Source organism: Meriones unguiculatus, chromosome 4, assembly GCF_030254825.1.
Source record: "Meriones unguiculatus strain TT.TT164.6M chromosome 4, Bangor_MerUng_6.1, whole genome shotgun sequence".
NCBI classification, from domain to species: Eukaryota; Metazoa; Chordata; class Mammalia; order Rodentia; family Muridae; genus Meriones; species Meriones unguiculatus.
The window spans coordinates 48,570,138-48,642,226 of NC_083352.1; positions in this window are offsets into that span (position 1 = coordinate 48,570,138).

Here is a 72,089-nt window from a genome sequence, read left to right on the forward strand (position 1 = left end):
CCTAATCCCTCCCTTCCTCCACCCTCTGCACGCATCCCCTCCCCAAGTCCACTGATAGGGGAAGGCTTCTTTTCCTTCCTCTGATCCTAGTCAATTAGGTCTCATCAGGAGTGGCTGCATTGTCTTCTTCTGTGGCCTGGTAGTGCTGCTTCCCCCTCAGGGGGAGGTAATTAAAGAGCAGGCCAATCAGTTCATGTCAGAGGCAGTACCTGTTCTTATTACAATGGAACCCAGTTGGATACTAAACCGCCATGGGCTACATTTGTGCAGGGGTCTTAGATTACCTCTATGCATACTCCTTGGTTGGAGTATCAGTCTCAGGAAAGTCCCCTGTGATCATATTTTTTGGTTCTGTTAGTCTCCTTGTGGAGTTCCTGTCCTCTCCAAACCTTACTGTTTTCCACTTCTTTCATAAGATTCCCTGCACTCTGCCCAAAGTTTGGCCATAAGTCTCAGCATCTGCCTTGATAGTCTGCAGGGCAGAGTCTTTCAGAGGTCCTTTGTGTCAGGCTCCTCAAGATCTAGCTATACCACTCCTAGGCATATACCCAAAAGATGCTCAAGCACAAAATAAGGACATTTGCTCAACGACATTTGTAGCAGCCTTATTTGTAATAGCCAGAAGCTGGAAAGAGCCCAGATGCCCCTCAGTAGAGGAATGGATACAGAAATTGTGGTATATCTACACAATGAAATATTACTCAGCAATAAAAAACAAGGAAATCATGAAATTTTCGGGTAAAAGGTGAGATCTGGAAAAGATCTTCTTGAGTGAGCTAATCCCAGAAGCAGAAAGATGCACACAGTATATACTCAATCATATAGACATATAATGTAGGATAAACCTATTAAATCCGTACACCTAAAGAAACTAATCAAGAGGGAGGACTCTTGCTAAAATGTTCAAATCCTATCCAGAAAGGCAAAGAGGATGGACATCAGAAGAAGGAGAAAAAAGGGAGATAATATTTTTTTAATTTTATTGATTACACTTTATTCACTTTTTATCCTCCCATAAGCCCCTCCCTCCTCTCCACCCGGTCCCACTATCCCTCCCCCTTCTTCACACATGCCCCTCCCCAAGTCCACTGATAAGGGAGGTCCTCCTCTCCTCCTTTTGATCTTAGTCTATCAGATCACATCAGGAGTGGCTACATTGTCATCTTCTGTGGCCTGGTAAAGCTGCTCCCCGCTCAGGGGGAGGTGATCAAAGGGCAGGTCAATCAGATTATGTCAGAGGCAGTCCCTCTTCCCATTACTATGTAACCCACTTGGACACTAAACTGCCATGGGCTATATCTGTGCAGGGGTTCTAGGTTATCTCCATGCCTGGTACTTGGTTGGAGTATGAGTCTCTGGGAAGATCCCTGTGTTCAAATTTTCTGGTTCTGTTGGTTTCCTTGTGGGGTTCCTGTCCTCTCCAGATCTTACTATTTCTTACTTCTTACATAAGATTCCATGCACTCTGCCCAACAGTACACCATAAGTCTCAGCATCTGCCTTGATAGTCTGCAGGGCAGAGCCTTTAAGAGGCCCTCTGTGGCAGATTTCTAGGTTGTTTCCTGTTTTCTTCTTCTTCTGATGTCCATCCTCTTTGCCTTTTAGGATGGGGATTGAGCATTTTAGTCAGGGTCCTCTCTCTTGATTAGTTTCTTTAGTTGTACAGATTTTAGTAGGTTTATTCTATGTTATATGTCTATATGAGTGAGTATATACCGTGTGTGTCTTTCTCCTTCTGGGACAGCTCACTCAGGATGATTCTTTCCAGGTCCCACCATTTACCTGCAAATTTCATGATTTTCTTATTTTTCATTGCAGAATAATACTCCACTGTGCAGATGTACCACATTTTTTAATAACTGTTTATATATTTTTGACAGTTTCATACAGGCCTACAACAATATATGATCATATTTACCTCATTTCTCCCTCCAACTTCTTCTGTAGTTCTCCTCCTCTCCTCCCAAATTCCTTTTTCTCTTCCTTGTTTCCTCATCCTTTCTCCTTTCTTCCTCTCTCTCTCTCTCTCTCTCTCTCTCTCTCTCTCTCTCCCACTAAGTTCAAAAGTTCAATTACTGATGCTCTTATATCCATTGGTGTGGAGCTATATACTAAGGCATGAGAAACCTAACAGTGGCAGTTCCTAACAGACTGACTGTTCCTTTTTAAGCAGCTATCAGTTGCTTATAGTTGGTCAGTAATTTGTAGCTCCTAGATTACAACATAGATCATCTATATTGGAATTTTGTCTGCTTGAACTTATACTGAAAACTTTTTTTTCAAAACCTTGTTGCAACTTAAACTCTGATTTGTGTCATGGGTAGGAAAATGTAGTGGTCCTAAGGAATTCCTAGTCTGAACATATCAGGAAGAACTTGGATGTACACATTCCTACATCTTTTGTAGTACAGAATGAAATAAACATCTCCTTCTTACACTTTATATAATGTGCATTAAAAATACTAATAAAACCTACTGGTTAATAGATACCTATTGGCTAGTTTTATATCAACTTGACACAAGCTAAAGTCATTTGAGAGCAGGGAGCCTCAATTAAAAGAAAATGACTCCATAAGATCAGGCTGCAGGCAACAACATAGGGCATTTTTAAAATTAGTGATTGGTGGTGGAGGGCCTAGCCCATTGTAGTGGGGACCACTCCTGGGCTGCTGGTCCTACATCTGTAAGAAAGAAGGCTGAATAAACTATATGAAGCAAGACAGTAAGCAACAACCCTGCATAATCTCTGCATCAGCTCCTGCCTCAAGGTTCCTGCCCTGTTGGAATTTCTGTCCTGACTTCCTTCAATGATGATGATAAATAGTGATATGAAAATGTAAGCCAAATAAACCTTTTCCTCCCTAAGTTGCATTGGTCTTGGTGTTTCATCACTGCAATCATAACAGTAGACAAAATGTAAAACGATTTTCAAAGATGAATGACAATAGCAGTTCACAAATATATCAATGTAATTTTTATATCTTTGTTTACCTGTTTCTTCTATCCAATAACTCAATACTTATTTATTTAGATATCAGACTTATATATCACTCTTGGGGCTCCATAACTTAATTTTATCATTTTGCAAATATGCAGAGAAGGGCTGGAGTGATAGCATGATGTGCAAAAGCACTTTCTTTGCAAGTTTGATGACCTGAATTTGATCTCTGGATACCATGACAGAAAGAAAGAAGCAACTCACCCACACACATTATACATGTGTACCTGTACTCATACACACATATCACACACACATGCACACAATAGTAATAAAATTAAAAATTTGAATGGGTATAAGATATTTCTAATGTAAGAATCATATTTTTCCTTAGGGAAAAAAAATGCTAGGTTGTTACACAAAACAAACTAAATGGTGGTATTTCCAACACAAACACATCTAAGTTAAGCTATGTCATCTTAATATTCAGAAAACTGATAAACAGTGACATTGGTTAGACTTACATACTGAATAGGAGATCCTTGGCAGCTGGTCTCTATCTCTGAACTTTAATTTTCCATCGATAAGAAACACGAAGATTAACACATTATGAAAAACATATCAAATTGCATTCACAAAGCCTTCAATTGCACAGTGTTAATGCTGTCACTTCATGAGATTATCTACTGCCAAATAGAAAATGGGATAATTAAATGTGCTGTTCTTCAGGAGAAGTAAAGTATAAATGTGCTTAGTAATTTTCTTATGTATCTATGGAAATCTGAGTAAACTCCTATTATGGCCATAATGTGGGTGTAAATTATTATGACAGGAAACAGTCTTCATCAAAAGTAAATGTCATTACGTCAATAACTCAGAAATTGAGCAAAAAATCCATACCCAGGCTACAATTTCACATCTTCCAATGTATGTATGAAGAATACTTTGTACATTGTAACAGCGAAAGTTTGAATGTGATCTAAGTAGTTAGGATAATGGCATTGGCTGCACATTATTTCCTTTATGCCTGAAGTATAGCTATTACATACAATGAGGAGAAAGCAGTCCATGTATCTCACTCACACACACATACACCTCCTCTATATGTATAATATACATATAATACACATATGTAATACATATAATACATATATTAGGGGTGTGTGTGTGCCTTACCTGCATGTATGTTTGTGCACATTTTTGTGTGCCACCTGCTCACAGAGGCCAGAAGATGGTGTCAGATGTCCTGGAATTGGAGTTACAGATGGTTGTATGTCACCATGTAGGTGCTGGGAACTGAACCTAGGTCCTCTGAAAGATCAGCCAGTGCTATTAACTGCTGGTCCATCTTTCTAAGCCTATAATGAATTTCTTATAACAGCCCTCTTTGGTCTTTATTGGCATAATTAGAAGCAATTCTACCTGCAATATTTGACTCTAAATTATCCCTGAAAAAGGAAATGAAAAGCCAGATATGGTGGAGCAAGCCTTTAATCCTAGCAGCCAGGAATTACAGGAAGGGGAATCTCTGTGAGTTTGAGGCCAGACTCATTAACAAAATGAGTCCAGGGTCCTGTTACATAGATAAATCCTGTCTTGAATACCTTCCCCCCCCTATACACACAGCACACACACAGACAGACACACACACACACGGAGGGGAAGTAGAGTAATATGTTAATTTTTGTCAGTCCCTATAGTGTGTGTATGTGTATTGTTTATTATTAAAGCATATTGGTTTACTCTGTAGGTCTCCTTGACCCCTCCATTTCTCTCAATCCTTTCCCCTGACTCTTCCACAAAACTCCCTGAGCTCAGCATATTGTTTGGCTGTGAATCTCTGCATCTGTTTCATCAGCTGCTGAATGAAGCCTCTCAGATGACAGTTATGCTAGGCTCCTGTCTTCAAGCATAGCAGAGTATCATTAATAACGACAGGTTGGCTCTCTCCTATGGGATGGGTCTCAAGTTAGTCCAGTCATTGTTTTGCCATTCCCTCAATCTCTGCTGCATCGTTATCCCCGCAGTTCTTGTAGGTAAGACACATTCTGACTAGAAGATTTTATGGGTGGATTGGTGTCCCTCTCCCTCCACTGGAAGTTCCTTCTGGCTACAGGAGGTGGCACCAGAGTAAACTAACTTGGGGCCGTGGGACCTCACAGAGACTGAACTGCCAACCAAAGAGCATGCAATGGCTGCACTTAGACCTCTCAACATAGGTAGCAGATGTGCAGCTTGGTTTTCACATGGGTTGCCTAACAATGGAAGCATGGACAGTCTCTGAATTTGCTGCCTTCCACTGATCCCCTTTCCCTTTGTCTGGTGTCAGTGGGAGAAGCCCTTAGTTCTTCTGCAACTTGAAGTGCCAAGGTGAGTTGGCACCCCGGGGATACTCCCATCTTCTAAGAAGAAGGAGAGGGGGATGGGCATGTGAGGGTGGAACTAGGAGGGAAGAGGCAGAAGGCTTGGATAGATCAGGCTTTAAAGTGATTAAAGAAAAGAAGAAGAAGAAGAAAAATGCATGAAACACTTTTTATCTGTAAGATGAGGAATGAATCCTCAATTGCAGGCTCCCAGCATTCAGGAAAAAAAAATTAAAGTTCTATTGTTAGTCGGGCAGTGTATAGATTCCCTCAAAAAACATACACTAGTACAAAGATTATTACAGGAATTTAGTGTGCACAAGGACATAGGTTGCCATGCACTATGCCATGCGATCTCTGTATACTCAGTACCTAACTGGTCCCCTCTGGTTGCGAGCATCCTCATGGTTCCTTGTTTATATCTCAGGATCCCCAGGGCACAGTCAGCATTCAATTAAGGCTTACTAAACTGTGTTGCAAACATACCATACACACATACACACACACATTGGTAAGCCTTAAAGTGATTGGATTTGTTCCTGAAACAGAACTTGTAAGAACATCTTTATTATTCTCACCTTGCCTGCGTGTGTATATGTGTGTATGTATGTATATATGTGTTTATGTGTGTATGTGTATATGTGTGTAGGTGTGTGTGCTCACTCTAAATTGCATGCATGACATATATCATGACAGCAGCGGACAAGTTGAGGTTCCTGGTTCTCTCCCTCCACCATGTTCATCCCAGGGCTTGAACTCAGGCCGTGCAACAATGCATGGTTACCCATTAAGTCACCTCACCAAGCCCAGCACAGAACATATGTTAAAAAAATATTCACTTAATATTTTACTTTCCAGGGTGCTTCAATGACATTTTATAATTCCAACAAACTTTTGTTTTGCAGATATCTATAATTTTTGAAATGTAACGCAATCATGCACTACATAATGATGAGATATTCTCTGAGAAACACGTCATTTATGATTTATCTCTGTGTAGACATCACAGTGTATTTACACAATCCTAAAACATACAAATCATTTACTTTACATAGCCTTTTGCTACAAAGCAAGCTATAGAGAAAACAGAAAAAAAAACGTACGAAATAAATACTGTGTCATATTAAACCATTTAAAAATAGTACATCTTAAATTAATGACAAATGTAGTATAACAAATATGTAATAAAATAACATGACATCATGCTTATTAAAAATTAAGTATTACATAGTGTACATATGTAGCATGTATAGTGTTATCGTTTTATATGACTTGAGGTCAGTTGATTTCTTGATACTATTGCATTATTTACTGGTCTTATTGTGATGAAACAATTAATTAAAGGAATTCAAGGAAGTAAGGACTAGTTTTTCTTCTTAGTTCAATGGCACAGTTCATCATGTTAAAGAAGTCCAGGTGGCATGAGCCTGAGGAAGCTGGACACATTGCATACACGCTCAGAAAACCTGGGTGAAGTCTTATGCTCTCTTTTACTTTTCCTTTTTTGCACTCAGTCCAGAAGATTGGCCTAAAATGATGCCACCTACATTTATTCTATATCTTCGGATTTCAATTAACCTAATTAACAAAATCACTGACAGACATGCCCAGAAAGTGGACTTTCCCAAATGGTGATTGTTCTTTTTTATAATTTTTAATTCTCTTTAAGTCTGCTTTCTTTTTTCTTCCTTTTTAAATTATTAACATTTATTACAATTTATTCAGTTTGTATAGTGGCTGTTGCCCCCTCCCAATCTCACCCTCACAATCTCCTCACAATCTCACCCTCCCTCCCTTTATTCTCCCTATGCCTCTCCACTAGTCCCCTTATAGGGGAGATCCTCTTCCCCATCCATCTGACTCTAGCCTTTCAGGTCTCATCAGCACTGGTTGCATCATCTTCCTCTGTGGAATGGAAAGGCTGCACCCCACAGAGGGAGATGATCAAAGAGCCAGCCACTGAGTTCATGCCATAGAAAGTCCCTGATACCCCTACTAGGGACCCACTTGGAGACTGAGTCTATGGGCTACACCTGAGCCAGGGTTTTAGGTCCTCTTCATGCATTGTCCTTGGTTGAGGTATCATTCTTCAGGGCCCTCAAGGCTCAGATTTTATGGCTCTGTTGGTCTCCTTTTGGAGCTCCTGTCCCCTCCAGATCTTTCTTTCTTCCCTTCTTTCATAAGATTTCCTGCAGTCTGCCCAACATTTGGCTATGAGTCTCTGCCTCTGCTTCAATACCTCAATCAGTAGAGTCTTTCAGAGGCCATCTATGGTAGGCTCCTGTCCTGTTCCCTCTCTTCTTCTGCTTCCGATGTCTATTGCTTTTGTCCTTCTGAATGAGGATTGAGCATCTTCTCTAGGGTCTTCCATGTTGTTTAGCTTCTTTAGGAGTATAAATTTTAGTATGTTTATCCTATATTATGTGGCTAATATCCACTTATGAATGAGTATATACCATGGATGTGGAGAAAGGGGAATCCTCCTTCATTGCTGATGGGAGTGTGAACTTGTACAACCCCTTTGGAAATCAATCTGGCTCTTTCTCAGACAATTAGGGATAGTGCTATCTCAAGGTCCAGCTATATAACTCCTAGGCATATATCCAAAATGTGCTCCAGTATACAACAAGGACATTTGCTCAACCATGTTCATAGCAGCTCTATTCATAATAGTCAGAAGCTGGAAACAACCTACATGTCCCTCAGTGGAGAAATGGATACAGAAATTGTGGCTCATTCACAAAATGTAATACTACTCATGAAATTTGCACCAAATGGTGGGAACTAGAAAAGATCTTCTTGAGTGAGGTATCCAAAAAGCAGAAATTTTATTTTTTAACTAAAATATAATGAGATTGTTTCTCTTTCTTCCCCATGGCTCCTTCTATGATCCCTTGCTCCTTACTATGGCTTCTTTTCCTTACATTGTTTTCTTTATCTGTGCAAATCCCATCAAGCTGATAATCAAGGTTAAATATGACAATCTGCACAATCACAAACATAAGAACAATGAGTTCACTACAAAATAACTATGACAAAACCATTGGGTAACAGAAGGTTCAGATTCACATTGATCTTGTGGGAATACTATCATGCCCATACCATGGTGCTGACTGAAGCATCATTTTAAAACACATGCCTTTACACAGTTCCAAATTAGTATTGTGCAGTGTTTATGCAGAATTGTATGCAACTACACTGTGTATCATATTGTAACCATGTAGTATAATTCTGTCTTCAGTCTCAATAGTCTGTAAGATCAAAAAAAAAAAAAAAAAAGCCCAACAACAAAAAGGAAAATGTTGGATTTTTATCTCTTGATACTAAGCATGCATGACAAATTTATTAGCTCTTTCTCCTATATGGTCATAAAAAGGAGCATTATTCCAAGAGTTTGGTTACCCTTGCTGGTAACCATCACTCTCATAAAGAATTTAATGAGCAAAACTGACAGATTCTACTAGATTAGTAGAGGAGGCTTATCCAGAAAAAAAGCATTAATGGTAGAACATGGTCAAAAGAATGATGTCTGCTGAACAATGCCTTGGAGAAAGTTGAGAGAGACTACAGGAAAAGAGGCAGAGGGAATTTTATTCCATGGATTGTTCTTGCACATGATTTTGTGCCTCCAATGATAAACTTTTACATTAAATTTATAATATATATTTATTCTTGTTGAATATCAAAACATAGTTATAGAACCCAATCTGATCAGTATACACTGAATCTAAATATGGCCTTTTGCCTTGCTTTCATGCTTTCCAAGATATATTCTATGGTATATGCGCCAGGTAATTTGTTTTTAATTTGTTCTGTCCTGAGAAATTTAGTATATGCTTACTGGCATTTATTTTTTTTTACATTAATTACATTTTGTTCGATTTCATCCCAGCTGTAGCCCCCTCCCTCATCCCTTCCTAATCTCACCCTCCCTACCTCATCTCCTTCCATGCCCTTTTTCCAAGTCCACAGATAGGGGATATCCTCCTCCCCTTCCATCCTATCCTAGCTTACCAGGTCTCATCAGTATTGACTGTAATGTACTCCTCTGTGGCCTGGCAAGGCTGCTCCTCCCTCAGAGTGAGGGCTCAAAGAGCCAGACACTGAGTTCATGTTAGAGACAGTCCCTGTTCCTCTTACTAGGGTACCCACTTGGATACTGAACTGCCATGAGCTACATCTGAGCAGCAGTTCTAGGTTATCTCCATAATGTACCTTGGTTACCGGCATTTATTTATCCACTGCTTTCCTGGTTATGTTTTTCTGAACTCAAACAGTCTTCCTTGATTATTTGCTTTCTTGGGACATTTGCACATAAAAATTCACTGAAACTTTAAGGTTGTCTACAACATTACCTTGCAGTCCAACTCATTCTTTCTGGACCTCAAACCCTAGGTCTCACAGACCCAGAACTTCATAGGTCAGCTGAAATATAGACACATTACAAAGGTACAAAACATTCTACCCTAATCCTCAGAAAAGGAAACTTGACTGTTTCCTTATTTTCCAAACAGAAATCTAAACATGAACCATTTGGGAAGCTTGAAATATGATTTGTGTAAACTTTAAAACCAAGTGATAATGGCAGACTGAGAATCTATGGCATACTGTGCTCAGAAGGCACTGAAACATGCTTTCATCAAATCTATCTGAAAATGAGCATCCAACCCAGTGTTGTCGTGCATTCTTTTCTCATCAAATTGAAACTCAATGTGAAAAATCTCATAACATTCTGTAGTTTAAGAACTGAGAACTATGTATTTCATTAGGGTGGATTATCCAGTCATTTAGACAAGCAGTAGGATCATCTCAACCTATTTTCCACCCTTCCCCAAGAATTTCCTTGTTCTACTTTTGAAAAAATGCTCTGTGCATTATTTTAAAGGTATTTAACCACTTTTTATTTTTACCAGAATACCTACCCTACTTGCACTAACCTTTTTTTAAATATACAAAATCACTTTATTTTTCTTTCTTATTATCAGTTCTTCTTGTTTGGAATCTATAAGAGCCTTAATATACATCATCATTCTTCCTAAAATTTGTTATTACTGAATTGTAACTCTGATGAGCCCAAATAAACTCCCTTCATTTATTAATAAATGTGTTTCTCCAAAGAGTTGAGTTTCCTGCAAATGGGACTACTCCATATATCACAAAGACAAGGCTGAATGAGAGAAGCATAAAGCAGTCTTGCGAAAGCAAGAATGTAAGATACATTTCTTGGAGCTAGACATCTCCTACTGGGGCCTCTATGTCATCACTTATGTTTACTGGAAGAAGACTGACCAGCTGAAGTCTTTGGATAGGTTCTGGTCTGAGATCCTGCAGGAGAAAGAGGCGACGTGTGTAGTCTACAGGTTCTGTCCTAAATGAATGTTTCAATGGAGAAGTCAATAAAAAGAAGACAAAGTATATAGTTGAGTGAGGATTATGTCATCTACTTGGGTCAAAGGAGTTTTGAACTGCAGGCATTCAACACAGAATTTAGACCTGCTTCAAAAAAAGAAGTTTCACTGGTGGGCGAAGTTCTAACTCATCTCTGAGTATGTGAATAAATATTAAAAATGCCAACACACCCATAAACTAAGCCCAGGGGGCCCTAAAGGGAATGATGCCACAACCAAGGACCATGCATGGAGAGGCCCTAAAACCCTGGCTCATATGTAGCCCATAGTCTTAGTCTCCAGGTTGGGTTCTTTAGTAACGGGAGCAGGGGCTTTCTCTGACATGAACTCAGGGCCAGGCTCTTTGATCATCTCCCTCTGTGGGGGGCAGCATTGCCAAACCACAGAGGAAGACAATGCAACCAGTGCTGATGAGACCTACTAGAGTCAATGGAAGGGGAAGAGGACCTCTCTTATCAGTGAATTAGGGAAGGGGCAGAGGAGGAGAGAAGGGAGGGAGAGTGGTGTTGGGGGGAGATGAGGGAGGGGGCCACAGCCAGGATACAAACTGAATAATTTGTAATAAAAGATAATAATATATAAATAAATAATTATTGTTAATAATATAATAATAATTATTAAACATTTTGCAGTTAGCAACTATATGTTCCATGACCTTATTTCACAAGGCTCAAACCTTATATAAAGTGCTATGAGGCAGTTAATGACTGCTGAGAAAGGGAGACTTAATCTTCCCCAGTAATGAGCTCTTTAATTAGTTATCTGATATTAAGTGGTCAGCACTAAATTCATATATATATGAGCAACACTAAATAGACCCAACAGGTTGTAATTAAATACTTAAATATGTACATTAATTTATAAACTAAAAAGACATTTAGGCTATATATTTTAATAATTTATTTAATATTTGTAATAACAATTTAAAAAGAAGATACAATGAATTTGAGAGGAAATTAGACAGCTGCACAGGAGGAGGGGTTGGAAGAATGACAGGGAGAGGAAAAATGATGTAAATACAGTACACACCTAAGAAATTAAAAACAGAAAGAAATAAGAAGCACTTCCCATCTCCACTGAATGCAAAAGAGTTTAACAGAATGAAAATGCTTTCACTGTGTCTGAAATCGAGAACCTCAAGCCAATGAGCTTTTCACCTGATCTATCATGGGGCATATGCTTTCCCTCGGCCATAGCACTTGACACTAAAGCTGGAAGAAGGAAGCACAAATGATTTGTCATTAAGTTTGGATTCTTACCACATTTTAGTTACTGCAAGCATGTTAATTACAGAGTGAAATTGCTTTTAATGACTAAAGGTAATGAGAGAATGTTTTCAATTATCTTACAGTGATCACAGGAAACATGGGCCATGGTTTTCTCACTGAACAAACTTATACTCAGAAATAAAATACTATGCTTGTCCTATACAGTACTAGTGTGTGCTTGTCTATATACACCAATAGTATTATTAATATTTTCAAAGGCAAAATATTTATAGGATATGAAGAGAAGTCAGAGTGAATTTTCAGTATCTTTGTCTATCTCATGATTACAAGTGTTTGGTATACTCAGTTTTGGTTGGACTGATTGTAATTTCTTTGACTTCTTGCATGGTCATGCATAACAAACTCACACCTAATTTTTATCTAATAATGAAATATCCCAAAGTAGTTGAAAGGAAAATAGAATGTCATTTGAAAGCTTCAGGGAGCATTAAACACAGCATAGTTTAGATTAATAGCTCCCTCAAACTCAACCCCTACAACATACTGTACCCTCCCAATCTTCAATTGTCTAAAGAATCTACACTTTTAGATAATAAGCAAGCCATTGGTTTCATCAAAATATTAGATCACAGCATGCCTGTTCCAAATACATATTTTAAGCATATAGAAAACTCAGTTTAAATACAGCAGTTACAGTGAATACTTTGTATACTTCAAAAAGACATTATACTTAGCTTATCATGATTTTGTTTTTACAATCCTTGTATACTGTTATGATAACAATAAAACCATTATGTAGTCTTGTTTATAGTTTTATAACTACTGCATGCATTGCTTTTATTATATCTCCTTTTAGGGCTATTCCCTTTCTGCCAACCAGAGTCAGATTCCTTTCACCAGATCCTAAAACCCTCCCCACCAGAAATCTTTCAGCTGTCCCAAATTCTGCTGAGACTCAGATAGGCTATCTAAGCTCCTATGCACAGGGCCCACCCTCTGTTAGGCTTTGCCTGAAAGCTCTGTAGTTGTTTGCCAAAGATAAACACTTCTCCTGTACCCTCACCCTATCTCCTATCTTTGAGGCTCACAAGTTACAAGCCTGTTCTCAAGTAAAATGTTAGCCTGATCAGAGAATAAAAGCCTATGTCCAAAAAAAAAAAAAGATAAGAAGATATATCACATCAATTGACATGGTTGTGAACATGGCAAACTATATTCTGCTCAAGCTGACTCTCAATGAGAAAACCAACAACTTCCTGCTATTTAGAACAACTGCTCCAGTATTGAAGAACTGTACTACATTATCATTCATTCATTCATTCATTCACCCATTTGATTTTGGAGACAGGGTTTCTCTCTTTGTAGCACTGGCTGTCCTGGAATTCACTCTTTAGACCAAGTTGGCCTCTAACTCACAAAGATATGCCTGCCTCTGGGACTGAGGGCAAAGAACCACTGCCTGGCTACATTCTTTATCAATGAGCACTCAAAAAGTTCCTGTGACTTAAGTATGATAATTTTATATCTTTTATACACAGAAAGTATATAAAATCTTAGATATCTTGTTTAAGTGTACGTGCAGAACAGAGAATTTGTACTTTAAAAGGAGTAACCCACTCATTATAAACAAAATAAAGTGAAAGGATCAACCTTGTATTGCTGATATAGGATAACAATTTTACCTATGGTTTCAATATTTTTCAATTTTTATCAAATTTTCAACTGGTAACAAGAGCATCTCCTGGACTCCAAAGCAAAAACAGATGTCAGGATCTGTACATACCAATTATACAGATCACGGAATGATAGGCCTGTGCACTAGCAAAGCTAAAGAAGTAATACGATTGTCAATACAAGGTGTCTACCAGTTTACATTCCCACCAGCAGTGGAGCAGGGTTCCCCTTTCTCCACAACCTCTCCAGCATGTGTTATCGCTTGAGTTTTTCATCTTGGCCATTCTGATGGGTGTAAGGTGATATCTCAGGGTCGTTTTGATTTGCATTTCCCTGATGGCTAATGAGGATGAGCATTTCTTTAAGTGTTTTTCTGCCATTCGATATTCCTCTGTCAAGAATTCTCTGTTTAGCTCTGTTCCCCATTTTTTAATTGGATTACTTGGATTGCTGCTTTTCAGCTTCTTTAGTTCTTTGTATATACTGGATATTAGTCCTCTGTCAGATAAAGGGTTAGTGAAGATTCTTTCCCAATCTGTAGGCAGTCGTTTTGTTTTGATGACGGTATCCTTTGCTTTACAGAAACTTTTCAGTTTCATGAGGTCCCATTTATTGATTGTTGCTCTTAGAGCCTGTGCTGTTGGTGTTCTGTTCAGGAAGTTGTCTCCTGTGCCAATGAGTTCTAGGCTGTTCCCCACTTTTTTTTCCAATTGATTTAGGGTATCTGGTTTTATGTTGAGGTCCTTGATCCACTTTGACTTTAGTTTTGTGCAGGGTGATAAATATGGATCTATTTTCATTTTTCTGCATGTAGACATCCAGTTGGTCCAGCACCATTTGTTGAAGATGCTGTCTTTTCTGGAAAGCTATCTGGCGCTTTCTAAGACAAATAGGAATAGTGCTTCCTCCAGACCCAGCTATACCACTGCTAGGTATATACCCAAAGTTTGTTCAAGTACACAAAAAGGACACTTCCTCAACCATGTTTATAGCAGCTCTATTTGTAATAGCCAGAACCTGGAAACAACCCAGATGTCCATCAATGGTGGAATGGGTACAGAAATTGTGGTATTTTTATACAATGGAATACTACTCAGCAATCAAAAAGGAGGAAATCATGAAATTTGCAGGCAAATGGTGGGATCTAGAAAAGATCATTCTGAGTGAAATATCCCAGAAGGAGAAAGACAAACATGGGATATACTCACTTATATAGACCTATAAGATATGATAAACATAATGAAATCTATACACCTAAAAAAGATAATCAATTGAGCGGACATGGGGTAAGATGATCAATCTTCGTTTAGAAAGACAGATGGGATGTGCATTGAATGTATGACAGGAGTCTACTGAGCGCATCTGAAAGACTCTAACTAGCAGTGTTTTCAAAGCAAAGACTCATGACCAAACCTTTGGCAGAGTACAGGGAATCATAAGAAAGAAGGGGAGTTAGTCTGATGGGGAAAGGATAGGAGCTCCACAAGGACCAAATATATCTGGGCACAGGGTCTTTTCTGAGACTGACATTCAACCAAGGACCATGTATGGATATAACCTAGAACCTCCACTCAGATGTAGCCTGTGGTAGCTCAGTAACCAATTGGTTTCCCAAAGTGAGGGGAACAGGGACTATTTCTAACAGGAACTCGATGACTGGCTCTTTGGTCTCCCCACCCCCGAAGGGAGGAGCAGGCCTGTTAGGCCACAGAGGAGGGCTTTGCAGCCAGTCCTGAAGATACCTGATAAAACAGGATCAGATGAATGGGGAGGAGGTCCCCCCCATCAGTGGACTCGGAAAGGGGCACGGTGGAGATGAGGGAGGGAGGGAGGGAGGGACTGGGAGGGAATGAGGGATCGGGACACGGCTGGGATACAGAGTTAATAAAATGTAACTGATAAAAAAAATAAAATAAAAAAAAATTACAAAAAAAAAAAATACAAGGTGTCTAAATGAAGTTGATACCTATGAACTATCAGCTGCAAAGATGTCAGTGGTGTTATGAGTTACTTCCAGACATGAGCAGACCCAGTGAGGGTCAAGAAATGAAAACATTTTGGTTTTAACAGTATAAATATTTTAGCAAGACTCTCTCATTTCACAATGCTCCATTGTAATACCACACACACACACATGCACACACTCACACGCACACACACACACACACACACACACACATATTTGAGAAGAGTTGTAAGAAAGTGTGAATACAGAGCAATGCAGAGCTCAAAATCCAGCTGATAAGGCAATGCCCCTTCCAAAACTCCCCACATAAACAGATAACAAAATTTCCAAACATTAAGAGAAATGCTCAACTGTGTTTCTGAAGCTATTCCATTTTACCTGTCACTGAAGGTCAGAAGCATAAGTAAAACTTGTTGATTTTTTTTTCTTCTTCTAACTGAGGCAATCTTAACAAAAAAACCCTCCTAGATAGGAAGTAGAAAAAGAAGTAAAAAGAGGGAACGGAGAAAGGATTTATAGTGAAAAATTGCTGGGCACTGAAGCAAGGAGGCTTTTCCTACCTCTTCACAAAAGAAGGTCTTTTTGAGTAATTTATTTTTATTAAAAAATATTTTATTTAACGTTATGTGTATGTGTGTAGGTTTGTACCCGAGTGAAGGCGCCTGTGGGAGTCTAGCACCCGAGGATCCAGTGCCCCCTTGTGGCCCTCACAGTCGCCTGCACTCAAGTGCAGTGAAGTGGTCTTGAGTTATACTCCAACCCTCCGTGAAACACTGAAAGTATTTGTTCACCCATGCTTTGAAAAATACATTTAAATTCACTCCCTTTGAGCTTTTGTAACTTCAGCACATGTTTTGAATAAAAAGTTACATTTTTGAAAGCCTCTATATATTTAGATTTCACAGGGTATTTATTATCTTCTCAATGATTGGTGATTACTTTCGTTATATGTATATTTATAAGAATCTTAAGAAAGGAAACTAAAACAAACATTATTTCAGACTGATGGCCAACTACCTACCTGCATACACTAGTTTACAAATCCTATGCATTCTTAGTATATTGCTATTACAATGGAAATCATGAGAAAGAAAATGAATTAGCTGGAGGCACAGGGAATGTGTGGGAATAAATCTTTATCCTAGTCTTTTTTCTTTTTTTCTTTTTTTCACATACAAGCTCCTGAAGTAGACCCATAGCCAACAAACCGAATTTCAGATTGCTTTAACTTCAGCAAACACATTCAATTCTCTGCTTCGGGAGAGAGGAAATGTTTTCAAAATATTGCTTATTCTTAAACAAAGGTGATATTGCTGGCCCACTCTCATTAATTGTGGTTGCTTTTGGTTATTTAAAATGTGAGAAGAATTTATCAGTTCAGAAAAAATGGCTCCTATTAAATGTTCTTTGATCAATGAAAAGTAATGATTGTGAGGCTCAAGTGTTTGGCATGAATCTAAATAAAATTCAATTGACTTTTAGAAACTGAGCTGAAGTAAACACTGGCTTTATTAAGCTTTATATCAGCTTTCAGGTAGCAATTCATGAGATACTCTCTTCCTAAAAGATATTCTCGATATATTTTACGATAATCTAAAGTCATTACATTTATTAATTTAAATTTTATTTCATTTTGTGGAATTCGGTAATAATATTTGAATTTCAAAATGCTGTTTAAGCTTTGTTTGAATTATCTGTCAGGAATGCAATAGAATGTACAGAAAGTAAAATGATGATTGTTGACAATAAAAAGGGTAAAAGGTCACTTTCAAGTGAGATTTAGAGTTACTAATTTATAAATATATATATTTAGGCTACTTATTATTTTATTGCATTAGCTTGTCTATCTCTGTATTTGCCGTCATCCTCTGTATCACTGCATGAATGATAGTATAACAGGATGAAATGATCTGGAATGGGAAACCTTCATGCAAGTTAAACTTGCCAGTTTTGTTATACCTTCAAAGGAATGTAAAAGAAACACACAAGCAAAATGAATTCTCCATGATACAAGGTTGGATATTAAACGCAAGTGTTATTTCTGTTTCATTCACATAGCAATCTACCAGATCAATGACATCATCTCTGCACATGGTCTTCACTCCACTTGCTGATTAAATAAGTTTATGGAGTATGCTAAGAATCATACTAGTTTCTACCTTTCTTTTAGAAAAAAATTGACCACAAATTACAGATTCCTTAAGAAAAGAATACTTCAGACTAGCGTTTGATGTATGTAGAACAGATTGAGTGGTTGACTTTTTATTTTTTAAAGTTATTTTTTATTTATTACAATTTATTCACTTTGTATCCAAGCTGGAACCCCCTCTCTCATCCCCTCCCAATCCCTTCCTCCCTCCCTCTTCTACTCCAACTCCCCTCTCATGGTCCACAGATAGGGTAGTGACTGACAGTTAACAGCCCAGAAATTCAATAGAATGTGCTTTCTTTGTAGTCCTGCCAGCAGATCTTTTTTTTTTTAATAAGGCAATTATTTTAAAAATTTGAAATAGTCAATTGCTTTTACTGTGTAAAAACTAGCTATTCTTGCCTGTGTACTACTACCTTTCTCATTTGAGAGATGATAAAAAGACACCATGGCTAATGGTGTAATGAATTTCACATTTTGTTTGTACATTAATATTATGCACACTTAAAAGTTAAAAAAGGGGATATCAATAGATCAATATGACCTGTGTTTGATTAGATTATCCACTTACATTTAATCTAAAGTTTCAAAACTTCTAAATCAGCATTATATAATTCATTTGCACTTTTCTTGAGTTAATAGATATAGCTTCTACTATTAGATTATAAATCCCTATGTACTTGCTAGAACTCTGAAGATCTTAATTGCTATCTGTAATCTGGAACTTTTTAAATAATTTTGAGGAATACAAGCACATACACCCACCCACCCACCCTCACACACTTCAGTATTTAAATAAACAAGACAGTTACCCACCAAATTTGAGGTTGAAATGTGTTTGAGATCATCATTATGACATTTATGTAGAAATGTTTTTACTTTGAACATGAAAGCATATCCCAATTCTAATGCTGTCAACTCAATTAGTCACAGAGGCCTTAAATAACAATTCAACTTTTCTCTCATCTGACTTGTCTATGCTATTGACCTATTTCACATATTTGTATTAAAACTATAAAACTTCTTAAAAGATTTTTATTTTATGCTCAAGATATGATTATTAATAATTGTGATATTATTTTTAGATATTTAATAGTCTAATAATTGAAAGTCACACAAACTTAATCACTCTGAGAATACGGAACATCTTTCTGTTCCATAACACACTGAAGTAAATGAACTTGTTAGAAGTGAGTCTTATGCTCTGGCTTCTTCATGAAGTCTTAGATAAGTAAATGATACTCACCAGGACTCAATTATTCCCTGTATGTGTGCAACACTTACACATTTAGATGTGTCTTTAAGGTATATTTTGTAAGGTTAAATTTCAATGAATCAGTAATCCTTACAAAGGCTGAGACTCATAACCAAACCTTTGGCAGAATACAGGGAATCATATGAAAGAAGGGGGAGTTAGTATGACCTGGAGAGGACAGGAGCTCCACAAGGACCAAATATATCTGGGCACAGAGGTCTTTTATGAGACTCTTTCTCCAACCAAGGACCATGTATTGATATAACATAGAACCCCTGCTCTGATGTAGCCCATGGTAGCTCAGTGTCCAAGTGTGTTCCCTAGTAAGGAGAACAGGGACTATTTCTGACAGGAACTCAATGGCAGGCTCTTTGACCTTCCTGCCACTCAAGGGAGGAGCAGTCCTGCTAGGCTACAGAGGAGGGCATTGCCTAAAGATACCTGATAAGCTAGGATCAGATGGAAAGGGCTTTCAGTGGACTTAGAAAGGGGCAGAGAGGAGATAAGGGAGGGAGGGTGTGATTGGGAGGGAATGAGGGAGGGGGCTATGGCTGGGATACAAAGTAAATACTTATGATTTATATAAAAAAGTAAAAATTACAAAAAAACAAATGTCATATTTCCCTCCATAATTTTTGTAACAGGTTTTTATGCTGTATAGTGTGTGTGTGTGTGTGTGTGTGTGTGTGTGTGTGTTTCAAACTGGAAAGTAACAATCAAATAGACAGTCTTTCTAAATGTACAAGTGAAAACTGGTCCACAAGTATATTACTTGATCTTATTTTGAAAGTGTTTGTGAGGTTATTTTAGCATGTAACATGTTTTAACATAAAAAAAACTTTCATTTTACTTCAGTCTTTTCTATTATGAAATCTGTTTTTGCGTCACTTTTAGAAGAATATTGTATACTTTCAAGTTAAAAAATAACTATCTCATGATTCCTCTTAGTCCTTTTATATATGTTACATATATATGTATATACATACATTTACACACATATGTATGTATGCATGTATTCATACATATATACATACATGCATACATATACATACATACGTATAAACGTGTATATACCTACATATATATATACATATAAATAAAACATATATAAAAACAATATATTACATATATTTAAAAATACATAAGAGCAACAAATGCTGCTTTTATCTTAACATAAATAATGACATGTAAATATTGTGATATAAATATATTTTCCAAGTGTTAATCCAGACGTTGCAGCACTGTTTGATATGAAAGTTTTTGTAATTATTTATTTCAAATGCTAAGGATTTTCAGCCATTTGCTTACTTTATACTGGTCTATCTAAGTGACCCAGAACTTCACTAGCCCTTGGGAAGGAGCTAAGGTTTACAATACCAGGGATTATTTCACTTCTGTAGAGTGGGCCTCTAACACAATTAAACACAAGCTAATTACCATCTTTTTGAGATGTTCCATTGTCTACTAATGTTTAGTAATGTGGCTTATATTATGCCATTTCAATTACTAAATGTTTATAACTTAATATGTATAATAGAACTTGATGCCTGGAATTTTTCATACTTAAAAATTAATTTTCCGTCAATTGCTGTGTTTTGGGACTTTGATTTTATTTTAATGAAGACATTGTATGTGTAAACACTTGGTATTTCATTCATTTATTCAGGGTTTTTAAAATTAACTTTTTCTAGGATATGTATAATTTTCGTGAAAAGAGAAATTTTATAGATATTTTGACTACATAAATTTGAACGTTATTATTTGGTGCTCTAATTAGTATATTCATCTGCATAACTACCATCTCATTGACATAAACGTTAATATCACCCTAGAAAGTTACCTCTGTTAACCTTTGGTCAATGCCTATACTCAGCTCTAATCACACTTTGCTTTCATTATGAATCTATCTATCTATCTATCTATCTATCTATCTATCTATCTATCTACTATCTTTCTATGTATTTATGTGCTATCTATCTGTCTAGTGTGAGTGTGTGTACATGGCAGCACATGTGAGAGTCGGTACGAATGTGTGCATGTACCTGAGTATATAGAGGTCAGAGGATCTCTCAGGTGTTAATGGTGATGTTCTTTATATGTTGAGTGCAATTTGTATGTATGCAACATGGCACATTTTTATATGTTCCATCTCTTATTGTGCAGAAATATTAAGCTACTAACTTATGAATCTCCTTACATTTTTAGAGCCTCATACGAAAGCTCCACACATTAGATCCTGTCACGGTTCAGTATAAACCCACAAAATTAAAATAGCAAATAATAAAATAAAAATAACAAAATTACTGTAATTATTTCTTCTAAGGTAGCTCAAATTCAATTGCATCTGTACTTTAGTTTCTGATCTTGGTAATTACTTAGGGATTATATATCTAAAAAAATGCTTATAATGAAAAGTCAGTATCTGATTTGCTCTTTAAAGCAGAGCCAATATTACTGTGTTTTCACTGATAATACCAAAAACTGAATTACACTGAATTTAATTACTCTGTACCACTTAGCTGCTTTTATCCAGCAATACACTCCTCTAGACATTAGCTTTTTTTGTAATTAAAATTTCAATAGATACAGTATATCAAAGACTTACAGTCTAGGTATTTTAATAGGGCATTTCTTTCTGTTATTCTATGTATTTTAACTCATAAAAATTAGGAAGTTCTAGTTAATGTAAATAATCAGAAAATATTCCATATCCCATAGAGCTCCACTCCATTTCTGTCTCTTATAAGAAAACAAATAGCTTTTAAGTGATAATTAACATAATATAAAGCAAAAACCAATACATCATAATTTGACAAAACAAAAGAAAAGGACCCTAAGAAAAGATGGAAGAATCAAAAATCTGCTCTTGTACACTTCAGGAATTCTACAAGATCATGAAACAGGAAACATTTCAATATCCTTTTCAACCTAGTTTCTCTCCCTCTCTTTCTATCTACCACTCTCCCCCCTTCTCTCTTTTCTCCCCTTCTTTTTTCCTATCTAGTTGTTTGGGCCAGGCTGACCTTTAACTTCTGATCCTCCTTCCTCAGCCTCCCAGTGCTGGAATTGTAAGTGTGTTCAGACTGAATATTTTATTATTACATAGTTCTGATTTTCCTTCAGGATTTTGAAATGGAACACAGAAAGAAAATATTCTGAGTTGTCATGGTCAGTCAGCTATCCACTAAAACCTCAGTTTCTTCTTTTCTTTCTTCACTATGAGAACCAATCTTTCATTCTTTATATATTCTTGATATTAGCCCTTTGTCATACATAAGGTTGGTGAAGATCCTTTCCCAATGTGTAGGCTGTCATTCTACTCTGATGACAGTGTCCTGTGCTTTACAGAAGCTTTTCAGTTTCATGAGGTCCCATTTATTGATTGTTTATACTAGAGCCTGTGCTGCTGGTGTTCTGTTCAGAAAGTTATCTCCTGTGCCAGTGAATTTCAGGCTTTTTCCCAATTCTGCTTCTAACTGGTTTAGTGTGTCTAGTATTATGTTGAGGTCTTTGATCCACTTGGACTTTAGTTTTATGATAGTTGATAAATATGAATCTGTTTGCATTTTTCTACATGTGGCCATCCAGTTAGAACAGCACTGTTTGTTGGAGTTGGAGATGCTATCTTTTTTCCATTGTATAGTTTCGGCTTCTTTGTCAAAAACCAAGTATCCATAGGTGTGTGGGTTTTTTTTTCTGGGTCTTCTATTCTTTGATCCACCATTCCGTTTCTATATAAGTACCATGCAGGGTTTTTGTTTATTTTTTTTAATTTATTTTCTTTTTCAATATTGCTCTTGCAGTTCAGCCTGACATCAGGGATGGAGATACCTCCAGACAATCTTTTGTTGTACAGGATTGTTTTAACCATTCTGGGTTTTCTTTTTCTTTTTTTTTTTTTTTTTATTGTTTTTCCCTATGAAATTGTGAATTGTTCTTTCAAGTTCTGTAAAGAACTTAAGAAGTTAAACACCAACAAACAAAGTAATCCAATTAAAAAATGGGATACAGGGGGTCTAAGATGGCTGCAATGAGCATGCACAGTGTCTGAGTTGCAGAGGAGCTGAAGCACCGAAGTTGGTGAGTAGAGGGACAACTGAAGCCAGGGAAATGACAATGAGGCTCTCTGAAAGAGAGGGAACATTGTAAGAGAGTTGACCATTGGTCTTGGGTCACCCACAGACTTCTTTGGGGAAGGAGAAAAACGATCATTTGATCTGCCTACACTCCTCTTTTTCGGGCCTCCCTCCTCCTCGGTACAGCCAGCTCACCGAGATTCTCAGATCAGAGCTCACTGCCTGGGACTGCAGAGGCATAGGTGGGGGCCCTGGCCCCTCGGCCACAACTGCCAGCTGTAACTGCCTTCAGAGACTAAGATCCGTGGTGCCATTCTCCCCTTGTACCAGGTCTGTGAGCGGCCATACTGACTCCACACAGTCTCTCAACTACTGACTGTACAGCCCACCTAAAACCTTGGTGGCAGATACTATGCTATATAGCCACCAAAGTCCAGCAAACCCTCCAAACAAACTAGGCACACCAGGCGCTGGGCCTCCTAGGTCTGGAGACCACAGTGGTGGGCTCCCAGGACTTTCCAGGAGGCATCTGGACAGGTATTCCAGTCTCTAACCTGACTGCTGCATCAGTACTGAGCTAGCAGAGCTCACCAGCCCTCCTGCATATGACTAAGCAGGTCCAAACCAGAGCATAGAGAGCCTGGATACCCCAATCCTTGCCAATATGACCTGCTTGAGAGTAAGTGTGCCCTTGAGTGCCTGCAGAGTACCAGATCCAGGGTCCTTCTAAATTAGCAGCCAAATATCAGACCCCTCCCACCCACACACCCATTTTGGGAAACATATGGACTCTTGGGAATTGCAGCCCCTGCCCTGTGGGTCCAACAGTGTAGTTCAGGCAGATAACACTGGGAGGTCAGACAGAGCCAAATACCAGTGGCCTGTAGGCTACTGAGGTAATAAGAGAATTTGCATAAAGAAATTGTGCCACCATTATCATCAGCACCTGCTACATCTACAGCACATACACAACTAATCCCTTAGATGCCTGCAAGGCAGAGCCCCTCCCACACTCAAGGCTTCAACATTCTCCATCACTCTGTCCAACGAGGCACACTTCCACACACATTTCCACCCACACCCTTTCTCTCATTTGTTTTTCTGCGCCTACAGACTTTCCTCCCACATGTACAGCTGAAGCACCAACGCACATGCCAAGGCCACGGGACCTCTCTCAGCTTTCTGAAAAATTCTCCAGATGCCAGAGAGAGATGGTACTAATCTGAACTGCAGAATTCAGGAACAAACAGGGAAAGTTACTGATAAGCCAATAGCCAGGGGTTAGTGAAAAAACACATCCAAAAATAAATCAGCACATTATGGCTTCAACAGCAACCCCCAAAACTGATGGGTACTCCAATTCATCAGAAACACAGGAAAATGACTTTAAAGCTATGCTTACCCAATTATTTGAGGCTTATAAAGAGAAAACAAACAATCTCTCAAAGCAATAGCCATATAAATACAGACAGTTAAAGAGGAAATGAACAAATCACTCAAAGATTTGGCCAACCAAGTGAAGGCAAAGAAAGAAGAAATGAACAAAATTCTCAAAGAAACACAGGAAAATAGAGCCAAACAAATAGAGGCACAAGTAGAGATGCAATTACTGGCATGTAGAGAGGAAAAAAACAAACAAACAAAAAAAAATAGAGATCATCATAGAGTGACAGAAATACACCTTCAAACAAATGAAGGAAATGGTGTAAGGCATAAAAAAATAGAATCAATAAAGAAAACACAGACTAGAAAACCCTGGAGCTGGAGAACTTAAAGAAAAGACCCTCAAAGGTAAGCATTACCAACAGAATACAAGAGATGGAAGAGAGAATCTCTGGTGCTGAAGATTCACGCACAGAAATCGATAATTCTCTCTAAGAAAACATAAAATCAGAAAAGTCCCAAACACAAAATATCCAAGAAATCAAGGACACCATGAAAAGACAAAAATCTAAGAATAATAGGAATTAATGAAAAAGAAGATTCCAGGCTCCAAATCCAGAAAATATTTTCAAGAAAATCATAGAAGAAAATTTTCCCAACTTAAAGAAAGAGATGTCCATAAACATACAAGAGGCCTATGAACACCAAATAGACTAGACCAGAAAAGAAACACCTCACGTCACATCATAAAAAACACTAAATCTACAGAACAAAGAAAGATATTAAAAGCAACAAGGGAAGAAGGCCAAGTAACATATAAAGGTAAGCTTATCAGAATCACGCCAGACTTCTCATCAGAAACTATGAAAGCCAGAAGGACCTGGGCAGGTGTAATGCAGACTTAAAAAGACCACAATGCCAACCCAGACTGTTCTACCCAGCAAAGCATTCAATCAACATAGATGGAGAAAACAAAATATTCCATGACAAAACTAAATTTTAGCAATATCTACACAGCAAATCAGCCATACAGAAGATACTAGAAGTAAAACTCCAATCCAATGAAAACAACTATACTCAGGAAAATGTAGGTTACAGATAATCCCAAAAGAAATTAAAAGAAAATAAGCAATGAATCACAGTAAGACCACCAACTCCACAAAAAAGGGAAGTAACTTTCATTTGTCACTGTTATCTATCACTATCAATGGACACACCTCTCCAATAAATAGACACAGACTAACAGATTGGGTGTGGAAACAGGATCCAACATTCTGCTGCATCCAAGAAACACACCTCTGCAACAGAGATAAACATCACCTCAGATTAAAGGGCTGAAAAAAATGTTTTTCAAGCAAATGGACTGAGAAAACAAGATGGGGTATGTAATAAAACAGACTTTAAACCAAAATTAATCAAAAAAGATGAGGAGGGACACTACATTCTCATCAAAGGAAAAATCCACCAAGAGGACATCACAATTCTGAACATCAATGTCCCAAATACAAGAGTGCCCACATTCATAAATGAAACATTATTAAAACTTAAATCACACACTGATCCAAACCCCTTAATAGTGGGCGACTTCAACATCTCACTCTTACTAAGGGACAGATCATCTAGACAGAAGCCAAATAGAGAAATAAAGGCACTTACAGAGTCCCTAAATTAAATGGACCTAATAGATGTCTACAGAACCTTTCACCCAAACTCAAAAGAGTATTCCTTCTTTTCAGCACCTCATGGAATCTTCTCCAAAACAGACAATATAATTAGGCACAAAGAAAGCCTCAAAAGATACAAGAAGATTGAAATAATCCCTTTCAGAATACCATGAACTAAAGGTGGACCCCCACAACAACAACAACAGCAACAACAACAACAAAAAGCCTACATACAAATGGAAACTGAATGACTTTCTGCTCAATGACAGCTGAGTGAGGGAAGAAATAAAGAAATTAAGGACTTCCTAGAATTCAACAAAATGAAGATACAACTTACCTAAACCCATGGGACACAATGAAAGCAGCACTAAGAGGAAAGTTGAGAGCACTAAGTGCCTTCAAAAAGAAATTTGAACTATCTCATACAAGCAACTTAATGGCTCACCTGAAAGTCCTAGGGAAAAAAAAAGCAAATACCCCCAAAAGGAGCAGACAGCTAGAAGTAATCAAACTCAGGGCTTTAATCAATCAATTAGAAACAAATAAAACTATTCAAAGAATTAATGAAAACAAGAGATGGTTCTTTGAGAAAAATCAAAAAGATAAACAAACCTTTAGCCAAACTAACTAAAAGGCAGAGAAAAACTATCCAAATCAACAAAATCAGAAATGAAAAAGGGGACATAACTACAGACACCAAGGAAATCCAAACAATCATTAGGTTGTACTACAAAAGCCTATATGCCACAAAATTTGAAAATCTAAAAGAAATGGGCAATTTTCTTGATAGATTCCATCTACCAAAACTAAGTCAAGATCAGGTAGAAAGATTGAATAGTCTTATATGCCCCAAGGAAAAAGGAGCAGTATTCAACACTCTACCTTCCAAAAAAATCCCTGGGCCAGATGGATTCAGTGGAGAATTCTACCTTACCCTCAAAGAAGTGCTAACTCCAATTCTCTTCATACTAGTTCACAAAATAGAAACATAAAGAACATTACCAAACTCTTTCTGTGAAGCCACAGTCACCTTGATACCTAAAACACACAAAGACCCAACAAAAAAAGAGAACTTCAGACCTATTCCTCTTACGAACATTGATGCAAAAATACTCAATAAAATGCTTGCAAATCGAATCCAAGAACACCTCAAAGATATCATCCACCATGACCAAGTAGGCTTCATCTTAGGCATTCAAGGGTAGTTCAACATATGGAAATCCATCAATGTAATCCACCACATAAATAAACTGAAGGAGAAAAACCACATGATGATCTTATGAGATGCTGAAAAAACATTTGACAAATTCCAACATCTATTTATGTTTAAAGTCTTGATCAGGGATACAAGTCACATACCTAAACATAGTAAAGGCAATATACAGCAAGCTTATAGCCAACATCAAATTCAATGGAGAGAAACTTTAACCAATCCAACTGAAATAAGGGATAAGGCAAGGCTGCCCACTCTCTCCATATCTCTTCAATTTAGTATTTGAAGTCCTAGCTAGGGCAATAAGAAAACTAACAGAAATCAAGGAGATACAAATTTGAAAGGAAGAGGTCAAAATGTCACTATTCACAGATGATATGATAGTATACCTGAGTGACGCCCAAAATTCAACCAGAGAACTCTTTGAGCTGATAAACACCTTCAGCAGAGTGGCTGGATACAAAATTAACTCAAAAAATCAGAAGCCCTCCCGTATAACAAAGAAAAAAGGGCAGAGAAATAAATCAGGGGAACAACACCCTTCACAATAGCTACTAATAACATAAAGTACTTGGGGTGACTCTAGCCAAGCAAGTGAAAGACCTGTTTGGAAAAAACTTCAAGTCTCTGAAGAAAGAAATTGAAGAAGATATAAAAAGATGGAAAGATCTCCAGTGCCCATGGATTGGTAGGATTAGCATAGTGAAAAAAGCCATCCTGCCAAAGGCAATCTAAAGATTCAGTGCAGTTTCCATCAAAATACCAACACAAATATTTACAGACCTTGAAACAAATATTCTCAGCTTCATATGGAGAAACAAAATACCCAGAATTGCCAAAACATTCCTGTACAACAACACATCATCTGGAGGTATCTCCATCCCTGATCTCAAGCTGTACTACAGATCATTAGTAATAAAAACCACATGGTATTGGCATAGAAACAGAAAGGAGGATCAATGGATCAAATAGCAGACCCAGAAATAAACCCACACACCTATGAATACTTGATTTTTGACAAAGAAGCCAAAACCATTCAATGGAAAAAAAGATAGCATCTTCAACAAATGATGCTGGTCCAACCGGATGTCTACACACAGAAAAATGAAAATAGATCCATATTTATCACCTTGCAGAAAACTAAAGTCCAAGTGGATCAAAGACTTCAACATAAAACCAGATACTCTAAATCGGTTAGAAGAAAAAGTGGGGAACAGCCTAGAACTCATTGGCACAGGATACAACTTCCTGAACAGAACATCAACAGCACAGGCTCTAATATAAACAATCAATAAATGGGACCTCATGAAACTGAAAAGCTTCTGTAGAGCAAAAAGACACTGTCATCAGTACGAAATGACAGCCTACAGACTGGGAGAGGATCTTCACCAACCCTCTATCTGACAGAGGGCTGATATCCAGAATATATAAAGAACTAAATAAGTTAAAAATCAATAAATCAAGCAATCCAATAAAACAATGGGGTACAGAGTTAAACAGAGAATTCTCTATAGAGGAATATAGAATGGAAGAGAAACACTTAAAGAGATGCTCTAAGTCCTTAGACATCAGAGAGATGCAAGTCAAAACAACCTTAGATTTAACCTTACACCCATCAAAATGGCTAAGATCAAAAACTCAAATGACAACACATGCTAGAGAGGTTGTGGAGAAAGTGGAACCCTCCTCCATTGCTGGTGGGAATGTCAAATGGTACAATCACTATGGAAATCAATCTGGCATTTTCTCAGACAATTAGGAATAGCACTTCCTCAAGATCCAACTATACCACTTCTAGGCATACATCCAAAAGATGCTCAAGTACACAACAAGGACATTTGTTCATCCATGTTTGTACCAGGTATATTTGGAATAGGCAGATGTCCCTCAGTTGAGGAATGGATACAGAAATTGTAGTATTTTTATAGAATGGAATACTACTCAGCAATTAAAAATGAGGAAATCATGAAATTTGCAGGCAAATGGTAGGATCCAGAAAAGATCACTCTGAATCAGGTATCCCAGAAGGAGAAAGACACACATGGTAAGCACTCAGTTATATAGATCTATAAGTTATAATAAAATACTGAAATCTATACACCTAAATAAGCTAAACAAGAAAGACAACCCAGGGTAAAATGATCAATCCTCACTTACAAAGACAAATGGGATGGACATTGGATGTAGGAGAAAATAAGTAACAGGACCAAAGCCTACCACAGAGGGCCTCTGAAAGACTCTACCTAGCAGTGTATCAAAGCAGATACTGAGACTCATAAGCATACCCTCGGCAGAGTGCAGAAAATCCTATGAAAGAAGGGGGAGTTAATTTGACCTGGAGGGTACAGAAGGTCCACAAGAACCAAATATATCTGGGCACAGGGGTCTTTTATGAGACTGTTTCTCCAACCAAGGACCTTGTGTGGCTATAACCTAGAACCTCTGCTTGGATGTAGTCCATGGTAGCTCAGTATCCAAGTGAGTACCCTAGTAAGGGGAACAGAAACTGTTTCTGACAGGAACTCAATATTGGGCTGTTTGATCCCACCCCCACCACCCGAGGAAGGAGTTGCCTTGCTAGGACACAGAGGAGGACTTTGCAGCCAGTCCTGAAGATCCCTGTTAAACCAGGGTCATATGAAAGGGGAGGAGGTCCTCCCCTATTAGTGGACTTGGAAAGGGGCAGGGAGGAAATGAGGGAAGGAGGGTGGGATTGAGAGGGAATGAGGGAGCAGGATACAGCTGGGATACAAAGTTAATAAACTGTCACTAATATTAAAAAATTAAAATAAAAAACATTTAAAGAGAAAAAAGAAAATATGGCATACAGAGCTAAAGAGAGGATTGTAAATAGAGGAATACCAAATAGCAGAGAAACACTTAAAGAAATGTTTAAAGTCCTTAGTCATTAGGGAGATGCAAATCAAACAACCCTGATATTTCACTTTAGACACCTCAGAATGGCTAAGATCAAAAACTCAAGTGACAACACATGCTGGAGAGGTTGTGGAGAAAAGGGAACCTTCCTCCATGGCTGGTGAGAACGTAAACTTGTTGGAAAACAATCTGGCACTTTCTCAGAAAATTAGGAATAGTGGTACCCCAAGATCCAGCTGCACCACTCCTAGACATATATCCAATATATACTCAAATATTTAACTAGGACAATTGCTCAGCCACGTTCAGAGCAGTTCTATTCATAATATCCAGAAGCTAGAAACAACCTAGATGTCCCTCGGCTGAGGAATAGATAGAAATTTTGGTACATTTACTCAATGGAATAGTACTTAGTTATTTTTTTTTTCAATGCAGTTTATTCAGGAACCTTGAACAATCATCTGACCCTGGGTAAAGCCAGCCCACTTTAAATAGCCTCTGGGTAGCCAACCTCAGCATGCCACGTGGGCAATGCAGATAGGTCCACATACATGGAAGCAAGCCAGATCCTCAGCCTTAGCCAAATGTGGAGCTGTTTGTGACAGAGAGCACTCACCATCGGGAAGGTGGAAGGCAGAAACCAGCTCCATCTTTAAGACACGGCATTACACAGCTCTCTACAGTTCCCCCTTTTTGTTTTAGACGCATCAGGCAAGAGTAGAGGTCTGATCTCTGATATTAGAAATAAATTGGGACTTTGTACTGATGTTCATCTGCCCAAAGAGCATCAGACCCGTCTGATACCTTTTTCTTAGAGGCGGGACCTGGGACATCAACCCGCATGCAATCAGACTTGCTCTTCTCTGGGTCGAAAGCAGCTGACCCTGAGTGCAGTGCTTAGCCTCGCATCCTGAGCATAACATTTTAGCTTTTTATGGTAGCCAACCATGCTTGGGGAGACTGTCCTGCTTCAATGGCTATAAAGGCCTGAATGGTCATGGCTGCATTACGCTGTTGTGAGACTCTAATCTTGCATATATACCACAGGCAAACCAAGGAGACCAACACCAGAAGGCCTGCTAATGCTCCCATGCCCGCCCATTCCTTCAGATGATTCATGGCTGCAGCAATCCATGATGATAATCCTGTGGCTAGTCCTGCGTCCACTCTGGTAGAATTTACCGTGACAATGGCCTCTCTCAGCTGCTCCATCGTAGTATCAAATTCTCCAGTCCAATTACTTAAAATATAGCTCGACAATTGTTTAGACAGATTTACAGCACAGGGAAAATTCTCATGTTGTATGCTAGTGACTCAAAGTCCAGCATACTTTCATTGACAGCCAAGTTGAGCGATTTGCCATAGGGTATCAATTTGCTCCTGCACGAGGTCAATCCTCTGATTGAACACCATCACGCTTCCTTTTAGTTGAGCATTAATTCCTTTATGTACAACTAAGGCATGAGCTACATTGGCTAAATGATTATTCAGGGTCTGAGCAGTCTGCCCAGTATGACTCATGGCTAATGCCAGGGTGGTAGTTCCAACAGCCGCCAATGAGATGGCAGTAACAATGGCGGCTGTAATTCCAAGATCCCTTTTCTGTCTGAAGAGAGTCATAGCGTGAGGGCATCAATGGGCACAGGCACCCAGTGAGGCATGCGAGTAACTAGCTAGTAAATTTTCTAGCATTACAGCATTGGGCAAAAAAGCAAGTATCATTACCACAATTACTTGGCTCTATCTGGCTAATAATGAATAAAAATGGGGGATATAAACAAACAGGTGTGGGCTTATAGGAAATATTATGAGAAGCCTTAAAAACAAGGAAATCGTGAAATTTACAGGCAAATGGTGGGAAACAGAAAAGATATTTTGAGTGAGGTATCCCCGAAGCAGAAAGACACATGGTATATAATGACTTATAAGTGGATATTGGACACATAATACAGGATAAACATACTAAAATCTCTATTCCTAAAGAAACTAAACAAAGAAAACCTTGTATAGATACCAATCCTAATTCAGAAGGACAAATATGATAGATATCAGAAGTAGGAGAAGACAGGGAACAGGATAGGAGCCTACCACAAAGGGTCTCTGAAAGGCTCTACTGATTAAGATATCAAAGCAGATGCTGAGACTCATAACCAAACTTTGGCCAGAGTGCAGGGAATCTTATGAAAGAAGGGGAAGATAGAAAATCTGTAAGGCACAGGAGCTCCAAAAGGAGACCAACAGAGCCAAAAATAGTGAGCCCTGGGGGCCTTGCAGAGACTGATACCCCAACCAAAGACAATGCATGGAGATAACCTAGAATCCCTGCTCAGATGTAGCCCATAGACTCATTCTCCAAGTTGGTTCCCTAGTAGGGGGGCCAGGAGTTTCTCTCTGGCATAAACTCAGTGGCCAACTCGATCACCCTCTGGGGATCTTGCCAAGGCTCAGAGGAAGAAAATGTAACCATTCTTGATGAGAGCTGATAGGCTAGGGTCAGAAGGAAGGAGTGGAGGACCTTCCCTATCAGTGGACTAGGGAAGGGGCTTAGGAGAAGAAGAGGGAGGGAGGGTGGAATTGGGAGGAGACAAGGGAAGGGGCCACAGCCAGGATACACATTGAATAAATTTTAATAAATGACAATAAAAAAGAAAAAAAAAGAAGCAATCTTACAACTTCTCTAGGAAAACTTTTAATAAGGAATACCACAATCAACACTCATCAAAGTGTACATTTAAAAAACCATTCTCACATCTCAAAATACACAGGTATTAAGTAGATGAGCATTTCAGTAATAATATATAATATAATATAATATAACATAATATAAACATAATGTGGGCGGGACTTAAGATTAGTTGCATAGACAGCCTATGAAAACATGCTAGAAATTGGTATGCTGATCCTACAACACCTTCTGTGCAGTGACCTGTAAAGAGGATATGTTGCATGTCCAGGCTGACGTGAATAAAGACTAAGTCTTTTCTACCTACTTCTTTTTGTTTTCCCAGCTGGAATCAAAGGAATCAGAGGTTCCAGAAGATGGTAAGATGTCAAATAGGAAATAAGTTGCTTTTCTGAATCACTGGATAAAACACAACACCTCATAGGAGTGCGAATGGCACATCAGAATTTTTAGTCATAGGATTGCTGTTTGGGTTTCTTCACGGCATTTATTTTATTTTTTTTTAACTTTTATTTTATTTTATTTTTTTTATCAGTTACATTTTATTAACTCTGTATCCCAGCCGTGTCCCGATCCCTCATTCCCTCCCAGTCCCTCCCTCCCTCCCTCCCTCATCTCCACCGTGCCCCTTTCCAAGTCCACTGATGGGGGGGACCTCCTCCCCATTCATCTGATCCTGTTTTATCAGGTATCTTCAGGACTGGCTGCAAAGCCCTCCTCTGTGTATGGACATAACCTAGAACCTCCACTCAGATGTAGCCTGTGGTAGCTCAGTAACCAATTGGTTTCCCAAAGTGAGGGGAACAGGGACTATTTCTAACAGGAACTCGATGACTGTCTCTTTGGTCTCCCCACCCCCGAAGGGAGGAGCAGTCTTCACGGCATTTATGCCTCCATATCCATCACTATAGCACAGACTATTCCATATAGATCTACCTTCTTTTAAACTTGGATTAAGAAATAAAACCTTCTACTTCATTTTCTACGTATTTGTTCTGGACTGTGCCTGTATTTGTATACGTTATACATATTTTTATGTTTTGAGGCAAGCTATGACACATTATGGACAGTGATATAAATCACTGAAAAGTTCAGCATTAAATCCTGTCAGCCTTCCCCCAAGGCAGCTGTCCCTGCTCCATTTTCAGTTTAGTAAACTATAGTGGGATATAATCTTAATGCATTTTCAGTAGCTAAGCCAATCTTATAGCATACATAGGAAAACTTCTAATGAGGGATACCGCAAGAAACACTAATCAAAGTGTTTTTAAAACTATTCTCACATCTCAAAATACACAGGTATTAAGTGGATGAGCATTTCAGATGATGTATTTCTTTAAACTTTAGTATGAGTTACACTTCTTCAATGGCTCTTTCCATGTCACTATAACCAGCAACAGCAATTACAGTTTTAAATGACTTCTTTCAATTATATCTCTTCTGTAATTCTATCCAGATTAAATGACATATAGTTGGGTTTTCTGCTTTCTCAGTGTTAGTACACAGATGTTCATTTATGGAAAGCACAGCTGCCCATCCAAGTGCTCTTCCATCCAAATGCACCAAGATATAAACTAAGTAAGGGCACACAATTTCAGAAGTTTTATTTATTTTTTTTCAATGCAGTTTATTCAGGAACCTTGAACAATCCTCGGACCCTGGGGAAAGCCAGAAGTTTTATTTTGAAACAGTATAAGATACATAAAAATTTGATCTTAGGAGACTCAAAAATACACTATACTAATTAAAAATTTTCTTGTAAGTAAGGAGGAATTAGCTAAAACATTAAGAATATATTCTATCCAGACAGGGAAAGAGTTACAAAGCTAATAAATCAATTTAAAATACTTTTAATGTATATTGTTTTGTTAAAGTACTGTTGCAAACCAAGGATCTTGAAAACTTCTTCAAAATACACTGCGATGTTTCAATATTTTACTGGAAGCATCTTTATGAGTCATGTCACAGGCACAGTGGATTGAAAGTGTTTAATGTAGCTATATCCTGTTCATTATAGTCTCTTTGCTCAAAATGTTTTACTTTCTCCTGACTTATCAGTGGTAGAATTTTATACTAAAGCACCCGAAATCTATTTATAGATTAATATAGGAACACAAAGAGTTCTTTTATGAAAGCATTTTAATTCCCATAATTACAACATTTGTACACTTGACTCTTTGATATTCTTAGGAATCCCTCCTGTCTTAGTCCAGCCAGTGTTACAGAGATATAAGGGTTAAAATTAATTCTCATACTCAATATTGCTGGGCTGTCACTATATATTGCCCTGGCTTCTTTATTGTTCTGTGTCCACAAATCGCCACATTTTACGTCACTTGTCACAAAAGAACCTCAGACTGGTTTTGCCCAAATCCTATCTCAATTTGACCTGAAGGTCATACTGTTTGAACATTTCTACATTTTGTGACATGATGTCAATATTCCCAACTGTTAGGTCAAACCTAATCTTCCTAGGAGTCTGGAGGATGAAATTCAGAAGTCTATTCTGAAATGAGATAAAAGGTCAGTAGAATGAAAGAAAATTCTTCCCTGATCTTCTTGGCCCAGTGAACCAACACCACATATTTCTTAGTGAGTGAGAATAACTGTTTTGGGTTGCCATCCTACTGTACATGCTACAAATAGTCCTATACCATTGTGAAGTGATACAGTCCTGGAACATCTTGTTTATGCTGAGACCTAAAACATTTTCCTCTGATAATGAAGGCAAAACACTTAACCTCTTGCACAGGATGCCAAAACCTTAGAGCCAGCTTTCATACTTCATTAAAACAATAATAATGACCCCCCTTTTTTTACTTTAAAAACATTTTATTTTTTATTTTAATTACAGTTTATTCACTTTGTATCCCTCTTGTAGCTCCCTCCTTTCTCTCCTCCCAATCCCACCCTCCCTCCTTCTTATCCACTTGTGTCCCTCTCCAAGTCCACTGATGGGGGAAGTCCTCCTCTCATTCCTGCTGATCCTAGTCTCTTAGGTCTCATCAAGAGTAGGTGAATTGTCTTCCTCTTTGCCCTGCTAAGGCTGCTCCCCACTGAGGGAGAGATCAAAGAGCAGGCCAATCAGTTTATGTCAGAGACAGTCCATGTTCCCATTACTATGGAACCCACTTGGACACTGAACTACCATGAGCTACATCTGTGCAGGGGTTCTAGGTTATCTCTATGAATGGTTCTTGGTTGGAGTATCACTCTCAGAAAAGACCCCTGTGGCCAGATGTTTTGGTTCCGTTGCTCTCTTCGTGGAGCTCCTGTCCTCTCCAGGTCTTACTATCTCCCCTTCTTTCATAAGATTCCCTGCATTCTGCCCAAAGTTTGGCTATAAGTCTCAGCATCTGCCTTGATACCCTGCAGGGTAGAGCCTTTCAGAGGCCCTCTGTGGAAGGCTCCTGTCCTATTCCCCTGTTTTCTCACTCTTCTGATGTCTATCCTCTTTGTCTTTCTGAATGGGGATTGAGCATCTTATCCAGAGTCCTTCTTGATTAATTTATTTAGGTATGAAGATTTTAGTATGTTTATCATATATTATATATCTAATATCAACTTATGAGTGAGTATATACCCTGTGTGTCTTTCTGCTTCTGGGATACCTCACTCAGGATGATCTTTTCCAGTTCCCATCATTTGCCTAGAAATTTAATGATGTCTTTGTTTTTTTATTGCTGAGTAATTTTCCATTGTGTAGATGTAGCACAATTTCTGTATCCATTCCTCAACTGAGGGGCATGTAGGTTGTTTCCAGATTTTTGATATTACAAATAAAGCTGCTACAAACACGGTTAAGCAAATATCATTGTTGTATACTTGAGAATCATTTAGATATATGCCTGGGAGTGATATAGCTGGATCTTGAGGAAGCGCTATTTCTAGTTGTCTGAGAAAGCACCAGATTGCTTTCTACAGTGGTTGTACAAATTTATATTCCCACCAGCAGTGCAGGAGAGTTCCCCTTTCTCCACAACATCTCCACCATGTGTTGTCACTTGAGTTATTCATCTTAGCAATTCTGATGGGTGTAAGGTGAAATCTCAGGGTTGTTTTGATTTGCATCTCCATGATGGCTAAGGATGTTGAGCATCTCTTTAAGTGTATCTCTGCCATTCTATATTCCTCTACAGATAATTCTTTGTTTAGCTCCACACCCCAGTTTTAATTTGATTACTTGATTTATTGCTTTTTAACTTCTTTAGTTCTTTTTATATTCTGGACATTAACCGTCTCTCAGATATAAGGTTGGTGAAGATCCAATTTCTGTAAGCTGTCATTTTTTTATCATTACAGTGTCCTTTGTTTTACAGAAGCTTTCCAGTTTCATGAGGTTCCATTTATTGATTACTGATCTTGGAGCCTGTGCTGTTGGTATTCTATTTAGGAAGTTTTCACCTGTGCCAATGAGCTCTAGGTTCTTCCCCACTTTTTCTTCTAACCGATTTAGTGTGTCTGGTTTTATGTTGAGGTCTTTGATCCACATGGACTTTAGTTTTGTGCAAGGTGATAAATGTGGCTTCATAGAATGAGTTTGGTAATGTTCCTTCTGTTTCTATTTTATGGAATAGTTTGAAGAGAATTGGAGTTAGCTCTTCTCTGAATGTCTGGTAGAATTCTGCACTGAAACCATCTGGCCCTGGGCTTTTTTGGGAGGGAGATTTTTGATGACTGTTTCTCTTTCCTTGGGGGATATAGGAAAATTCAATCAATTTACCTGATCTTGATTTAATTTTGGTAAATGGAATCTCTGAAGAAAATTGTCCATTTCAAATTTTCTGGTGTATAGCCTTTTGTAGTAAGACATAATGTTTGTATGGATTTCCTCAGTGTCTGTAGTTATGTCCCTGTTTTCTTTTCTCATTTTGTTGATTTGGATAGTTTCTCTCTGCCTTTTAGCTAATTTGCTAAGGGTTTATATATCTTGTTGAATTTCTCCAAAAACTGGTTCTTGGTTTCATTGATTATTTGAACTGTTTTATTTTTTCTAATTTGTTGATATCAGCCCTGAGCTTGAATATTTCCAGCTGTCTACTCCTCTTGGGAATGTTATTTTTTCTAGGGTTCTCAGGTGAGTTATTAAATTGCTTGTATGAGATGTTTCCAATTTCTTCTTGAAGGCATTTAGTGCTATGAACTTTCCTCTTAGCATTGCTTTCATTGTGTCCTAGCAGTTTGAGTATGTTGTGCTTTCATTTTCATTGATTTCTAGGAAATCTTTAATTTCTTTATTTCGTCCCTAACCCAGATGTCATTGAGTAGAGAGTTGTTCAGTTTCCATGCATGTGTAGGCTTTTTTCGATTTCTGTTTTTATTGGGGTCCAGCCTTAGTCCGTGGTGGTCAGATAGCATACAGTGATTATTTCAGTCTTCTTGTATCTGATGACTCTCCCTTTTTGACCAACCACATAGTCTCTTTTAGAGAAGGTTCCACGAGGTGCTGAAAAGATGGTATACACTTTTGATTTGGGGTCAAAATTTCTGTAGACATTAATTAGGTCCATTTGAATTAGGGACTCTGTAAAAGCCTTTATTTCCCTGTTTAGCTTCTGTCTGGATGATCTGTCCCTTGGTGAGAGTGGAGTGTTGAAGTCTCCCACTATTAAGGTGTGTTGGGATCGATGTGTGATTTCAGCTTTAATAATTTCATTTAAAAATGTAGGCACTCTTGTATCTAGAGCATTGATGTTCAAAATTGTAATGTCCCCCTGGTAGATTTTTTCTTTGATGAGAATGAAGTATCCCTCCTCATCTTTTTTTGATTAATTTTGGTTGAAAGTCTGTATTATTAGATATTAGGATAGCTACCCCAGCTTGTTTTCTTGGTCCATTTGCTTGAAAAACATTTTCCACCCCTTTACTCTGAGGTAGAGTTTATCTTTGTTGCAGAGGTGTGTTTCTTGGATGCAGCAGAATGTTGGATCTTGTTTTTGCACCCATTCTCTTAGTCTGTGTCTTTTCATTAGAGAGTTGAGTCCATTGATAGTGATAGATAATAGTGACCAATGAACATCAGTTCCATTTATTGTGGAGTTGATGGTCTTACTGTGATTCATTGCTCGTTTTCTTTTAATTTTTGTTGGGAAATTATCTGTATGCTATGTTTTCTTGGGTGTAGTTGTTTTCATTGAATTGGAATTTTCCTTCTAGTATCTTCTGTATGGCTGGTTTGCTGTGTAGATATTGCTAAAATTTACTTTTTTCATGGAATATTTTTTTCTCCATCTGTGTTGATTGAAATCTTTGCTGGATAGAGTAGTCTGGGTTGGCATCTGTAATCCCTTAATGTCTGCATGTTACCTGCCCAAGCTCTTCTGGCTTTCATAGTTTCTGATGAGAAGTTTGGTGTAATTTTGATAGGTCAACCTTTATATGTTATTTGGCCTTTTTCCCTTGCTGCCTTTAATATTTTTTCTTTCTTCTGTAGGTTTGTGTTTTGACTATGATGTGAAGTGAAGAGTTTCTTTTCTGGTCTAGTCTATTTGGTGTTCTGTAGGCCTCTTGTATGTTTATGGACATCTCTTTCTTTAAGTTGGGAAATTTTTCCTAAGATCAGAAAGGAGAGGAGAACCTCCCCTATCAGTGGACTTGGAGAGTGGCATGCATGCAGAGGGAAGAGGGAGGGTGGGATCGGGAGGGGAGGAGGGAGGGGCTTATGGGGGGATGCAGAATGAATAAAGTGTAATTGATGAAAAACTAAAAAAAAATTATTTTCATCCTGAGTGAGCTATCCCAGAAGCAGAAAGACACACATCGTATTACTCACTCATATAAACATATAATATAGGATAAACCTACTAAAATCTGTACACCTAAAGAAACTAATCAAGAGGGAGGACTCTTGCTAAAATGCTCAATTCCTATCCAGAAAGGCAAAGAGGCCGGACATCAGAAGAAGGAGAAAAGAGGGAACAAGTCAGGCGCCTGACACAGAGGATCTCTGAAAGGCTCTGCCCTGCAGACTATCAATGCAGATGCTGAGACTTATGGGCAACCTTTGGGCAGAGTGCAGGGAATCTTATGAAAGAAGTGGGAAACAGTAAGATCTGGAGAGGACAGGAACTTTACAAGGAGAGCAACAGAAGCAAAAAATCTGATCACAGGGGACTTTCCTGAGACTGATACTCCAACCAAGGACTATGCACAGAGATAACCTAAGACACCTGCACAGATGTAGCCCATGGCTGTGGGCTGTTCAATATCCAAGTGGGTTCCATTGTAATAGGAACAGGGACTGACTCTGACATGAACTGATTGGCCTGCTCTTTAATTACCTCCCCCTGAGAGGGAAGCAAGATTACCAGGCCACAGAAGAAAACAATGTAAGTACTTCTGATGAGACCTAATTGACTAGGATCAGAAGGAAGGAAAAGAAGTCCTCCTCTATCAGTCGACTTGGGGAGTGGCATGCATGCAGAGGGTGGAGGAAGAGAGGGATTGGGATGGGAGGAGGGAGGAAACCACAGGGGGGATACAAAGTGAATAAAGTGTAATTAATAAAGAATAAATAAAAAAATATTTTCTGTACCTTGGAGCCTGGAATATTCTTTTCCATCAATTCCTATTATTCTTTCTGCTTTTCCTGGCATCCTTGATTTCTTAATGTTTTGTGTTTGATTTTACTTTTTTCTTTGAGAGAAATATCAATTTCTGCAAGTGTATCTTCAGCACCAGAGATTCTCTCTTCCATCTCTTGTATTCTATTGTTGATGCTTACCTTTGTGGGTCCTATCTTTTCTCTAAGTTCTCCAGCTCCAGTGTTTTCTCAGTTTGTGTTTTCTTTATTAATTCTAATTCTGTTTTCATGCCTTGCACCATTTCCTTCATCTGTTTGAATGTGGATTCCTGTCGCTCTATGACGGTTTCTATTTTTTTTTTTGTTTGTTTGTCACTGCTCTATATGCCACTAATTGTAACTCTACTTGTGTCCCTATTTGTTTGGCTATATTTGCCTGTGTTTCTTTGAGAGCTTTGTTCATTTCCTCATTATGTTCCGCTAATAATTGGATAAACATAGCTTTAAAATTCACTTTCCTGTGTTTCCAATGTATTGGAGTATCCATTGATTTGGGGGGTGCCTGGTGAAACCATAATGTCCTGATTTTTGTTGGATGTGTTCTTATGCTGACCTCTGGCCATATGCTTATGTTTAACCTTCAGTGTTTTTTCCTGGATTCTGTAGTTCCGATTGGGACCGTCCTTCTCTGGTATCTTGAGAATTCTTCAGGAAGATGAGAGAGGTCCTGTGGTTTGAGAGTGTGTGTTGTTGTTTCAGCTGTACCTAAGGGAGGAAGATCTGTGGGTGCAGAAGAACAAATGCAGGCAAGTGTGTGTGCATGTGCATATGTGTGGAAGGGTGCCTTGATGGAAAGGGTGTTAGAGAATGTAGATGCCTGGAGTGTGGGACTGGGGTGTGGTGCAGGCCCAGAAGGATTTGCAGGTGTTGGTGGTGTTTGAGGGCACAATGTGCTTGTGCAGATTCCCTGAATCCCTCAGTGGCCTACAGTTCTTTGGTATTCAGTCTTGTCTGGGCTCCACGAGTTGTTTGCCTGGACTTCACTGGTGGACTCACAAGACAGGGGCTTCAATGTTGAGAACACTGTCCCAAGAATCCCTTTTTTCTCACAGTGAGTGTGTGGGTGGGAGGGATCTGATGTCTGGCTGCTAGCTTAGAAGGACCCTGAATTTGGGGCTCTGCAGGCACTTGAAGTCAAACTCACTCTCTTGCAGGTGAAATTGGAAAGCACAGTTTTGCCCTCTGTTCTCTACTCTCAGATTTGTTCCTGCTGGGGCAAATGTGCATGTAGGAACTTTGTCAGCTCAGTGGTACTGTAGCCACTGCAATTGGGAGTCCAGGTGCAGCAGCAGAACTATAAGTCTGGTACAGATGCCTTCTGGAAAGTCTTGGGGAGCTGCTACGGTGGTCCATGGACCTGGATGGCCTGGCAGGCCTGGTGAACCTGGGTGGTTTGGCAGGTGTGGAGGACCTTGGTGGCCTGTACTACCTGGTTTCTACCACTAGGTATTCGGCGGCCCATACAGTCACTGGCTGGGGGGCCCTGTGGGCTATACAGCTGCTCATGGACCTGGGACCCAAAAGGCTCGTACAGCGGCAGTCATCACAGAGGAGCTAGGAGCCCCACCTCTGTTGTCTCAGTCACCAGACAGTGAGTTCTATGCTAAGAGCCTCTGACACTGTTGGCCTCCTCCCTGAGGTGGAGGTGGGAGGCCTGAAAAGGGGAAGTTCAGGGAGAATTGAATGTTAGCCACTTTCCCCAAAAAAGTCCCTGGGTGACCTGATTTTAAATGGTCTCAGCTCACCTGTTGCTTCCTCTCATCCAGGAAGCCTCAATATTGATTTTCTGGCTTCAGTTGCCCCTCCACTCACCAATTTCAGAGTTTCAGATCTTCTGCCTCTCAGATATTGTGCGAGTTGGTGGCCTCCATCTTGGATCCCCATTTATTTATATTTTATTTATATAGATTTTCTTTTCTCTCTTTGCCCTACAAAGTCCTTGCATATATGTTATGGCTTCTAACTTAGCGGTTTTATGGGAATCCTGAGTATGGAAATGAATGGATCTGTTTCTGTTTGTTTTATTTTGTCCCATTCTGATGTGTTAGTCTTTGTTTTAGCTTTTATTTTATTTTATTAGAGTTTGTTTTATTTTATTATTATAAGTAATAATAAAAGCCTGTTTGTTTTCTGATGAAAGACAGAAAGGGAGTGGGTCTGAATGGGAGAGGAAGTGGGGAGGAGCTGGGAGCAGAAGAGGAAGGGGAAGCAATAATAAGGACACATTAGGTGAAAAAAAACATATTCAATAAAAGAAAAAGAGAATACAAATACAAATACATTTGCTGCATACAAATACAGCAAATCATATATGTAGCTGGATAATTTTTATAATCAACCCTCCATATTGTCGTGAATATCATATGTCTAACAACTAATTAAATATCTTTAATTTGCACTTCCACTTCTACTGGGCTGAGATCACAAAGAAGAAAAGACAAATATGGGCTTAAGATTAATATATGGAGAGAATTAAGTATCATTCATGAATAATCTGTTTAGTGGCATAAATTTATAGGACAACTAAGTGAATATTGAATTCTTAATCTAAGACAGGTTACTTTAAATTGATGATGACTATCACGTACTTGAAAATAACCAGAAGCCCTTTTTCCTGAAAACATCAGAAGGCATACTTTTATCGTGATTTCTTCTTTCATCTCAATTTCATTTTTGTCCCAAGAATGCTAATGACTAGAATATAAATCCAGTGAACTCAGATCGTTATTCAAATTCAATGTCATACTATTACAAAGGGGAAAAATGGAAACTGTTCTTGGTTAAAGCATTTTAAGAGGACTTTTCAACCTGGTTCTCTGTACAGGGTCAGTCTTGTTATTTGAAATGTTCACTGTAGTTGAGAGACTATGCCTAACAGGGACAATTTGTTCTCTAGGATAATAAAATGCTAAAATGTGAGAATAGAGATATTCTAGTATCCCAGTAAATATAAACTGACTTAATGAAGAAAAATACATCATTTTCAGAAAATTATATTTACACAGTAATTCATGGAAATAGACTATATGAAGAACCAGAAACTATAATGAATGAAATATTGATCATATAGTGTACATGAGAATCCTCAATTTTCTTAAAATTTGCAAAGATTAAATCAGGTCACTGAAAAGTAGTAATAAAAATATTTTTAGTTTTTCGTTAAATTTTTATTTTTTATATTAATTACAGTTCATTCACTTTGTATCCCAGCTATAGCCCCTCCCTCAATCCCTCCCAATCCCACCCTTCCTTCCTCATCTCCTCCCATGCTTCTCTCTAAGTCCACTGACAGGGGAGGTCTTCCTCCCCTTCCATCTGACCCTAGCTTATCAGGTCTCATCAAGACTGGTTACATTGTCGTCCTCTGTAGCCTGTCAAGGCTGCTCCTCCCTCAGGGGGAGGTGATCAAAGAGCCAGCCACTGAGTTCGTGTCAGAGACAGTCCCAGTTTGGTAGTTCATGGTACAAATATTTTAATATATTTGAATATTAATTAAATACAAAATGTCATGTTTTTTAAGCTTGCATGTATTGAATAATACTTACCTAAATCCCTCTAAGATTTACCTACATGTTTTCATATTGCTGCTTCTTCTTAAATATTAATAAAATCATAGTGAACATAGTTATACCTAAACAGAGGAAGAAAATAGTTTGAATGGGCTCCTGTCCTTTTCAGGAAGCTTAGCCATATACTCCACCATGACCTCTTAATACATAGCATATTGCCTGTCCTTTTTGCTATTTCAGCATGGTGCCCAGAGGAAATTACATCTGCGCAGAACTTCGCTGTTTCTAGCCTGCTGAGGAAGGTGCTTACACCAAGTCTGCAGTCTAGCAAAGCATGTTACACACTCTTTCAATTAAGCTAGCAGCCCATGGAGTTTCCACATTTAATGCTCCAGTAAGAATTGCAGTGAATATTGAACTGGAGACAAGGGAGCCATCTCTTTCCCACAGAAAGACAGAGTTAGAAAGCGTTTTGCTTGTGTTGTGTAGTAGAATGAACATAAAGCCTCAGAGATCTCTGCCCTTACCTCTAGGCCCTGCTCTATATCATAAAATGTGTCCATCCATCAAAAGAGATGTCTGACCTAAATCTGGAAACTGATAGGAAGACGATTTGTAATAAAAGTATAAGACAAGGTCTTTAAGATGCAAATTTTCTTATATATATACCAGCTATGCACCACGGGGACTTCACATTTTATCCTTCACACAAGGATGTCTTAGAAAATTCACACTGTCTGAGGCAGTTTTCCTTCTTACCATTCCCCAGATAAGTCTTCAAATGAAATTGTCTGAAAGGTTTAAATACTTTCATCATTCGACCCCTTGCTCTCCATTTCTCACACTTTCCCTGTCTTTTCTCTTGACTCCAATATATTCCAGACACTATAATGGCCCAAAACATATCCACTTAGCCTGAACAATGTAGAAGCTGACCCTAATTCAGCTCCAATATTCACAGTAGTTATAATCATCTCCTTTTGTCTGTGTAAGAATTCTTTAAAGTATAAGAACATTTAGTTCCCAAATACTCACTGCCCTCTTATGCCTAAATAAATGGTTGTCAAGCAGGTTTTCTTTTTGGTGACAGTTAAAGGTTTTTAAGACAGATGGTCTCATTAGCTTGAGATATTTAAAGCCATCTATCTTTTCCCTAACTAATTGGCAGCTCACCGTTTTTTAAAACAATATTATAATAGAGATAGGCAAAGCTATTCAATATAAAGCTCCCTCGTTAATAATTTTCAGTTTGAATTTTTAATCCAAATGAAAGGAATTTTTATAGATTGTAATGGGCCTAAAGCAGGTAACTAAAAAAAACTGATGCTAGTCTTAGAGTGCCACTGAGAAGGGTAGATAAAATATTTTACAATCAAGATCATGGCATTTACTATCTTGAAATGACCTAGTTTCTTATTCACAGGACACCGGTACCACTGGTTTTCAAAGCAAATATTTCTAAAGCTAGGTTCACCAGCCAGCTTCTGAAAAACGCCTTCATTGTGATGTCTTTCTGTTCTTGTTTCTTGTGCAGGATACGTGCTCTCTCTCCTTGGTACTGTATTATATGATTCACACACACACAAATCTTAGTAGAGAATGAATACATCCTGAAAGGATTTCTGTACTAGCTCCTCAGATAAAAGACAATGTTTAAATTGAAAGGTAAAAGAGAGGAGGTAGTTCACAAAAAATGGTCCTCTTCAAAGTTGATCCACTTCAAAAAACTTGGAACATGAAAAATACAATTATTTCAAATTGACATACTTCATAGACACATTTTTGTATGCTCATGACCAAGCAAATTATATTTATAAAAATCCAGTGAGGGTTTCCACTTATATAAGTCAAATTTGTTATGTTTGTAGAATTTCCGGATAGGTAATCATGCCTAGATTTAGCTATGCTTTTATAATATATGCACAATGACTTGATATTAGCAGAAAGTGATGAATTCATCCAGCCAAATAACTAACCAGATGAGGCCCCTTTGTACCTGAAGTTGCTTTAAAGCAAAAAAACAAAAACAAGTAAGTACAGTGACTGAAATACATATTGATGACTCATATGCCAACAACCTGTCTCTGTGGTATATATGTACATGGGTCAATTAAGCAGAAGATTGTCCTGCTCAAACCATCTGCTGTTTTTTGTTTTGTTTTGTTTTTGTTGTTGTTTGAGACAATATCCTATATAATGCAGGCTAGTCTCAAACTCATTAAATAGCCAAGGCTGGCCTTGAACTCTTGATCCTTTTGTGTCTTACTCCCAAATGCTTAAAATAATAGTCATAGGACACCAATTGTTTCGTAAGAAGTATGACCATATATACAATCATTGTTTGAACATCTAAAACATTGCTTCTCTTTTTTAAATGATGTTATGAACTGCATCGTTATTGCCTATGTATGCTCTTGAACAGTTCAACCTACATGATTAGTTCCATTCATAAAAATGAAATGTGAGTAACTATTTTAGATAATTGTATATTTAGGAAAAGTAAATCTCTAGGTGATTTATAGTCAGAGGGATATATATATCTTTTTTAACTACTGGAATGTCATGAGAGCAAATGTAATTTCAGAACATTGCATCAGTGTTAATGGCTATATTCATGTCTTTCTTCACAACACATAAACATGAATGGGTGAGAAGCACAGATGGTAAGTTGAAACACCAGCAAATTTTAGCTCTTGTCGCCATTCCCAACATCAACATTTCGTTGATCATAGCCCCATTCCACCCTTATTCATTAGTGAACCAAGCTCAGGCAGGAGGGTCAAGAGAACAAATGAGGTTTTTATTCCACCATATCATTTTTGCATATTAACAGGAAGCTATCTATTAGTGGTTCTTTCTCTATAGTAACTGTTCCTGATCTATGACCTTTTACAAATAAGTTGTTGGATACTGTACCATTCCTTGAGCTTTTCCTCAACATTTAAATATTCTCCTGTTAGTACAAATGATACCACAGGAGCATATATATCATCTATTTCCTGACAGTGTCTATAGACATGGGGTCAAATCATTAGTTTTCTTTAACAAAGAACTCGACAGAGGAGATTCAAGCAAGAACATACTTATTAAAGCAAAAGTAAAGGCACACTCTCAAAATGGAAGACAGAAAGGTGCTAGGCTGAACTTCCCAATGTCCAGAATTATTATGAATGAATGCTTTTATGGATTGTAAGTAAATTTTATGGCAGTCCATCATCAAATTTCTTGAAAATTAAAGAATGATTTTAGGAACTGGGGCAGGAGAAAAGGTCTGACCAAACACTGAACCGTGTGAATGCATTTAGAAATATCATGAGCTATCCCCTGCTTTCCCTGTTTCTCTCAGAAGTTTTGCCTTTCAAACTCTTACCAGAATGGCCAATATGCTTTGCTAGACATTTCTAACAATCCATCCACCAAATAGTTCAAAGCCCAATATCCTCACTCTCAGATTTGGCACAGCAAAAAATTCATGACCTGTACCACTTTATTAGTTTCTTTCCACGTTTCTGTGGTACAATATTCTGACACAAGTGACTTAAGAGGGATACCCTGCATGGCCAGTGCAAAAATTCAAGGGATGTTGCATGCTGGTGAGGATGTGGAGAGAGGGGAACCCTCCTCCATTGCTGGTGGGAATGTAACCTTGTACAACCACTTTGGAAATCAATCTAGCCCTTTCTCAGAAAATTAGGAATAATGCTACCTCAAGATCCAGCTATACCACTCCTGGGCATAAATCCAAAAGATGCCCAATCATACAACAAGGACATTTGATCAACTATGTTCATACCAGGTTTATTCATAATATCCAGAATCTGGAATCAACCTAGATGTCCCTCAATTGAAGAATTTATACAGAAATTGTGGTACATTTACAGAATGGAATACTACTCAACTATTAAAAAAAGGAAATCATGAAATTTGAAGACAAATGGATGGAACTAGAAAAGATCATCCTAAGTGGGGTAACCCAGAAGCAGAAAGACGGTATATACTCATTTGAGTGGATATTAGTCATATAATATAGGATAAGCATACTAAAATCTATAGTCCTAAAGAAGCTAAACAACATTTAAGACCCTAGGGAAGAGGCTGAAACCTCATTCAGAAGGGCAAACAGGATAGGCATCAGAAGTAGGAGACGACAGGGAATAGGTCAGGAGCCTTCCACAGGGGACCTCTGAAAGACTCTACCCATAAGGGTATCAAGGAAGATACACTGGACACTCACAGCCAAACTTTGGGCAGAGTGCAGAGAAGCTTATGGAAGAAGGGGAAGAAAGAAAGACCTAGAGGGGACAAGAACTCTCCACAAGGAGACCAACAAAGCAAAAAAAAAAAAAAAAAAAAAATCACAAAAATAAAAAACAAAAACAAACAAACATCAAAAAAAAAAAAAAAAACTGGGCCCAGGAAGGCCTTCAGAGACCAATACTCCAACCAACGACCATACATGGAAAGGACCTAGACCCTCTGCTCAGATGAGGCCCACTGGCTGCTCAGTTGCCAACTGGGTTTCATAGTAAAGGGAACAGGGACTGACTCTGACATGGACTCAGTGGCTGGCTCTTTGATCACCTCTCCCTGGAGGTGCAGCCTTGCCAGACCACAAAGGATGATGATGATGATGCAGCCAGCCTTGATGAGACCTGACAGGCTAGAGTCAGATAGAAGGGTATGAGGTCCTCCTCTATCAGTGGATTAGGGGAGGGCCATAGGGTAGATGAAGGAAGGTGAGTGGGTGTGAGAGGAGACAAGGGAGGCTACAGCTGGGAAAGAAAGTGAATAAATTGTAATAATTAATTAATTAATTAAAAGAAGTAAAAAAAATGAGGAAATGGATTGTTGTGGTTCAGAGTTCAAGGATATCCCATCATGGTGGGAGGTAAAGCAGCTGATGCTGAGAGCAGCAGGACATACAACTTATACCTACAGTCTTGAACAGATAGCAATGAATGAATGGTGCTGTTCATTCTCCTTTCTCTAATTATACAGTCCAGTATCCCAGACAATAAATGGGTAAGTCTTCCAACTTCAATGAATACAGTTATGATAATACTACATGCTCATGTCTGGAGGCTCATCCCCCATGGTATTCCAGATTCTGCAAAGTTGACAATCAATCCAAGCCATCACATTTATTATCTTGTCTCAACATAGAAGAGCTGATTAATTAATTTTTATTAAAAAACTACATAGGCCTCGTTAAGATTTGTTCATTTATAATATAATTGTTTTTATAATATTTCATAGGATTTGTGTTTACTTCAACATATTCCTCATTTGGAAAACTTTATTAAGTTCAGTTTTTCAAGTTATAAATGACTTAATGGTGAACATATCTGTACTTACAGCTTGTTGCTTGTTCTTTGACTAATGTCCTTCAACTTAATTCTTACATTGAAATTACTGGATAAAGTATGTATGAATAATTTAAGGGCACTTAGCTAAAAATGGAAAAGTGCTACCATTGTGTAGTGCTGACTTGGACTTTAAATAAATAGCACTCAGATAATGCTGTTCTAGGAGTATTGTCAGTTTCTCTAAGTATTTTTATAAGGTAGGTGTTCTGTCAGCTAGAAACAAGTTAGGGTAATCTGGAAAGAAGGATCTCAAGACCTGTGTTCAAGTCTATGGGTGTCTTTCTTGATTAGAGACCGTGTGGGAGATCCATGGCTATTGTGGGCAGTAACACTTCTACACAAGTAGTCCTGTCTAAGTCTTTCAAGGTCCTCCTATAAAGACTTTTGAACCCTATGATTAGATGCAATTGTAGCAACAATACCATTCCAGTTGCTAACTCACTGTCAGTCAACATTGTATTTGAATTAGCCACTTCAAAAGGAGAAAATATTTGAGTTCAGTCTTTCAGAAATTTAAAGTTGAGGACACTTGGCCATGTTTTTATGGCTCTCATGGCTGAAGTGTGCAATGGAGGGAGCTGTTCAACATACAGTGGTGAGGAAACAAAAGACAATAAGAGATATGAACTACAACTGCAATACCCCTTCAAAGTGGCATCCTAAATAACTAAACTTCCTTCCTGTAATCCCTATTTTCTAATGGTTTCATCAAATTCAAGTGATACAATCACCTGGGGACTAAGTTTTCAGCACAAGGGCCTATGGGAGACATTTATGAATCAAACTATAACAGACCAATTTTGTAAGAATCATGAATGATTGATATTTTGGTCTGGTTTTTTGAAAGGCTCATTTGCTGAGTGCATCCACTTAATTTTCTGTGCATCAGACCAAATAATTACTTTTCTCTCTCCCTCTCTCCATCTCTTTCTGAACAAAAATAATAAAACAAGACTGCCTATAACATTAGATGTGTAAGTGGCTACAATGAATGAGTAAGACATGAAATCTTCAATTAACTAGTTGGGGATGTGCAAGTTGAGCATATGGGTGACATTCCCGAACTCCCACTCCTAGGAAACAGAGCTTTGTAGCAAAGAACTGTAGCCAAAGAAACTGACACATGTCACACCCAGGTTAAAGATCAAACTTATTTAGTCTTTCAGAATTTCTATGTTCATTTATCATATAAACACTGAAAATCTATCTAAACATCATGATTTTAAGGCTTAAGAAATCTGTTGGCCATCAAGGACAAAGCATGGAGAGGACCTAAAACCCCTGCTAAGATATAACCCATAGACTAATTATCCAAGTGGGTTCTCTAAAAAGGGGAGCAGGGACTTTCTCTGGCATGAACTCAGTGACAGGCTCTCTTATCACCTCTCCCTGAGGGGGGAGCATCCTTGCCAGGCCAAGGAGGAAGACAATGCAGCCAGTCCTGATGAGACCTGGTAGGCTAGGGTCAAATAGAAGAGGAGGAAGACTTTACCTATCAGTGGACTAGGGGAGGGGCATAGGGGGAGAGAAGGGAGGGAGGGTGGGATGGGGAAGAGACATGGGAGGGGGACACAGCAGGATACAAATTGAATTGTAAAAAATGGTAATAACAAAAATATTTTTAAAAAGAAAAAAAAAAAAGAAAGCCATTGGATGAAGTCTCTTGTTTGTTGACTATTGACTAGACATCTATTCTACTAAAATCATAATGAGGGGTGTAATGAGGGATAGATAATGCTTTTTAATTTCAGTCTGCTTGCTCACTGGTTAGAGCAGTCAACCTTTACTTGATGTGGTCTAACTTGACCTGATTATCAATCCTTGTTATGCCTAAATGTCATTAATAAAGAAAATTAACTTCTTGAGATTTAATTTTCTTGTCTGCAAAACTTGGATTCCTACTTTTGATATTATGATAAATAAGTGAGGTGTTTTCTACAATACCTATCCGAGAGTAGGATTGATATCCAAAATTTATTATTGGTAAATATGATTTGTAACAGAATCATTTAAGAATTACTTTCTATAGCTTTAAGACAGATCTAATATTATTTATTTTCTTCTCAGAAAAGAAAAAAAAAGGAACACTGAAAGATTTAAACCTAGTTTGAGAATGCTATTTTTCCTTAATCAACCTCTAATAGCTATAATGGCTTCAGGATTTCCTAGAGCTTATGTTCTTGCGTACTTATATTTTAGTGTCCTTCCTGTATATTTTTCCTTCTATTTCTTTTTTCTTCTATCTGTTAATGTGGAATTGTATGACCTTCAATTCAATGTGATGTTGCAACCTTAACTATCATATTAATTATTAAATATAAGATTCTCAAATATTGTCCTTTTAAGTTCTTGAGAATACTTATAATGGTATTGTGCATGACACTTGACTCATTACCAACATTGTAAAAGAGAGAATTTTAGCTAATACCTTTTCCATTCCTATAGACTTTCTACAAATTTTTATGTGGAAAAAGAAACTTTCAGATATCCATCCCATCCTCTTAAAAAACAGTCCTCTGGCCTTCTCTGTCACTATATTCTTATTAACACAGCTAGTAATCAGAAAGCTTTACAAGGTCAGTTATTCTGTTGTTTAAAAGTTCTATTTGCCTACGGAAAAAAATCTAAATATTTCAATACATATCTCTCTGGGAAAAAATCCATCATTTGGCCTTTGCTGTGATCTCTGGAGCAAATAAAGCATGTCTATTCCTATCACCCTTGTGCATTTTTAAAATGATGCTGAAGGTAGAATTTGTTACAAGAACACATATAAGTTTAATAAAACCTGAGGCAGAAACTTAGCAGCAAGTGGCTCAATCCAATAAGATGAAAAGTTACAAGAAAAAAGAAAATTGAAGAAAGGAAAGAGGATAGCTATTTTCCTCTCCATTGTTTTTATTCTTTTCTGTGTTCTACCTGTCATTCTTCCTTCAGCATAGTAACAACAACAAAAAGGTTGCTATGTTAACCAGTGAACTGTGGTTAACTGGACCACAGAGTAGTGAAGATATACTCTTGTAGGTAAGAAAGAATTAAAGCAAGGCAAATTTTCCTTCCTTCTTCATCTTTCTCTTTATTACTTGTATGTATTATACATTGAACCAAGGGCTTCATTGATGCCAGGAAAGCATCCAGCTTTACTAAGCTGTATCCCAAGACCATTTTAAACTAAAACCTCCATTTTTTTTGTTTTAGTACATTAAGCATTTCATACAGAAAATTTTTTTATTGTGTTCATCCTTTTTGTTAACTATTCTCAGGGGCACCCATCTTTGTGTGCTTTTCTTTTTTTAAACCCATCAAGTCCAGTTTGTGCCACCAAAATATTTATGAGTGTGTGGTCTTCCATTGGAATGTAGTTTAGTTACCAGGCTCCATGCTTAAACAGAATACTCAGTCTCTAGGAGACTGCATGACTGGGATGAGACTTTGTTCCCAAGTCTGTCTCCATGCTTGAATTTGGTTTGCTTTGTACTTACACAGGCCTGTCCACTTGTTCTATTACTTGCCCTGGGTTCATAGGTACATCTGCCTTGGTGTGTCAGGAGCATTCTATTTCATTCAAGTTACCCACCATTACTCCACTTTAAAATATCATTTTTATGAATATCTTACAGTTTATTTTTTAACAATTTCATGTTTTTATACAATATGCCTTGGTCATGTTTGACCCCAACTTCCCCTTCTACTCCTCCCAGAATTCTTCAGGAACTGAAAATGAAGATGCTGAAAACGAATTAGCTGCAGGGAGAAGCTAATTATAGGCATAAAGAAGCCAACAAAAAGGAGCAGAATTAAAAAGGGCATCTCCACAGAAATAGCAAACAAGAAAACATGTTCATAAAGTGACAAATCTATTACCATCGTCTGACAACAGATGAGCCAAAAAGTGCAAAGCATCATCCTAGGAAAAGAGAAGAGGACTATGTTATCATGGAAACTGTCACAATGTTTGACAAACTCTGTTCCCGAAAAGTAGCATTCCGAGAATACGTATGTGAAGCTCTGTCAGTGCTTCTCAGGAACTGCACAGCATTTCCCCTAAACCATGTTTTGAAGACACAAGTCCTAACTGTGACTAAGTTTAAAGACAGTGACATTTAGAGATATAACTAAAATTAATGGAATCATACTTGCCAAGGCCTGATCCATGCAGAGTGATATGCTAATAAGATGACAGACACCTGAGCCCTCTACCCAGAGTGCAGACAGAGGCTGATTTGTCATGGCAGCCTTTGCAATCTGATAGTCTATGCCAGACTTCTGCTTGTATTTAAGTTTTTGTTTTCTTTTTAACTGAACAAATGTATATTTCTAACTCAGGATAATTTTAATAGGTAATAAATAATATGTCTGACTTATAATTATAAATCCAAATAAGTGAAAATAGGTTCACTCAGAAGACAACTGCTGTTCTGCATTGTATTTACTTCAAAGATCAGAATTATGCATTTTGTTGAGGGAGAGATTAATTTCTTTTCTATTAGTCAATCCTAGATAGAAAACTGTAGGTGATTTGAACCAGGCATTTTCATCAAAACAGTTCAGTACATATGGTTTCAAATTAATTCTTTAATTCAAATTATGTCATCATACAGTAATGCTACTTCTGTAGGACTGGGACAATGCATTCAGTGCAAACGTGATTAATAGACCCCCAATCCTAAACAAAGGCACATTAATCAAAAATCCAATTTTAAGGACTGGTAAATCAATATAACGTATTCTAAACTTCCCTTGGTGCAAGGACAGCATACTGTGTAAGGCCTGGCTATAAGTTTAAATTTGATTGCTGAGTAGTATTCCATTGTGTAAAAATACCACAATTTCTGTATCCATTCCTCCTTTGATGGACATCTGGGTTGTTTCCAGGTTCTTGTTATTACAAATAAAGCTGCTACAAACATGGTTGAGCAAATGTCCTTATTGTGTACTTGAACAAATTTTGGGTATATGCCTAGCAGTGGTATAGCTGGGTCTTGAGGAAGCGCTATTCCTAATTGTCTGAGAAAGCGCCAGATTGACTTCCAAAGTGGTTGTACCAGTTTACATTCCCACCAGCAATGGAGGAGGGTTCCCCTTTCTCCACAACCTCTCCAACATGTGTTGTCAATTGTGTTTTTCATCTTGGCCATTCTGATGGGTGTAAGGTGAAATCTTAGGGTCGTTTTGATTTGCATTTCCCTAATGGCTAATGATGTTGAGCATTTCTTTAAGTGTTTCTCTGCCATTCTGTATTCCTCTACAGAGAATTCTCTGTTTAGCTCTGTTCCCCATTTTTTAATTGGATTGCTTGTTTTGCTGCTTTTCAGCTTCTTTAGTTCTTTATATATACTGGATATTAGCCCTCTGTCAGATAGAGGGTTGGTGAAGATTCTTTCCCAATCTGTAGGCAGTCGTTTTGTTTTGATGACGGTGTCCTTTGCTTTACAGAAGCTTTTCAATTTCATGAGGTCCCATTTGTTGATTGTTGTTCTTAAAGCCTGTGCTGTTGGTGTTCTGTTCAGGAAGTTGTCTCCTGTGCCAATGAGTTCTAGGCTGTTCCCTACTTTTTCTTCTAACAGATAATACTCAGCAATCAAAAAGGAGGAAATCATGAAATTTGCAGGCAAATGGTGGGATCTAGAAAAGATCATTCTGAGTGAAGTATCCCAGAAGGAGAAAGACAAACATGGAATATACTCGCTTATATAGACCTAAAATATAGGATAAACATAATGAAATCTATACACCCAAAGAAGATAATCAAGAAAGCGGACACGGGGTCTGATGATCTATCCTCATTTAGAAAGACAAATGGGATGTGCATTGAACGTATGACAGGAGCCTACCGCAGAAAGCATCTGAAAGACTCTACCTAGCAGTGCTCCAAAGTAGATACTAAGACTCACAACCAAACCTTCGGCAGAGTGCAGGGAATCATATGAAAGAAGGGGAGTTTGATGTGGAAAGGATAGGAGCTCCACAAGGACCAAACGTATCTGGGCACAGGGTCTTTTCTGAGATGGACACTCAACCAAAGTCCATGAGATGACAAAACCTAGAACCTCTGCTCGGATGTGACCCGTGATAGCGCAGTAATCAATTGGTTTCCCATAGTAAGGGGAACAAGGACTATTTCTAACAGGAACTCAATGACTGGCTCTTTGACCTCTCCACCTCCCAAGGGAGGAGCAGTACTGTTAGGCCACAGAGAAGGACTTTGCAGCCAGTCCTGAAAATACCTGACAAAAGGGAGTCATATGAAAGGGGAGGAGGTCCTCCCCTATTAGTGGACTTGGAAAGGGGCAGGGAGGAGATGAGGGAGGGAGGGTGGGATTGGGGAGGGAATGAGGGATACAGCTGGGATACAGAATTAACAAAATGTAACTAATGAGAAAAATAAAATTATGGAGAAAAAAAAAGTTTAAATTTACTCTTCAGAAATGATCACATTTTTCTAGAACTATCTTTCTATTACATGCTAAAAATATTTCACTACTTTTTGAGGACTTCATTCATTATGTTTTCAGCATAATAACTCCTCTGTCAAGTCCCCCAGATCTACACTTCATTCTATATACACCCAAACTGTTTTAGGATGTCAGGTCCTATGGACATATACCAAGAAGTAGTATAGTTGGGACATATGCTAGGTCTATTTTTAATGTTTTGTGAATTCTCTACTTGATTTCTAGAGTGGCTGCACCAGTCTGAATTTGAATGAATGATGGTTCCCTTGTCCCCACATCCTCACCTATTGTGGATTGTTTTGTTGATCTTAGCCATTCTTTCTTCGGTGGGATAAATCTCAAAGATATTTTAATTTGAATTTTCCTAGTTGCTAAAGACTATAAACACATTTTGAGCTATTCTTAGAGCCATTTTTATTTATTCTATTGTGAAATCTCTCTTTATATTCCCTAGCCCATTTTTTTTTTTAGTTGAGTAATTTGTATTCTTGACTCTGTTCTTTGAATTCTTTGTATATTCTGGGTATTAATGCTCTCTCTGTTACATAGCCAGCAAAGATTCTCTCCCAGTCTATGTTTTTTTCTTTCACTAGATTGATTGTTTTGTGAGCTTTACAGAAGTTTTCTATAAAATCCTATTTGTTCATTGTTGCCCTTAATTTCTGGGCAAGTGGTGTCCTAGTCAGAAGTCCTTCTCTACATCTTTATCTTGTAAGGTACCATGGGTACTTCTAGCCATTTTAGCATATCAGATTTAAGACTGAAATCTTTGATCCACTGGGAGTTAATATTTATGCAGAGCTGTAGATGCAGGTCTAAATTCATTCTTCTGTATTCAGATACCCAGGTTTCTCAGCACCATTTATTGAAGATGATTCCCATGCAAAATAGTATGTTTTCGGCCTCTTTGTCAAAGCTACATTTTATTACATCGTCTACATGCATTTTTTTTTTACTAGTACCATGTTATTATTGCTATGGCTCAAAATTTTAATCTCAAAATTTAGAATAGCAGTACCTCCAGTATCATTCTTTTTTTCACATAATTGCTTTGGCTGCCCTGGGTCTTTTCTGGTTCCATATTAATTTTATGAGTTCTTTATTTCAGTTAATAATGTGAATATTGCAACCATGGCTGTGGTTGCATTGGATATGCAAATTAATTTTGGTAGGGTTTTTTTTTTCCCCCACAGTATTAATTTTACCACTCTGTTAGAACGTGGGTTCCTTCTCTATCTCTTTCTTTATAGATTTATGTTTTCATTGTAGAGGTCTTTCATCTCCTTGGTTAGGTTTAGTCAAAGATATTTTATTGTCTTGGAGGCTGTTTTGAATGACAGTGTGCCCATGATCTCCTTTTCAGCCTGCTTGTTGCTGGTGTACGGAAAGGCTATTGATTTTTGCAAGTTGATTTTACATGCTGCCACTTTGTTAACATTATCAATTATTTCCAGATGTTTGTTTCCTGCTGCAATTCTTGGGATCTCATCTATAATATCATGTCACCTGCAAATAATTTGACTTCTTATTTTCAGATTTGTATTCATTTACTTTCCTCCTCTTATTGCTTTGATCCCTATGTTGGAAAGAGGTATAGATATGGATATCTATGTCTTGTTCTTGATTGTAATGGAATTCATGAGAGATTTTATTTTTTGAGGATTATGTTGACTGTGGATTTATCTATGTAATCTCTCTGGATGGAGATTGGAGGGAAGAAAAGGAAGAGCGATAATGTAGTTATATTTTAATTTAAGGTATATTAAGAGCCTAAGAAGGGTATATTTATACATGTTCATATCTGTAACAGCAATGACTTCTTTTAAGATGCTTTTTCCTCATTAGCTGTGGATAATTGCACAGATTTAGAAAACTGAAAGCTTAAGGACATTTTTAGTTCCGTGCATGGAAATTATGCAGTCCTAATGTGTTGCAGTTTTTATGAGAAAAATATTCCTTACATAGTTTTGCATTCCCAAGCCATTGATATTAATTTAACAAAACTTAAAATAACTAATTGGCATATGTTCATTATAATCTCAACAGACATTAATAAGATGCAAATGAATGAAAATACCAGATGTTCATACTTTTTAAAACACTAAATCAAAAATGCCAAAGTATTAGTACAGTGAATTTAAGTGTTTCTTTATTAACCTATCACCAAGAAGAAGAAGAAAAAATAAAACCTTAGAAAATAAAAAAAAAAATTAAAAATCCTACAGTGACAGGAAATGGACTTATGTCTGAGCAAGTGCTACTATGTGCTTATGTTTCAATTTCATTAAGCTGGTAATCCTTCATTGCTGAATATAAGACAAAATTTTATAGAGTACTCAAACTCTGAGCAATCCCTAATTGCTTAATGCAAAACAAAATTCTGTAGAGTACTCAACTTCTGATGATTTGGAATGAGGAGTCATGTAAGAAAAACTTGCTTCTTTAGAATCACTATTTCCTTGTATTCAGATTCATTCATGGTCACCAAGACCTAAGTTTAGTTCAAGAACATACTTTAGAAAATGGTTTTGTTATGCATACTGAAGATAATAGATGTCTTTTCCTTTCATACTGTAAAATTCCCTTACAAATGAATACCTTATCTTGAAAATTCCATTCAAGAAATGTCTTATAATCTACAACAAGGCAGAGCAGAGTATACCTGTTAAATACACAAGTTTACTATCTCTCTCTCACTCTCTCTCTCTCTGTCACACACACAATTTCAGCCTACAGCATCTATTGAAATATAATTTTATTTTGTTTGATATTCTTTAATTGGACTTAGAACTTGATGTGCCACTCTTTTTATTATGAATATAAATCATTATTTTCTGGCAAAAACATGGAAGTGCTGAGTTCTGAATGACACAAAAGTAGAGAAACAAAGCTTTTTTTTTTTTTTTTTTTTTTTTTTTTTTACATCCAAGTGAAGAATTATGTCAGAGACCCTTAATGTCTGAAACTTTGAGGGGAAAACACTCATCTCTTTCAACTTGTTTTAGTGTAGCCTTAAGGTTAGACTTAAGGGTGAACCATACAGTAATAACACAACAATATAAAAGATAAGATTTGCTTTGTGTAGAGCTTGAGTACCTACAAAAAAATCCCCTGTTGTTACTTCTGTGAGTATAACTGGTTAAAAAAAATTTCCTCCCATTTTAGGAAGCCCAGACTGATTTTGATCTCTCTGTCATCTTCTTTGGCCTCCAAAGTTATGGGATTATAGTCCCCAAAAGATTCTTTAGAAGAAAAGATAGTATTAGCATCCAAAGCTTTTAAAATGGAAGCTCCAGTTTCTATCTAAAGTTGGTATCTACTTCTGTAATAAACACAATGAAAAAAGGATCTTGGGGAGGAGTGCTTTTATTTCTTTTTGTTTTGTTTTGTTTTTCTTTTTCTTTTTTCCATAATTTTATTTTTCTCATTAGTTACATTTTGTTAATTCTGTATCCCAGCTGTATCCCTCATTCCCTCCCCAATCCCACCCTCCCTCCCTCATCTCCTCCCTGCCCCTTTTATTTCATCTTAACTCTTCCGTCCTTCATCAAGGAAAGTCAGGTTAGGAACGGAAACAAAGTATCCTGAAAGCAGAAACTGAAGCAAAGGCCATCAAGGTATGCTGCCTTCCTCCCACTGGATTACTCAGTCTGCTTTCCTACATAACATAGGATCACCTGCTCAGGAATAGCACAGTCCACAGGGGGCTAAGCCTTCCCAGAACAGTTATAAATTAGGAAAATTCCTCACCAACTTGCCGATGCAATGATCTTGTAGGAGCAATTCCTCAGCTGGTATTCCCTCCTCCCAGGTATTTCTAGCTTATGTCAAGTAACAAAAAAAAAAAAAAAAAAAAAATACTGCAAAGCATATTATCTTTATTTTAACATGAAACAAATTTTGTACACATGTACCACCATCATCACGAACCCCAGTAATAATGCCATCATTATTTCAGAAAAATAATATTTAAGCCATTAATGTCAAGATGTGAACTTTATTATCATAAATTGCTAATGCATGTTTTAAATATCTTATTTTAAAAGCATACCTGAATAATGTAAAGTATAATTGAGATGGAAATAAAAGAAAATTCCAATTATTATATCAGTAAGATAGTAAAGACAGCATGGAGAGTAAAGTGCCCCATTAATGGTTTTTTACTTCCATTAATGGCCTTTTTAATTTTGTCAATTTAACTTACATTGCAATAATAAATTCTGTCAGGAGCCATGCAGGAGGAAAAACAAAACAACTCTAGAACTCACGGAATGTGGCCCATTGGTTAGCAGACACACAATGAGTGTGGAGAGGCATAACCCCAAGGATTACATGCTCTTATGACCTCATGCCGTTACAGAGCATAGCTCTGCTTGTTACCCTTATGATCACCAAATCTCTTACAATATATGAGTTATATGAAAACTCTAAAGGAGGCTTCCACTCCATTACTGGGGGTTTCCAGCCCCTCACTGAAACATATCACTGCCACCTGCAATAATAACGCTTGATCTCTTTCAGATATAGCTGCTGGAACAGATTAATGTTCCCGCATTAATGACTTAACCACCACCCTTGATAAGAACCAAGAGATGTAGATTGTTAGCAATGGCCACCATCCTTAGAATGAATTTGGAAAAATAGATTGTTTAGCAAGGTTAGGTAAAGATGTTTGTGCTATTGGCTCTGATGCAGATAATCTTAGGGAACGATTTGAAGTTCAGGAAAGTACACTCTTAATAGTAAAGCCAGAGACTTTTTTGAGGTTTGTGAGCAAGAACAATAGCCCAAGGTAGCACAGCCTGATATGCTGGGCTATCAAGCTGGGCCAGTGACTAAGGCAACAATTTATTTCCTTATATTTGTTTTTGCCCTCAGCTTCCTGATATGATTTAATAAAAACTATAAGTAGATGCACATCTCGAGGATTTAAAGTAGAAATGGCTGATTATTTTTCATATAAAAATTTAAGTTTGTGATTCTTTTAAAATTATTATATTTCCTTTTAAGATAATTCATTCTTTCTTTGTAACCACAAATTGCAGCCTGTCAGTAAAGAAAAAAAATTGAGAAATTACCTTGCTTGCTCTGCTTCTTAATCTATAACAAGCTGATTAGTTACAAAATGTGTTGGATTCTTGGCAATAATTTGTTTCCATATTTGTTTTACACCCATAATATGTAAAGTATTTGATTATGTAAGGATATTGGGGAAAGTGTTTTTTCTTTCTTACATATACTCAGTGATATCATCCACTTAAAGAAAAATAGAATTTAACTACATTGTGATTTTTGTACTGCTTGAAAGATCTTGCTGGGATATATAAACTGTGGGAAAAAGAATAAAAGCATGGTTTGGAATTGGCTTTTTGGAGTTTGTTCCATCCACCAAAATGTATGTGTATAGATGTATGTATGTATGTATGTATGTATGTATGTATGTATGTATGTAAGGTGGTTTGGAACTCTTTTTTTCTGAGTTTCTCCTTCCACCAAGATGTATGTATATGTATATATGTAAGGTGGTTTATAATCACTCTTTGTAACTTGTTCCATCTACCAAGATGCATGCATGTGTTTATGTATGTGTAAGGTTGGCTTGGATCTCGCTCTCTGGAGTTTGCTCCATCCACCCAATGTGTGAATGTATATGAATATACATTGGTATGCATGCATGCATGTGTGTATATATGTATGAAATTAGAGAAGTATGTATGTTGGTATAATGTTCTTGTGGAATGTATACAACTTGTTCATTCAAGTGCTTATTTCTCTACCCCACGATCTGGTTTCAATCCAGGCATTGCATTATGGTGCTTATTCTAAGCATCCCTGTCTCAAATTTGTGCAAACATACCACCATTTGTTTCTGTAATTTTCAATTAAACAATTAGCCAATGCTGTGCAATAGAGAGACTAGGGTGGGACATCCTGGTCCAGAGGAGAGAAAAAAGCAAGTGGGAGGAGTAGTACAGCAGAGATCTGCAGGACAGAACTTGGAACCATGAGGAGAGATGAACAAGATCTAAGATATGACTAAAATCAAGTGTGATGTGTAAAATCGAAATGGTAGGACACTATTGAGGATTGGAGGTTTAGGATGGAGTAATCATTGCCCAGTATTGTGCTCTAGGTTAATTAAATAAATCCTAGTCTCACTGTGGTGATTTGGGTATACAGCTGGTTTACAAATAATTGCTGCTTAACTAAAATATACCTCAATAAATATTAATCAACAACATATGTAAAAAAAAAGCTGTAAGAGAAGCTAAATTAAGAACAGTTAAGTAAAAAGAAAGAAGTTTGTTGGAACCTACCTGCTGGAGACTGTCCTACTCCATCAAGTGTAAGTGGGTGTATGTGTGTATATGGTCTTTTTCTTTCCCTTCTTTTCCTTTCTTTTCTTTTTTTTTTTCATTTTAGACATTTGACACAATTAAGTGGAAGCCCTCTCTTTACCACTCTCAGTGGAAAGCCCTCACTAGGAGCCAAAAGCCCTAGCCTCTGCTTGCCATAACAGGTGTAAGCCCACTCCAGGAAGCTCTCCCTACAGGCCCATCGCCAAGAACAATTAGGTTCTGGCCCTTCAGTTTGCCACTCTCAGTGGCTGTTAGGGGCAGTAACTATTAGTTCCAGACTGAAAAATTATGCTCAGAAAAAGTTTGTTGAGTCACCAGCCAGGCCACAGCCAGATCTACGCCCTGCCTCAGTTTCCCCTGCTGAATATTGAAACTGTTCTTTGACAAAATTTCTTCACATTTGATATAGCAAAGTATTCACATGGATGCATGGGGGGCTTGGGGTAGTCGTCACTGAAATTTTTATCCCAGCTAATATCATTATTCTGTAATAGTTTCTTGATTTGATACTAAATAGTATTTTAAGTTAAACTTTATTAATGGTATTTGAGAATACAGGCTCACAAATGAAAACCCATAGACTCTTTTTATAAGAAGACTAGTAGAGAAAGTCACATTGCCTGTCCTGAACTCACTTTGTAGACCAGTCTCCAGTCTGCCTCAAACTCACAGTGATCCATCTGCCTTTGCCTCCTTGACTGCTGAGACGGTAGGTGCATGCCAGTTCACCCAGTCTGGGAACTGATTTTCTTATTCATATGGTCCCTGATCTGTTGACTGCACTCTGGTGAATGAGTGCAAATCCAAATATACAGAAAGCAAGTTTAAAGCTCATTGGCAATGCTTTCTTTCTTCCTTCCTTCCTTCCTTCCTTCCTTCCTTCCTTCCTTCCTTCCTTCCTTCCCTCCTTCTTCCTTCCTTCCTTTCATTATTTTTTTCTTTTTCCTCCTTCTCCTCCTCCACCTCCTTCTCTTCTTCTGCTTTTCTTATGAAGACACAAAGTTTGGTGTTGTTTATTATTAATATTTATTACTGAATTATCTTTTAGTTAACCTATGGTTATTGCTAAACCAGATGTATGTCCAAATCACCAGACAGAGACTAGGATTTATTTAATTAACCAGCACAATGCTGGGCAATACTTACTCCTTCCTAAACCCCCAAGCTCACATAGTTTCCTCCCATTCAGGTTTCCCATATTATATCTTGGTATATGTTATCAGGACCTGACGTCTGCAAATACTTGTTCATTAATGTTCATTGGCATTCTATTCACAAAATCTAGAACATGGAAATAACCTAAGCATCCTCCAAAAGTTTAATGGATAATCACAATGTAGTATACTTATGTAATCAAATATTTTAATATAATTTTTATTTTTAAATAATTTTATACATTCACTTGTATCCCATCTGTAGCCCTCTCCTTCTTTCCCTCCCAATCCTCCCCTCCCTCCCTTATCACCCCCTGCCCCCTTTCGAGTCCACTGAGAGGGGGTGTCCTCCTCTCCTTCCGTCTGGTTCTAGCTTATCAAGTATCTTCAGGATGGTTGCAATGTCCAAACTGAAAAGCTGTAAAGCAAAAGACACTATCTTCAAAACAAAACGACAGCCTAGAGACTGGGAAAGAATCTTCACCAACCCAACATCTGACAGAGGGCTGATATCTGGAATATATAAAGAACTAAAGAAGTTAAAAGGCCATAATTCAAGTAACCCAATTAAAAAATGGGATGTGGAGCTAAACAGAGAATTCTCTGTAAAAGAATATAGAATGGCAGAGAAACATGGAGATGTTCAACATCCCTAGCCATCAGAGAGATGCAAATCAAAAAGACCCTGAGATTTCACCTTATACCCATCAGAATGGCTAAGATCAAAAACTCAAGAGACAACACATGCTGGAGAGGCATTGGAGAAAGGGGAACACTCCTCCATTGCTGGTGGGAATGTCAACTGGTACAACCACTATGGAAATCAATCTGGCACTTTCTCAGACAATTAGGAATAGTGCTACCTCAAGATCCAGCTATACGACTCCCAGGCATATATCCAAATGATGTTCAAGTATACAACAAAGACATTTGTTCAACCATGTTTGTAGCAGCTTTATTCATAATAGCCAGAACCTGGAAACAACCCGGATGTCCCTCAACAGAGGAATGGATACAGAAATTGTGGTACTTTTAAACAATGGAATAATACTTAGCAATTAAAAACAAGGAAATCATGAATTTTGCAGGCAAATGGTGGGATCTAGAAAAAATAGTAATCAAATATTATTCAACTGTAAGAAATAAAGTGGTGGTGAAATTTTCAGATGGATAGATAAAAAAAACCGACCATAATAGGTGAGGTGGCCCTGACTCAGAAAGACAAATGCTTAATACAGTTTCTCTCTCATTTATAGTTCCTAGCTTCATTTCCTTAGACATGAGTGTATACCATGGAGAAGCTACCAGAATCCAAGAACCTAAACGGACCATAGAGGAGGAGTCTTAAGAGGTGAATAGCTGGGTACAGGTGATGTGAAACAGGAAATTGGAAAATTATGCCCCTTGGCTAGCAGTGTCCCACTCAAGAGCCATAGAGTACCTAACAAAAATGTACGTACCATGCATAAGAAACCTCTATTCAAATTGTTAGTTGGGTAGTCCAAGGGAATCTCAAAACAGTATATGTAATTGCTGTTGCCCTTGTTTGCTACTCAGAAGTTGAAGGTAAATTTCTGATGTTGAAGAACTTGTACACTTAGCACTCAGGATTCAGACAAATGGAGCTTGATCTAACCTGATAGACTCCTTTCTGAATTCTAATTTTCATAATTCTAGAAATTACTACGCCAGCTGCACAGAGGAAACAGTCAATAGCCTTATCCAGCTGTGATGCTATGTACCATAAAAATGCCTAGGGTAGCAAGATATTTCTAAAGGTGCAGTAGTGGCACTCATGTATTGGCAGTAACCAACAGCTGTCCAAGTTGACATAAGGCCTGTTAAATAGAGAAATCATGCCTAGTATTATAAACTACCCAGGGTAAGTGAGGTCAGGGTTCTTAGAAGGATACTAGTCCACCATCAAATCTTTTGTTTTTTGAGACATTAAATCTGGAACTCACTTATTCAACTGGTATGCAGTCAGTAAGTCCCCAGGACTTGTCTGTTTCTAACCCACCAGAGCTGTATGAAGTTTCAATCTCCAAACCTGGCTTTTTACACAGGTGCTAAGAAGCTGAATTTAGGTCTCCTTCTTGAGTGGCAAGCACTTTAACCCCTGAAGCATACCCTCTGCCTCTAATATAGATGCTTTTAAATGTTCATCCTTATTTTCCAACCACAGCCATGTAACTGGATGACAAAACAATACAAGAAACAAAAACAAATTAGAAATGGTGATTTTTCAAAATGTCAGTTTATAAAAATTTCCTCTCGTTGCTCAACCTTAGAACTCATAAAGCCATGAGAGAAACCCTAATTCACTATTTCTAAGTTTGGGTAACAAATTGCAATGTGTTTACAGTAAGTTCTTTACCCTTTTCTGAACTTTGCATTTACAACATAACATCACAGACTTACAGTTCTTTTTTTGATTCTGATATCAAAGGCAGACTATTTTTCCTGCTAGGCCAGTTGTTTCATGTCACTATACTTTTCGACATCGTTTTGGATTATGTCTCATTCTTAAAATGTAACCCTTCAGAAATAGAAAAAAAATCATTTTATCCTCAAGTCTAAATATTCTTGGCAAATAACCATGATAAGTTATTCATGTGCAATTGTCCAAGCTTTTGTTTTGGATAAATGGGAACTGAAATAGAACCTGACTGTTTTGCAGGCCCTACATCAAAGACAAGGATGTTCATTGCCTAGTGATTCTTCCTTGGTACCACAGTTTGTCTGCTTAGCCATTAAGCTCACTGTACTAAACTGAAGAAAATGCACATGCAGGACAGTTTTAATTTATGCTATGATGTATTTGATCATATTATCCTTACATCTATCACATCTACATTAAAAGAGGAAACATGGGATTAAGGTCTCAAAAGTTGATATAATATACATAAAGATATTTTATTATCTTGAATTTTCTAGACAGAATTGATCAGAGGTGAAAATCGTCATACTGTTTTAGTATCCTATTCCATAAAGCTATCATAAAACTATTCCATAAAGCAGAACAAAACTCAAGACCCCTAAGAAAATGTGAAAAGCATCTCTTCATAGGCAAATGCAATTATTGCTGCTCCTAAAGTTCTAAAAATACCACACACTGCTGTACATTCTAATCTTTATTGAAGGCACACAATCACACAAGTAGCAGTTTCTAAGTTGCCTTGGATATATAAAACAACTACCTGGCATAAAATTTATATTTATTAAAATATAAAATTGGTTTACTGGTGCTGGAGAGATAGCTCAGTGGTTAAGGGCATTGGCTGGTCTTCCGGAGGAGATAGATTTGATTTCCAGCACCCACATGGTGGCTAACAAGTGTAACTCCAGTCTCAGGTGATCTGATGCCCTCTTCTGGGCTCTATGAGCGCTGCCTAAATGTTGTGAACCCATATAGACACAGGCAAAACAACCATGTTTGTAGCAGCTTTATTTGTAATAGCCAGAAGCTGGAAACAGCCCAGATGCTGTTAACTGAAGAATAGATGCAAAAATTGTGGTACCTCTACACAATGGAATATTACTCAGCAATGAAAAATAAGGAAATCATGACATTTGCAGGTAAATGGTGGCACCTGGAAAGGATCATCCTGAGTGAGCTGTCCCAGAAGCAGAAAGACACACATGGTATATACTCACTCATATAGACATGCAACATAGGATAAACCTACTAAAACCTGTACATCTAAAGAAACTAATCAAGAAAACCCTGACTAAAATGCTCAATCCCCATCCCGAAAGGCAAAAATGAAAGACATCAAAAGAAGAAGAAAGCAGGAAACAAGCTAGGAACCTTCCACAGACAGCCTCTGAAAGGCTCTGCCCTACAGACTGTCAAAGCAGACGCTGAGACTTATGGCCAACTGTTGGGCAGGGCAGTGTGCATGAAATCTTATGTAAGAAGTGAGAAATAGTAAGATCTGGAGAGGACAGAACCCTCACAAGGAGAGAAACAGAACCAGAAAATTTGAACACAGGGGTCTTCCCAAGACTCATACTCCAAGTACCATGCATGGAGATAACCTAGAACCCCTGCATATATGTAGCCCATGGCAGTTTAGTGTCCAAGTGGGTTACATAGTAATGGGAAGAGGGACTGCCTCTGACATAATGTGATTGGCCTGCTCTTTGATCACCTCCCCCTGAGGGGGGAGCAGCCTTACCAGGCTACAGAAGATGACAATGCAGCCACCCCTGATGAGATCTGATAGACCAAGATCAGAAGGAAGGAGAGGTGGACCTCCCCTATCAGTGGACTTGGGGAGAGGCATGCGTGAAGAAGGGGGAGGAAGGGTGGGATAGGGAGGGGAGGAGGGAGGAGCTTATGGGGGGATACAAAGTGAATAAAATGTAATTAATAAAAAAAGAAAGAATGAAACTAAATAAAAAATCAAGAAAACAAAACAAAAAATGTAAAAAGCTTTCAAAAACTGGTATACTTTTTATATAATAAATGTTAGATTGAAATAAAAGATACTATTTGTTCTGTCTTTATTTTTTGTGAAGAATTTTTTCTTTAAAAATTTTTACACAACATACTTTGATGATATTCCTTCCCTCCTTCACAATCTATCAAATCCTCCTTACATAATTTATGTGTTCTCTCTTTCTCTCTCTATCTGTCTCAACACACACACACACACACACACACACACACACTCCAAATCAAAAAAAAAGGAAAAGACAAAAACTACCAAACCAAAGAAACAACTTAAAAATACAAAAGAAAAAAAAAGACAAGTTATACTCTGTTTTGTGATTTTTAAGTACTCCTGAGCATGAGGCCCACCTTGAGTGTGGTTGATGTAGCCAGGGTCACCACAATGGAGAAAACTAATGTTCCCTCTCTTAGTAGATATGGATTGCAATTATCAATTTGCAAACTGCAAGACTGGTTATGGATGGGGCTTTGTGCCCACTCCCCTTCTTCTATGTAGAGATGTTGGTTGACTTGTGTGGGTCTCTGTGTTAATTCCCATCTTCAGCAAGAAGAAACTCCTTTGAGGAGGGTTGAGTGCAGTGGAAGTTTTGGTTGTGTTGTGTGGATATGTTTTTGTTGTAGGCTCAAGTGTGGGATGCAGGAATGCTTTGTCCATAGCTGATAGCAGGTGATCAGCTGATAGGCACGTGATCTTTGTCAGTTGATAAACAGCCCTGTGAGAGGATACATGATCCTTGTCAACAGGGAGCTGTCTTATGTGTGGGGTGTGGTTTTGGCCAACTGAAAAACATCCTCATGTGGACTTTAAGAAGGTATAAATAAGACGCCACCGACAGAGAGAGAGATTGCTTTGCATTGCAACTCTTTGAATTGCTTTGCCATGCTTCCTTAAGCTTTTAGAGAGAAAAGCTCTAGAAAACTCTTCATGCCTTTTCTGCTGAATCATGCCATTTTTGCTGTACCCTGCTACTGCTGTTGCTGGACCTTGTTGCTGCTTTTGTTATTGCTGAATCGCTGGTTTGCTGTTTGACTAGCCTGCTGGTATCCTGAGGATAAAGAGTGGAATCAACCCAAGGAACTACTTCCTAAAAGTAGTTTCCTAAAACTACTACATCTCTGGTCTCTATTAACCTTCTTTGTTTTTTACCGAGTGTTGGGGTATGTGAAGGTTGAAAGAGAAAGAAGCACCCCCAAATAAAGCATGTTTAAAAAGTCAAAGACTACAGTTGAACATTAGGTACTGATCTGTGGGTTCTGCAATATGTCATACTTTAATTTAAAAATAACCATTTTGTCTTATAAGAGATACTATGCTTCCTTCCCTCTTTGACTAATAGATGGACACACACACATGCACACACACGTACATTCTATGATCTTGGGGCTGTCCAGGATCTTTGTTTTGGAGAAATTAAGAGATGTCTCAGGTACCAGGGGTACTTGCTACTTTTCTAGAGAGACCCAAGTTGAGTGTTCAGCATCTATGTTAAGTAGCTAGAGATCCAACTAATGCTCTCTTCTATCTTCTATAGGCTCTCACACAAGTATACATAAACTTTTAAACTTAAACGTTAAAACTGGCTCTCACAATGTAGCTCAGGCCAGCTTTAATGTTACTGTATTGCCTAGGCTAGCTTGAAAATCTTGTACCACCTTCCAAAATGCTAACTTACATGAATGCAATAACAAGTCCAGTGAGATTTCTTAAATGTCAGGTTGTAATTTGTGTATAAATAATAAATAATACATATCATATAATATAAATAATATAATATACAATATATTTATGCAATAAATGTATAATATAATATAAACATTTTAATAGAGCTGAGATTTTTAACCTCAAGCTTAAAATTATATTAGCATAATTTTAAAGAATAGGCCTTGATAGAAACTATGGCTTCTACTTTTACCACTACGCAGTACTGACAACTCCTGGCTATGCTACAGGTATAGATTACTGAACTGAGGCTCTCCAACTATAGCAAGGACAGCATCCAAAGATCCAGACAAGGCTTCAACGAGCTTTTCCATTTAGCCAACACATCAGTTCAGTGGAGACATGTGATAGAGACCAGACAACAGCAATGCATAGAGACAAAGAGTAATCAGTCATTAACAGTGTATAACAAGCTTTTCTATGTATCCATAGGTAGTTAAAATATTTATTATATTGTCTACAGATATTTTTTTAAATCTTCATTCATTGAAACAATAAAAGGTTATTTTTTTCTTTCTCTGCAACACAAACTAAGTATAATTTTTACATGTTTCTGTGCTTTTTACTCAGCTTATTAACAGCAAAGTCTTTTTCCTTGCTTAAATTCACAGCTAGTTCTATTATAGACCCTTCATTTCATGACTCAGAAAGAGTTTAAGTCAATAGTTCATAGATAACTTGATGCTGGGAATCATTAGATAATGTTATATTTTTATATTTACATTTACAAACACTCCATGTTTTCACCTAGTAAGTTTCCCAGAATATGGCTGGATTTAGATCTTCAGGATAGATGAGAGAAGTGTCTGGAACAGACTGTCCATGGCAGCAACCTGGTAAATTTCCACTGCACGATGAACAAACTATTCTGACTGTTCTCTGGGAGATAGAATAATTTCTCCAAATCCTTCAAGGGAAAATCCAGATTATTCATTGTCTTTTATGAATTTAAATGTCCAGTAGATATAGATACTGTGTTCATTTTGTGACTATGAAATAGAAAAAAATAAAAGGTATATGTTGCTAATTTGTTTTGCTTGTTATTATTAATGGCAGTCACCAATGGACAATATGGATAAATAGATTAAAATCTTCAGCAAAGTTAATAAATGACTCTTTATTGGCTGTTTTTTATTTTTATTTTTATCACCATCAGGAAACATTTCATCACATTCTGTGTCATTTTTTTCTTTTATTGATATTTAGTTTTATATATGTGTGTTTAAATATATATGAAGGTTAATTAAATCAAGGCTTTTTAAAATAAGTTTATCTAGAAAATTATTCATAGAAATTTGTGGTGGGTGATCAAATTAGGGTTCCCATATTTTCTATTTGAGAGATTTTTGCTTTGAACACTGAAAATTCATAAGCCTTTTAATATTTTCAACAAATCCATCCTTACTGTGATAATTGGAATTTCTTTGTCAACATAGTAAGTACTTCCATCCTGACAAACATACAAGATATTTTGTCATGATGTTGGCTAACATTTCTTATCAGTGCTAAAACATATACAGATTATATTAGTTTATTTTCTGCTGTTCTGATAAAACACCTTGACCAAGGTAACTTACAAAAAGAAGGGTTTATTTCGAATTATGATTCCTGAGGGCTAAGAGTCCATCACAGTGAGGAAGAATGGCAGCCAGAACAGGAAATTGAACGATCACATTTTCAACAATAAGCACAGAGCAGTGAGAGTGGAATGAAAGGAGCTCAAGGCTTTTAATCTCTCAGCACACATTCAGTGATGCATTTCCTTCACTAATGTCAGGCCAACAAATTGTGTTCCCTGGGGTCCAGCAAAGACTGATGCACCAACCAAAAACCATGCATAAAGAGGACCTAGACCTCCCCTGACCCCCGCTCGGTTGTAGCTGATAGGTAGCCCTGTCTCCAAGTGGGTTCCAAGGGGCTCTCTGAAATGGACTCTGGTGCCTGCCCTTGGATCACTTCCCCCTAGTGTGCAGGGTCGGCATGGGGGGGGCATTGTCAGACACTGAGGAAGAAGATGCAGGCAGTCCAGATGAGACTTGATAGGCTGGGGTCAGATGGTAGGGGAGAGGGAGGAGGGCTCCCTCTTTCTGAGAAGTAGGGGACTGGAATAGATGGGAAGAGGAATGGAGAGTAGAACCAGGAGGAAACAAGGGAGAGGCTACAATTGGAATGTAAAGTGAATAAATTATAAAAAATAAATTTAAATTAAAAGAATTCAAGTCCTCATACTTTATGTCTGTCTATAATGTCTCCTACCCTCCCCCTCACTCCTTCTTGTAATCACACTGCCTGATCCTTTCCCCTAGAATCTCACTGTAGGGCATTCCTGAATGGCCAATTTCTTTCCCCATAACTTCCGTGAACTGCACTGAGATGTAACAAAGAAGCCAGCCCTAAACTGTTACTTTCTCCCCCTCTCCTCGTTATTTCCCTACTTTTGTAGGGACTCATTCTTTTTACAATGGCAATATCTAGAACATGTCAACCTAGAATGGGAAAAAGTCACCGGACCCTACCATTAGACAAAGAAATACAGGTAACTAATGACTACTGGGAGAAAGAATTCTTTCCCATGGAAAATACTGGTTGTTAAAACAATATATAAGC